Source organism: Vicugna pacos, unplaced genomic scaffold (assembly GCF_048564905.1).
Source record: "Vicugna pacos unplaced genomic scaffold, VicPac4 scaffold_234, whole genome shotgun sequence".
NCBI classification, from domain to species: Eukaryota; Metazoa; Chordata; class Mammalia; order Artiodactyla; family Camelidae; genus Vicugna; species Vicugna pacos.
In genome coordinates, this window is record NW_027328913.1 from 4,117 (window position 1) to 76,205 (window position 72,089).

The 72,089-nt window shown below is 38.4% G+C and overlaps 1 protein-coding gene across 1 annotated transcript; it reads right to left on the bottom strand.

The window, feature by feature from the left end:
- Window positions 1-36,452: 36,452 nt before the first annotated feature.
- On the bottom strand, window positions 36,453-55,971 carry LOC102529217 (toll-like receptor 13). The gene is given in 3 exon segments (XM_072958214.1): window positions 36,453-38,816; window positions 38,819-39,768; window positions 55,952-55,971. Coding segments are annotated over 2 exon segments (2,850 nt in total). The 5' UTR covers window positions 39,672-39,768; window positions 55,952-55,971; the 3' UTR covers window positions 36,453-36,819.
- Window positions 55,972-72,089: the final 16,118 nt, after the last annotated feature.

Below are 72,089 nucleotides of genomic sequence, written 5' to 3' on the forward strand. Positions count from 1 at the left end.
GAGGTATTATGGCTCTCTTACATTTTTTCTCCCCTGCTGTTTTTTCTCTCCGTTTCTTTTTCCACTACACCAAGGCTGTTGCTTAACAAGTTACAACAAGTTAAAGAAAAACAGTGAGGTTTAAAAAAATCGGGGGAGGGAGCAAGCAAAAGGGAAGTGTTTCACAAGCGGGCAAAGCAGTATGACTGGCAGCCTATGAGAGGAGGAAAGGAAATGATATCGCAAAATTAAGCTGGAAATTTACTCAAAGGACTGTAAAGTCAACTGGAGTCCTAAAAAACTGAGGTAGAACCTGGTAACAATCCAATAAGAGATTTCTGGCTATCTAAAGTTCCCTCAACAAATCAGTCAATTTCCCTTGGCAATTCAAAACAGGGGCCTTAAGACTCAGCAAACAACTGAGCTCCCTTTTGCAAGACAAAGATAGGAGGCAAGAGAAGCAGCCACTACTCAGTAGGCCCCACTTCCGGAACACTGCCAGCAACCACCAAATAAAGGCACTGAAACAAAAAGAAATTTGAGCTGACAATGCATGGCTGCCTACTCTTCCAGAAAGCAGTCCTACAGCGTGACTCTCTGTTCAAGAGATATATTAATAATCAGGGGGAAAAAGCAACTTCCTGTCCTCAGTCCAAATAAGTAGAATTTATCCAGATTACAGGGGAAAACTACTGATTGCAACCTTCAGTAGACAAAAGGTCTATTTTAATCTATCCTTGTTGTGGAGGGTATAGCTCAGTGGCAGAGCACATGCTTAGCATGCACAAGGTCGTGGGTTCAATCCCCAGTACCTCCTCTAAGAATAAATAAATAAACCTAATTACAATTGTAGAAAGTGACCAACATGATGCTCCACTCCTTGTCTTTCAGCTGGTGTTTGCATCTGTAAAGGTCATCCTGGAGCACAGTGAAGATAGGAGGAAACAATTAAAACCCAAGATCTAGTTGCATGCCAATATCTACTTACCCTGTTTTTCATAGAGTTTTCATCCTCTTTCTTTAAGAGCATCTTAGGGATAGAAAGGACCCTTATCTAATGCTAGGATGACTGTGAATCCTACTTTGTCCAGATTGCAAAGGACTAGGTCATTTAAGTAGATGTGGACACAAGGTGTTTTTCATGACCATAAGCTATTGCGTTCTTCTAATTACTTCCATAGCAAGGCAGAGAAAGCCACTAGCAAACTAACAGTGGCCATAATGAAATTAGAGGGAAGGGGAGGGCTACATGAAATTTTAGGCTGTCCATACAGTTCACCAATTCAAAGCGCCTTCATATATTTAAGCCTTAGATAAAGGGAAATCCCCTACTGCTTTCTGTGTCTGTTAATATCCAAAAGTTCCCCTCACTTGAACCAGCCCAAATTGGGAAAGGGGCTGGATCACATCATTCACAAGCCTGCCCATCAATCAACCACTTCCCTAAAAGGACAAGACTGCACAACACTATCAGTGTAAGGCCTTATGGCACCCCCAAAAGCACTACACTTGGATTTGTCAAGGTATATGAAGTCAATTCCATCAGTTACGTACCTAACTGAATTCCTGCACTTTGCTCCCGGCATGCACAAATGTACCACACGTTACAAAAAGCTCCATACATTATGCTAGTAATTTTGGCAAATAAGGAAGAATCCATGTTGGTAAGTGACCAGGGATCCACATGTTTGCAGTAAGAGATCCCAAAGTGCATAGGGAGCCTTCCTCATTTCCAATATCCTGCTTCTCTAGCCACCTGTGAGGGTAAGGTTGGAGAACAGCAAGAATGAGCAGCCACACCCTGATCTAGCATTACCCAGTATGTGTCACAATCCTGATGCAAACCCCCTCGGCCTGTAGTCCAAAGACAAGGCAGAGCAGCAGAGGCCTGTTACATAAGCTCTTCGGCGCCTCCTTCCATGCGCCCCACCGCACCCCATCCTCTCACCCTCAATGTTTTAAGGGGTTCTACTCCTGAACATCGAAATCAACAGTCTCTGGGAAACATGTCCTTTTGTGTAGGGACCTTTGAAATGTGGACCGCTTCTCATTTGTCTAGGATGGTCTAGGGTGGTGGGGGAAGGGATACTAACCAAATGACCTTTCAAGGTCCCTTCCCTGGGGCCTAAGGATCTGCAGGCTAAGCATCAGGTGCCACCTCGCCAACTGGGAGCTGGAGACGACATAACTTCCTTTCAGGAATAGGAAAAGAGAGCAAAATGGGTCCCGGCAATCTGCGCCCTTCCTGGGTGGATCCACCCCCGCAAAGGGCAACTACGGCTCGCTTTCCGGGTTGGGAAAAATGAGGTTAGAAACCATTACACCCGGGCAAAACTTAAGCCACAATGGTAGGGCCAGGTCCCAAAGGGCCGAGAAGAGGACTAAAGGTAACTTGGGGCAGGAGGGAAAGCAAGTCGGCCCCGGCTGGAGAGGCTGCGGCAAAGCCCCGAAGGCGCGGGGACAGATGTAGAGAATTACCTCATCACAACTCGCTTCCCCTTGACGTCCAGCTTGTCGAGAGTCAGCTTGTTGGAAAGTGACATCTTGGCAATTCAGCGGCGGCGAGAGGCCGGGAGCTCAGACTGCGGGAGAGACGACGACCGACTCGCGATCCAAACGCGTGGAAAATGCCAAGAGCCTCGCGGGCTCCGCCGCCCCGCCCCTCGCCCCGCCCCTTCCCGGCAGCCGCACCCGGCTCGCCGCGCAAGGCAACAGCTATTGGACGCCATCCAAAGGCGCCTGAGCGTTGTTATTGCTCCGAGGCGCTGTCTGTCTGCAAGGGCACTGGTGGGACGTGCGGCTTCCATTTGTCACGTCCGGCACGCAGCGAGCCGCTGGGTACCTTCGTGACTAGAGGTGGGAGCGAGGGGTGGGGCCGCCGAGCCCGCAGGTCGGGGCGGGGGACGAAAGGGAGCAGGGTGGCGCCGTGGGGCGAATTGGGGGCGAGTGTGGGGCGAATCAGGAGCCCGAGGCCACCCCCGGGTCCCTGCCGCCGCGCCCAAAGCAGCTGCAGCGCCGCGCAAACCCGCAGTGGCCTGGGGAAAAGCGCCACCCCGCACCCAATGGAATTCCCGGCAGCCCTATCAGGATAGATGCAAATTGCACCCTCTTTTGGAAACCTCCGGTTTCCTGGTTCCCCAAAATGGAATTCTACGTATGACTGCTAAGTGGCTTTTAAGAATTGAGACCTCTAAGAAGCTGGAAAGGCCCTGGTTCCCCCTTCTCTCCTCACCTTTTTTGTAATAAAAAATACAATGTAATTGGTTACGACACAATGCTGGTTACGACACAATGCTAATGACAGATACATAGAGCATTTTTCATATATTAATTAATGCTTACAAAACTCATCATCATTTTACAGATGAAGTAACTGATGCGCAAAGAGGATTAGTGACTTGCTTAGGGTTTCAGATCTTGTTAAGTGGGGATTCAAACCTAGGCAGTCAAGATGTAGAGTCCATATACTTAACTATACAGATGCCATTGCTCAGAGCTAGGCACTCGACGTCCAGCATGCTTGGCTGGAATGAAGTAATTTGAGTCACAAACATAAAAATTTCCCACATGGCACTCCAGTGCAGATAAGATACAGGAAGTATTAATTCATAGTGTATTGGTATTGAGACACGAATGTGTCTGATAATGAGATATAAGTTCAAAGTTATAAGATAAACATTAGTCTCTTTCAATCCTGTCAGGGTATATTTGGGAAATCTCCATGGACTTACTTCCAGCTGAGTCTGCATTTGAGGCCCAGGTAGGCCTTCTTGGCTCCTCCATGATCAGTTCTGCATATATTTAGCTCTTATTTCACTACATCTGGGTTATTGTGGTAGTGGGAAGCAATTCCTTCTGGATAAGATAGAATAGCAATGCTTCAGCAAGGAAAGCAAAACAAGCATACACTCTGACAGCCTAAATTTAACACTACTTCCCAATTATTGAGCACTTATTGTATGCCAGACACTGTGCTAAGGGCTGGACATACATGACTCATTTCCTCCTCACTATAGTTTTGTGAAGTAGGTAACTATTATAATCTCTATTTTACAGATGAGAACATTGAAGCGCGAATAGATCAGGAAGCTTTATCCACTACAGATCTGAAGCAGCATCAGAGATGCAAAGATCTTAAATGGGAAAGAGCCTGAGTCAATGCAAAAAGTCCAGTGTTGGCTGGAAAATTGAGTGGAAGGAAAAGAGGTCTAAAATTACACTGATGAGGCAAGGTAAGGACAGACTAGATCCTTGGGCTTATAACCATGACAAAGATGTGATTTTTATCCGAAGAGCAATGAGAAACCATTTGTTGCAGTCACTCTTGCCTTGTATACAAAATACATAAAGAACTCTCAAAACTCGATGGTAAGAAAGCAAATTCAATTTTTTTTAAATGGGCAAAGGACTTAGACACTTCCCTAAAGAGCATATACAGGTGACAAACACATGATAAAATGTTTGGCATCGTTTGCCATTAGGGAAATGCAAATTTAAACCACAATGAGATGCAACTTTATACCTATTAAGATGACTAAAATAAATATAAAAATAATAAAACCAAGTGTTGACAAAGATGCAGGGCCACTAGAACTCTCCTGAATTGCCAGTAGAAATGCAAAAATGATACCACCAGTCTGGAAAACAGCTTGGCAGTTTCTTATAAAATTAAACCTATACTTACCATATGACCCAACAATCTCACTTCTAGGTATTCACCCTCGAGAAATGAAGATTTATTTTCATACAAAAACCTGTACACACATGTTTATAGCAGCTCTATTCATAATTGCTAAAAATTGGAAACAACCCAGAAGTCCTTGAATGGATAAGAAAACTGAAATATGTTCATACAATGAAATACTGCTCAGCAATACAAAGGGATGAACAATTGATACAAGCAACCACTTGCATTGACCTCAAGGGTATCATGCTGAATGAAATAAGGCACACTTAAGAGTTATTTAAAAAAAAGAGTTACATAGTGTGTAAGATTCCAAATGTATGACGTTCTGGAAAAGGCAAAACTAGAGAGATGGAGATCAGATCATTGGTTGCCAAGGACTAGGAGCCCAGGGAATATGTAACTACAAACGAGATACCAAGGAAGATTTTTTTTTTTTACTGGAGTTTATATGTCACTTTACAATATTGTATCAATTTCTCATGTATAGGAAGGTTTTTGTGGCAATCGACTATTCTACACTTGATCTTAGCCAAAAGGCCGAGAAGCGATGCAATCGAACTATTCTGTATCCTGAGTGTGGAAAGGGTTACATGAATCTATACATGTGTTAAAACTCATAGCACTGTCCCCCAAATAAAGTACGTGAAAAAAAAGAAAAAGCTCTACAGGCTGGTATTGCATGACTCAAACAGAACGTCTGCCAACTGAATTCAGCCCATGAGCCATGAGGATTTAACCTCTGCCCTTTATGTAGGGCCTATATTAAAATACAGCACCTCAAAATAATCTCTGGTGTTAGAAGTTAGGATAGTGGCTTCCTTTGGGGAGGAGGAGTGGGTAATGAGTGACAATCCATAGAAAGGCTTCTAGGGTGCTGATAATGTTCTATTCCTTAATCTGAGTGGGTTAGGGTAACCAACCATCTAGTTTATCCAGAACAGAGGGATTTCCCAGGATGCAAGTCTTTCAGTGCTAAAACCAGGACACTCCTAGTGAAACTGGACAGTTGGTCACTCTAGCAGTTATATGGGTGTGTTCACTTTGTGAAAATTCACTGAGGTGTGTATTTGTGATTCAGGCACTTTTCTGTATATGAGTTATAATATACTGTGCCTTGAACTGGGCACAGCTGAGGTCTAGTTAGCATAGGCTATGCTAAAACTGTTATTTATAGTAACCTAGACTTCTATTAACTCAGCTTAAGATTGCATTATCATTTTTCTCAGTCATGCGATAGAGGTAAACCTGTGGCAAATTAAACCCCTCAGATATTTTTCACATGAGCTGCTGTTTAGACATAGCAACTCTTTCATTCATTTATACAAATAATTTTTAAACTTAGAGACAGGATTTTAGATTTTTTTCCCTGTTAAAGTTCATCCTGCTCTTGCTTTTATTCCATTTTACTGAAATGTGTCTTTGGCTTTGGGGATTTAATGTCTTAACCTGGACCCCCATGATCTTTTGCATGCTATTAAAAGATATGAAATAGCTCTCATCCACCAAACTCTATCACCTTCACCCACCCTTAACATTATAGATCAATACCACCACTTTTACTGAGTAGCTCTCTCTTGTTGACCTACCTGCCAGTACAATTTCGAACACTTGGAGTACTTTTGTTGTTATAAACTCAACTAAATTTTATTCATAGTACTTGGGAAATATATGTACTGATTAAGGAGATTTTATAGTTAACCAAGTGTAGTGGCGATGTGGCATGTCACTCAAGATTCCACCCCACCTGCCGTCCCCCCAGAACTGAGGCACTCATTCCTAGCTGCTAGGAATATTGCTTACTGACAGCTCACAACTGAGTCTTTCCTCAGAAATTGTTCTGTGTTGAAGGGAGCTGCCTTGCCTAAGGTCATGCCCCCTTCTCAGGAGCATTCCACGTGCAGTGATTGCTCAATGAAGGCCTAGTTTCTTTGCCTTGTCCCAGGACATTTCTGAAGAAACATCTCAGGTTCAGACTGTCTGTGACATTGGTTGAGGCCTCTATTGCAGCTTCTCCCTCCCTACCCCATCCTGATTTCCTCACTCCTTTACAGGTGTTGTTCCCCAAAGCAACCCCAGTAATCCACCTACAGACAAATCTCAAACTCAGAGTTTGTTTCCCAGGGAACCTTGGGAAGAATTCTAAGGTGGCTCCCATGATCTCCACCCTCTGGTATTCACATCTTTGTATAATCTCTCCCCTTGAATGAGTGGGTCCTGTGACTTGCTTCTAACCAATGGAATATGGTGAAGCTGATGGGATGTCACTCCTATGATGAAATTACAATGTAGATATAAGACTCCCTCTTACTAGTGTGCACTAGAAAGACTCCCTTGCTGTCTTTGAAGGAAACTGCCATGTTGTGAGAGGGACTATGGAGAGGGTCCCATGGCAAAGAACTATGAGTGGTCTCGAGGAGCTGAGAGAGGACCTTGGTAAAAAGCCAGCAAAAGACAAGAACTTCAGTCTTAAAATTGTAAGGAGATTAAGTCTGTGCATCTGCATCACTTCTGAGCAAAGTGGATCTTTCCTTAGTTGAACCTCTGATGAGACTGTCACCCTGGCTAATACCTAGATTGTAGCCTGGTGAGCTTTGAGCAGATTACCCAGCCAAAATGTGCCCAGATTCCTGACTTACAGAGACTGTGTGATAATTAATGAGTGTTGTTTTAAGCTGTTAAATTTGTTACACAGCAATAGAAAACTAATATACCAACCTATAACACCAAGAGCTACTACATACACTTGTAGAAAGAGTCAAGGAAGGTTGGAGACTGAGAAAGCCTTCATGGTGTACATTTGATTTTGAAATTATGTAACAGTACTTAGAGATATCTCAACTTGTAGGGAAAATCTTTTGATGGGGATTCTATTTTTAATTAGGTAAATTGATATTCTGCTCCAGAATAGAATGAAATTGAGACATCCTAAAATTTTGCAGTATGTAAATTTGTCAAGACAGTGAAAGGAATTAAAAATAGAGATAACTTATTGGACAAGTTTTATCTCATATAAACATTAGTCAAGGAGAGTACTCTGAATGGAGGCAAAAAGACAGAAGCTGTGAATATATTTGAGCTGAAATACATATACATTTCTAAAAAAAAAGATTAGTATTGAGAATGTCTTCCATTTAGTAAAATTTCTTTCTTCTGTGGAGATTATCTTCTCAATTAAAAACATTGTGATCTATAGAGAAGAATCAATTGAAAATGTCTACAATTTCAAATGTATCAACCATAAAATGCAACTGTGAAACAGATTACAGGCAATTTTATGAAAAAATTTAAAACATTAAGACCATATTGAAAAAATACATTTTCAGAAAAATACTGGTAATACGGTGTTAGAAATAGGTGTGGCTAAAAAATGATTAAAGTGATATTCAGGTAATCAATGTAATATGTGTTTTTTGCATTGATGTGCAGTGATATGTGTTGTTTTTATCTTCAGGAAGGATTTTATTTTTGAGATTAGTTTTTAATAGAACTGTTTTATACTCTGCCAATATAATAAAGCTATTTGTCAACAGTAGGTAAATATTTCATATATACTGAATTACTTTAGTGCCTCTTTTCACTCTCTAAAGTATCCCATTTTAGGGAATATGGTCTCCCTAAGGCTTTGGGATCTTTCCTTTTTGGTTTTGTCCCTATCCTTTAGCTTTGCAGTATCTATAACCCAGATCTCATTTCATATGCAAACTTCATCTTCTGCAAATGTAAAAGAATCACTTATTTGGCCATTTAATCTAGCCATTCTTTATCACATTCAGGTGCGATACAAAGGAAGGGGATGTAGAAAGTTCAGAATAAACAGGTTCTTATTTTTGTTCTCTGGGAGGCCTCTTTTTGCCAGTTAATTAACAAGCCCCAAGGGTTGCCTCAGAAAAAGATTGATATCTCCAAGGACATGTGAGTAAAGCAATGAGAAAAGAATAAGCAAAAACAAAAAACAAAAAAACCCACATATGAGAACACATACGGGGGGGTGAAAGAGAGAGAGAGGAGCTCTAACAAACAGTAAATATGATTCTAAGGGGGAAAAAAACACCAAAATTAACTTGCAAAGGTAGGAAGGTAAAGACTATATGAACCATAGACATCTTTGTACTAGTTCCCTGGAGGGAAGAATTTATGCCATTCTTTATGTTACTATGCCCCTATACCTTCAACATAGGAGTCCTTAGCCATCAGGCCACTACTGTAGCAGAAACCATTTCCCCCTGTTTACTAATAGAACTCCTAAGTTTTAGCCAGGCAGATGGCTATCCAGCAAGAGACTACATTTCCTGGTCTCCCTTGCAGCTTGGAGTGGCCAGCTGATGAAGTTCTGGTAATGGATGTGAGCCGTTTCCACATTGTAACCCTAAAAAGGAAAGTTCATGCTCTCCTCTTGCCCTTTTCCACCTCCTGTTGGCTAGGGGATGGCAAAAGCTGGAGAAGCCACCTTGGACTCAGACATGGCAGAGCTTCCTTACCACCCCTGTACCACTTACCTCTCTACTGTTAACATAAAATAGAAACCAACTTCTATCTTGTTAAACTACTTGTGTATGATGTTAGGTCTCCTTGTTATGGTACCTGCATCTCCCTAATAAACCATGCTGAGCTAAACTTGGAAAATTAAAAAAAGGACACACTGAGTCACTGGAACATGAGTAGACAGACCAATGGGGGCAAAAGAGAAAGTCCACCATAGAACCATATATATGTAAAAAATTAGCACAAAATGAAATCAGTTGATTTGCAGTAAGGATGGACTTTATTTTTTAAATGAGTGGCATTGAGACAACCAAGTAGCTATACTATAGAAAAAGGTAAAGTTCAGTCTCTTCCTCACACCATATAGCAGGTTAAGCTCTAGGTGGAACAAGGATCTAATGAGTTTACCCTTTGAGCCAACAGTTACATTTCTGCAAATTTATTCACAATAAGACATACCTGTACTTTATGGATAATGTATGTACATTTTCTCATTGTTTATAATAGCAAAAGACAGGAAAAAACTGAAGTGTCTATCAATAGGGGGTTAGATTTTTAAAGCTATAGCATATAATTGAATGCTATACTATATGAAATTATAAGAGAAAATAAGGAAGCTCTGTAAGTACTGATATATCTTAAGGATGTACTTAGGTGAGGAAAGCAAGATGCAGAATAGTGTATAGTAATATCCCACCTTTTGGGTAAGAAACACTGAAACGATATATAAGAAACTAATAAAATGGTAACTTAGGAGGGTGGAAAGAATAGGGTAGATGGGGACAGAAATGGGTATGGGAGTTCTAAATGTAAGCTTTATTATTATTTTTATTTTTGAACTATGTGAATGTATTACCTATTCTAGACAAACAAATAAATAAAATAAATTTAAAATTAAATATCAGGGTCAGGGAAACAAGATCATCCATCAGCTACATCAGGAAAGCTCAAGATTTTCATTTACTCAGAAGCCAAAGCCATCACTCAGTCCTGCTACCTATATACTCAGTGAATACCAGCATGCCACCAGTGAACCTATGGAAAGGAAAATCAAGTAAACTGGTGTGCCTTTGTGCTGCAAATTGGCTGAAGAATCCAGACACCATGAAACCACAGTAGAACTCACAGAGAGGGTGATGTGTTCGGCATTCTCTATGGCAGAGACTTCTTCCTGTCCCTCTTCTGGTAATCACATATGGTTTCATGAACAGTCACGTTAAGCCAAATAGGAAAATGGCAGAGAAGATCATCAACAATGAGGTCTCAGCAAGCAACGAATTTTCACTGAGTCATTTAGCCACTTGGTCATATACAAAGTCAGCTGTATGAATAGAGAGAATCGATAAGGATCTTCAAATGGCTTCAAGGTGGGCTAAGGGGCCACCCTGCTCAGATTTACACCATGTATTGAACCTTCCAAGTACTTAATCATAACCATTTAAGGCAGTGCTTGGATAAAAGTCTGGAAAGCCTTGGCTAAACAGGGAGTTGGAGAGTTATGATATTAAGCAATTACCACCCAGTAACACGTTATTATGAATTAGCCAGTCATGTAGGGTTCTGAAAAAATGAGAAAAAGAAATTATTATTTCCACTCTGAAAAGAAAGCTAAAAGGAATAGCACAATGAACACTACCAGAAGATGACAGGCTTGGGTGAGCCACAATAATAGGGGTTGGGGGGAGGAGATGAAACATGAGTGCTTGGGAAATGTTAGGCTAGACAGGGAAATGGAGGGACCACAACAAAAATCCAATCTAGTTTCATGTAGCTTTCCACACAGAAGTCTGAGCCCCATTAAGATTTACTAGATTATATAGTAGATGAAACACCACATGATACAAAAATTTAATGCAAATGAAAGGAGCTATAAAATTTTATCAAACAGGTGAATCTAATGCACAATAGGTTTTGAGAATTGCAGTTTTATGGTATCTACTCACCATGGCAGTGATATTTGTCACTGCAAATAATTAAATTTGGTTTTGGAGAACTATACAAGAGGTCAATCCTAGGACATGCATAAGGCCCCAGTGACATTAGGGCACCCAAATAGCTCATGATCAAAGACTGGAATTAAAGCAAATGAAAAAAGATGGCAAAAACATTTTTAAGAAAAGTTTGAAGCAAGGCAAATTTGAGCAGACATTGGCATAGACATAAGGTGAAGCAACAAATCCACAAATTCCAGCAAATTGTACTGTTACAGTTATAAACTGAAGGATAATGTTCACATATGCATAACACTAAAATGATGATTGGTCATACAGTGAACCATCAACCACATTTCTCTCTCTATTAGCCATGTTATCATTAAGCATAAAGGACAATATGTTATATATACAGAGATAATTTAGCTACTTTCACCAATGAAGGTGAACAGTGTCATAGATAATTCAAGCTATCAAATCAAAAGTAATACCAGTTTGGCTGGTATTTGAATATATTTTAAAATGTGCTCGGCTTTAACAAAACCAAATATATATCAAAGTTCAGGTGGTAACAGACAACAAATTACATGCATTACAAAAGATTATTTGCTTTATAGCAAATATGGTCAAAGTATGGTTCTGTTTACAATAATTTAACTTACAGGCAGTACTTTAAATCTCTTGTTAAATTTGTTTTAGTTATTTGAGGGACAAGGGTGAGTAGTGACTGAAAAGAACACAAGGGAGCTTCGAGGTGCTAACAGTGTTCTCTTTGCTGATTAACTGCTCATTACTTGTGTGTGTTCAGTTTATGAAATTTCATTAGGCTTATGCATTTTTCTGTTTGCATATTTCAGTCAAAAGTTTCAAAAATGGATGGGGAAAAGTATGACAGGAAAACAAACAAAATACACAATGAGAAATAAACAATGCTAGAGCATTATATCTAAAAACATACTGTCTCTCATTTTCATGTAAGATTGAACAGAACCATACAACCCTGACCACTCACCAATCTATAGATAACTATCAATTATACGTGGAAGAAGATTTAGATGTGGATGTAAACGGTTGAACAAGTGTGAATTAAATTTTTGTGATTACTTTACAAAAAAAATAATAAGAATGCTTTTTGGCTATATACATTCTCTAAGATTTTCTGAAAAGAAATCATATTTTCTGCAAACAAGGACAGTTTGTTTTGTCTCTCCTTTTGTAATATTTATACATTTTTCTTTCCTTCTTATTGACTGAGACCCCCAGGAAAGTGTTGACAAGAAATAGTGCCATTGAACATCTTGCTTTTGTTTCTGACTTTATCAATACTTTCACCTGTGACATCAAAGATCTTTAAATTTTTGACCATGTCTTGCAGTAAAAAAAAAATTTTTTATAATCCAGTATATGCACACACAAAGCAAATTTTCAAGAAGCAGTGCTTACCTGCTTAACCCTTTCAATATGCAACACACTAACATTTTTACCCTAGTTTATATTTTCATGCTGAGTGCATTGAAGACATTTAGCGACAACTGAGAAAATTTGAATATAACTGTATTTTAGGTGATATTAAGGAACTATTGTTAATTCTTTGTTAGGCGTAATAATGATATTGTGGTTATGTAGGGAAATATCCTTATAAACACTGAAGTTTTTTAAGGCATGACATGATAACCTACTTTAAAATACCCCAAGTATTCTTCTTAAATAAAAAAATATATTATTTGTATCATTAAAAAATGAAAAGTAACTATGTTTTAAGATATATATGTATATAAAAGAAACGGAAAAATAGAAAAATACTTCAAATAGATGGTTAACAAATGTTAACCATTGTTAAATCCAGGTGATAGACACACTTACTGCATGACTTTTTTAAAAGCTGGCAATATCAAGCTCTGGTGAGGATACAGAGCCATTGAAACTCATATATTGCTGGCAGGAGTACCAAATGGCACAGCCACTCTGGAAAACACCTTGGTCGTTTCTCACAAACTTAAGTATACACTTACCATATGACCCAACACTCTTACTCCTAGGCATATACTCAAGATAAATGAGAACATACATCCACATAAAGACTTGCACAAGAATGTTCATAGCAGCTTTATTCATAAAAGCAAAAAAGTGGAAAGAACCTAAATGTCTGTGAACTGACTAGTGAATTTTAAAAAGTAGCTTACAGGGACTTCCGGAAGATGGCGGAGTAGAAGGACGCTTGTAAGCCACCCTCTCCCACAAATACACCAAGACCCACATCTACAGACCCACTCAGCCAACGAGAGCACCTGCGGAACTCCGACAGAACATTGCCCTCTTCAAAAGATAAAGACGCCAAAAATCTGGTAGGAGAAAAGGAAAAAAGAAAGAACAAAAGGCAAAGCAGCACGGGACGGGTCCCGCGGGGGGGAAGCAGCAAAGGAGGACTGGCGCTCGCTCGCTGGGTCTCCCCTCTCCAACTGAGAGGCCAGCGGGACTGAGGGGGAGCCTCCGAGGCTCGGATCTGTACAGAGCAGCCCTTGTCTGACAGAACTAAGTTTAACGGTCACAGAGGGTCCCCCCCGACACCCAGCCTGAGACGCAGGCCAGCAGCGGCGGGCAGTGCCAGGCTGCAAAAGCCGGGCGGAGGACGGGGGCGGCTGCACGGAGGCAGCTCCGGGGGACTGCAAGGGGCTGGGCGCCATGGCTGTTGGTGTACAGGACAGAACAACCTGGGCCCTCCATAAAACAGCAAGGTTGATGTGCTCTCGGGGGAAGGGTGCATACCCCCATCTCTGAAAACCCACGGAAAATGTTCAGGGGAAGAGAGGCGGGGCTCAGGCACAGCCACCATATTCTCCGGCGCTTAGCACCCAGGCTGGGGCGGGGGCGAAACCTGCATCGGCAGTGAAGGGCTTAGCAGCCTCAAAGGCCACACTGAGATGGGCCTACAGCCCAGGGCAGATAGGATCCTTCCATCCTGGTCCCTCAGAGAACTTGCTCCACAAAGACAAACAAGGAGCTGGGTTTTGGCAAGGAGCAGGGACGAGGCTGTCCCTCGGTCTTCCCCAGCCGACCAGCGGAGCGCCGACCAGGGCGGAGCGCCGACCAGGGCGGAGCGCGCAGCCGCACAGAGCAGCCGAGCTACCGGCCGTGCAGGTAGAGGGAGAGCGGCCCCCCACTGGTCCGGCAGGAACACAGCCCCTGACCTAGGTGCTGAGAGGGGGCAAGACTCGCCCTCCTACCAGGTCAGTCTGGAACATCTGACTGCAGCATCCGGAAGGGCAGTGACCTGCCCTCCCACAGCAGAGGAGAGCTGCACCTGACCCCGTGTTAGGAGGAGGCGCGATCTGCTTGCTGACAGGTGCTGGGAGCAGTACAGAAGAGGGAGCCAATGGAGGGCCTCTAAAAACAACAAGCTGAGCTTCCAAAACAGGACGAAGACAGAAAGACGTCACATTAAAGCACACAGACTCGAGGAGAACACTGACAACCCCCCCTTTTTTTTTAAATCTGTTTTTACCTGTTCTATTTTCTATTACTCTCTTAATTTTTACTTCTTAATTCATTTCTATTTCTCTTGGGTTTGATGTCCTGTTATTGATTAGACACAGGTTTCAAATACATCTATTCATCTCCCCCCTTCTTTTTTTTTTAAAGGTTTTAAAAGGACGTCTCAACCCGATTAATACTCTGCTTCAACTCGCTCTTCTATTATTCATTATACACTGTTTTCAAACCCTCTTTCTCCCTTCTTTTAAAAATATTTCTCTCTCTCTCTTATTTTTTTTCTTTTTTTCTCCTAAGTTCTATTCCTAAATAGGCATTAGATAGATAAAATCCTTAAGATCCAAAATAGACAACTGATACTCCATAAACCACAGTGCCAGAGAGGTATGAGCAAGATGAAGAAGCAGAGAAACCTTTCCCAATTAAAAGAACAAGAGGAATCCCCTGAAAGAAAGATCAATGAAATAGACATCGATAGCCTACTAGATCAAGATTTCAAAAAAGGAGTGATCAAATTGCTGAAGGAATTAAAAGAGATAGTGTTTAGAGATATAAAATATGTCAAAAATGAAATTGAAGCTATAAAGAAGAGCCAAGTAGAATGGGTAAACTCACTGAAAGAAATGAGGAATGATAGAATAGCTGTGCAAAGCCGACTAGATAACGCAGAGGAACGAATTAGTAATCTAGAAGACAGGGCAATAGAAAGCACCCATTCAGAAGAACTACAAGATAAGCAAATAAAAAATAATGAAAATAGCATAAGGGACCTATGGGAAAATATAAAGCATCCCAATCTTCGCATAATAGGGGTCCCAGAAGGGAAAGAAGGATCAAAGGGAATTGAAAAGGTTTTTGAAGAAATCATGACTGAAAACTTCCCAAACTTAAAGAAGGAATCAGATATCCAAGTACAGGAAGCTCAGAGGGTCCCAAACAGGAAGAATCCAAATAGACCCACACCAAGACATATCATAATCAAGATGGCCAGAGTCAAGGATAAAGAAATGATTCTAAAGGCAGCAAGAGAAAAGCAAAGAGTGAATTACAAGGGAACCCCCATAAGGCTCTCAGCTGATTTCTCTACACAAACACTACAGGCGAGAAGGGAGTGACAAGATATATTCAAAGCCCTGAATGAGAAAAAGATGCAGCCTAGGATACTTTACCAGAAAGGCTATCCTTTAGGATAGAAGGAGAAATAAAGAGTTTCACAGACAAAACAAAGCTGCAGGAGTTTAGCAACACTAAACCCATGCAAAAAGAAATATTGAAAGAGCTATTCTAAATAGAAAAGCAGCAGGATGCCACACAAATGAGAAACTCACAACTGGAAAGGTGATAACTCATGAATTACAAATAAAGAAAACATACAAATCGCTCAGAGTGGGAGAGGGAGGCAAGGAAATACACAACATTTTTTTCTTTCTTTTTTAAATTATTTTTAACAGTAGGATGGGTTTGAGATCATGTTACTATCAGTTTAATAAAAACAGTTATAGTAATGAGTTCATAGATTTACAAAAAAGGGTAACCACAAGTCAAAAATTTACAAGGGAGTCACAAAAATTAAATAAAATCCATGATAATACAAAGGAAAATTACCAAACCACAAAAGGAAGAAGAAAGGAACAAAGAGGATATACCTATTCAACTGCAAAGATAAGTTCAAAATGGCAATAAACACACATCTATCATTAATTACTGTAAATGTTAATGGACTAAATGCTCCAGTCAAAAGACACAGAGTGGCAGACAGGATAATAAAGCAAGAACCTTCAATATGCTGCATACAAGAGACCCACTACAGGGCGAAGGACACATATAGGTTGAGAGTGAAAGCATGGAAAAGGATATTCCATGCAAATGGAAAAGCCAAAAAAGCAGGTGTTGCAGTACTGATTTCGGACAAAATAGACTTTAAAACAAAGGCCATAAAGAAAGATAAAGAGGGACATTTTATAATGATTAAAGGAGTGATACAAGATCAGGATATTACACTCGTTAATATATATGCACCCAATATAGGAGCACCTAAGTACATACAAGAATTACTAACAGAGATAAAGGGGGATATTGATGGGAATACAATCATAGTTGGAGATTTTAACACTGCATTAACATCACTAGACAGATCTTCCAGACAGAAAATAAACAAGGCAACAGAGAAATTAAATACTACAATAGAAAAACTAGATTTGGTGGATATTTTCAGAGCATTACACCCCGCAAAAATAGGATATACATTCTTTTCAAGTGCACATGGAACATTTTCCAGGATCGATCATGTACTTGGGCACAAAAGAAACCTCAACAATTTTAAGAAGATAGAAATTATCTCAAGCATCTTTACTGACCACAATGCCATGAAACTGGAAATCAACAATAGAGAAACAAAGGAGAAAAAAAGGAAAGCATGGAGATTAAACAATACATTATTGAAAAAACAATGGATCAATGAGGAAATCAAAGCTGAAATTAAAAAATACCTTGAGACAAATGATCATGAAAGCACAACCACTCAAAACCTATGGGACACAGCAAAGGCAGTGCTAAGAGGGAAGTTTATAGCGATACAGGCCTTCCTCAAAAAAGAAGAACAATCTCAAATAAACAAGTTAACCCACCACTTGAGTCAATTAGAAAAAGAAGAACAAAAAGCCCCATAAAGCAGCAGAAGGAAGGAAATAATAAAGATCAGAGAGGAATTAAATACAATAGAGATTAACAAGACCATAGAAAAAATCAACCAAACCAAAAGCTGGTTTTTTGAAAAAGTAAATAAAATCAACAAACCTCTGGCCAAACTCACAAAGAAGAAAAAAGAGAGAGCACAAATTAGCAAAATAAGAAAGGAGAATGGAGAAATTACAACAAACAAAATAGAAATACAGAATATCATATGAGAATATTATGAAAAACTATATGGAAACAAACTGGATAACCTAGAGGAGATGGACAAGTTTCTGGAAACATACTGTCCACCAAAACTGAATCAAGAAGAAACTGAACACTTGAACAATCCGGTCACTGGAATGGAAATAGGAATAGCAATTAAAAAGCTCCCTACAAATAAAAGTCCAGGACCGAATGGCTTCACTGGGGAATTCTACCAGACATACAAAGAAGAACTCATACAAGTCCTTCTCAAACTCTTCCAGATGATTGAAAAGGAAGGAATACTCCCAAACTCATTCTATGAAGCCACCATCACCCTGATACCAAAAACAGGCAAAGACACTACAAAAAAAAGAGAATTATAGGCCAATATCACTCATGAACTTTGACGCCAAAATCCTCACCAAAATTTTAGCAAATGGAATCCAACAACACATAAAAAAGATTATACATCATGACCAAGTGGGGTTCATCCCAGGGACACAAGGCTGGTTCAACATATGCAAATCAATCAATGTAATACATCACATCAACAACAGAAAGGACAAAAACCACATGATCATCTCAATCGATGCAGAAAAAGCATTTGATAAAATTCAACACCCATTTATGATAAAAACTCTCGCCAAAGTGGGTATAGAGGGAACATATCTCAACATAACAAAAGCTATATATGACAAACCTACAGCCAGCATAGTACTCAATGGTGAAAAACTCAAAAGCTTCCCACTAAAATCTGGGACAAGACAAGGAAGCCCACTATCACCACTCCTATTCAACATAGTCCTGGAAGTCCTAGCCACAGCAGTCAGGCAAGAGAAAGACATAAAAGGGATCCAAATTGGAAAAGAAGAGGTAAAAGTGTCACTATATGTCGATGACATGTTACTATATATAGAAAACCCTAAAAGGTCCACACAAAAGCTACTAGAGCTGATTGAAGAATTCAGCAAGGTAGCAGGTTACAAAATTAATGTTCAAAAATCAGTTGCATTTCTTTACACTAATGATAAATCAACCGAAAAAGAAAGTAAAGAAACAATCCCCTTTAAAATAGCACCCAAAGTATTAAATGCCTAGGAATAAACCTAACAACGGAGGTGAAAGAATTATACACAGAAAACTATAAACCATTGATGAAGGAAATTAAAGAAGACTTTAAAAAATGGAAAGATATTCCATGCTTCTGGATTGGAAGAACCAATATTGTTAAAATGGTCACACTACCCAAGGCAATCTACAGATTTAATGCAATCCCTATCCAATTACCCAGGACATATTTCACAGAACTAGAACAAATCATAATAATATTTATATGGAACCATCAAAAACCTAGAATTCCCAAAGCATTACTGAAGAGAAAGAAAGAGGCTGGAGGAATAACTCTCCCAGACTTCAGACAATACTATAGAGCTACAGTCATCAAGACAGCATGGTATTGGTACCAAAACAGACATATAGACCAATGGAACAGAATAGAGAGCCCAGAAATGAACCCACAAACTTTTGGTCAACTCATCTTCGACAAAGGAGGCAAGAATATACAATGGAATAAAGACAGTCTCTTCAGTAAATGGTGTTGGGAAAACTGGGCAGCAGCATGTAAAACAATGAAGCTAGAACACACCCTTACACCATATACAAAAATCAACTCAAAATGGATCAAAGACTTAAACGTAAGACAAGATACAATAAACCTCCTAGAGGAAAACATAGGCAAAACATTATCTGACATACGTTTCAAAAATTTTCTCCTAGAAGAAATAAAAGCAAGACTAAGCAAATGGGACCTAATGAAACTTACAAGCTTCTGCACAGCAAAGGAAACCAGAAGTAAAACAAGAAGAAAACCTACGGAATGGGAGAAAAGTTTTGCAAGTGAAACTGACAAAGGCTTGATCTCCAGAATATAAAAGCAGCTCATATGACTCAATAAGAAAAAAATAAACAACACAATCCAAAAATGGGCAGAAGACCTAAACAAGCAATTCTCCAAGGAAGACATACAAATGATCAAAAAGCACATGAAAAAATGCTCAGTATCACTAATTATCAGAGAAATGCAAATCAAAACTACAATGAGGTATCACCTCTCACCATTCAGAATGGCCGTCATTCAAAAATCCAAAAATGACAAATGCTGGAGAGGCTGTGGAGAAAGGGAACCCTCCTACACTGCTGGTGGGAATGCAGTTTGGTGCAGCCACTATGGAAAACAGTGTGGAGATTCCTCAAAAGACTGGGAATAGACTTACCATATGACCCAGAAATCCCACTCCTGAGCTTGTATGCAGAAGGAAATCTACTTCAGGATGACACCTGCACCCCAATGTTCATAGCAGCACTATTTACAATAGCCAAAACATGGAAAAAGCCTAAATGTCCCTCAACAGGTGACTGGATAAAGAAGAAGTGGTATATTTATACAATGGAATACTACTCAGCCATAAAAACTGACAACATAATGCCTTTTGCAGCAACATAGATGCTCCTGGAGAATGTCATTCTAAGTGAAGTAAGCCAGAAAGAGAAAGAAAAATACCATATGAGATCGCTCATATGTGGAATCTAAAAAAACAAAAACAAAAACAAACAAACAAACAAAAACAAAGCATAAATACAGGACAGATATAGACTCATGGACAGAGAATACAGACTTGTGGTTACCAGGGGGGTAGAGGGTGGGAAGGGATAGACTGGGATTTCAAAATTGTAGAATAGATAAACAAGATTACACTGTATAGCACAGGGAAATATACAGAAAATGTTATGATAATTCACAGAGAAAAAAATGTGACAATGAGTGTGTATATGTCCATGAATGACTGAAAAATTGTGCTGAACACTGGAATTTGACACAACAGTGTAAAATGATTATAAATCAATAAAAAATGTTTTTAAAAAAGTAGTTTACAATGGAATAATACTCAGCAGTAGAAAGGAATAGACCATTCTTAAAAGCAAAATCCTGGGTGACTGACTAATGCATTACATTAAGTCATTAAGAAGCCACACTAAAAATGCTATATACTATGTGATTCCCAGGGCGAGGAGTAGGATGAGACAAGGTTGGTGCTCATGGTTGTCCAGCTGCAGGGTCAGACCTGAGAGTGGGTGGCTCCTTACATTTTGCTCCATAGGCACATCACTTGCTTCACCTTAGTCCTGGCCCTGATGATTCCATTTGTATGACATTCTGAAAAAGGGGAAAAAATGGAATCAAATGCAGATGAATGCTTTCCAGGAGTTGGGGTTGGGAAAGGGTTGGCTACAGAGGAGTAGAATGAGGGAAGTTTTTCTTCGGGGTGGTAATAGAATGTCACCTGATTGTGGTAGTGGTTATATAACTATATGTATTTATCTAATCTCATGTAGTAATACACCAAAAGGAGTGAATTTTAGTCCATGTAAATTTTAAAAAGTGAATAGAAACCAAGAAAAAAAAAACAGGTGATGATAATTCATGATACTATTTTCACTACTTTTCTTTGTCACATATTTTTTATAATAAAGAATGAAACATCAAAATGCCAGTTGCTTCCAAGCATATTGACTTCCCAACCCACTTGTTTTAAAGATGCTGTGCTAAATTATGCATTTCTATAATGTTTGAATATTTTACTATAAACATCTATTACTTTGTAATCAGAAAAAATAAAGAGAAAAAGGCAAAAATATTTTCACAGAGATGTTCATCACAGCCCTGTTTATAACAGAGAAATCAAATGCTCAAAATTAGAGAGGTTAAACAAATTATGGTACAGCCATGTGACGAAATCTTATACTGATGAAAATTATTTTTATATAACATTTGCATAACACGGAAATGCTTCTAATACAAAATTAAATGTAAAAAGACGCATACATGATTGTATGGTTTCAACTATGTTTAATTTTTTGCATAGGAAAAGAATGGAAGGAAATAAAATGTTAGATGTCATTTCTGGATATTTCTGTTATCAATTATTTTTTAATTTTGTTTATTTTCCAAATTTTATACAATGAGCAAAATTTTTTCATCATAGACAATTCATAAGGCAAAATAGTATTGTCGGAAAAGATCAAACTGTAGGTAATATTTGCAAGTGAGGGGATTTCATAAATTATGTTTCTGCTAGTCCATATACCAGTTCTTTCTAGATTAGAGATTAAAATCATGCCCTCTGTTCAGTAAATAAAAGCATACTTAGAGTTCAGAAAACTTTAAATTTTAACAAGACTTGCATGTGACATGAAGGCACCAAGTTGGCACAGATAATTTTCCATATCAAGAGCTCTTATTGAATTGGAGACAATTAGTGAGACTTAATATGGTATGGTACAAACATCATGCTAAATGTTTTACATGTTGCATTAGTTTGCTAGGGCGGCCAAAATAAAATATCACAGTCTAGGTGGCTTAAGCAACACAACTTATTGTCTGACAGTTCTGGAGGCTAGAAGTTTGAGATCAAGGTTTCTTCTGAGGCCTCTCCTTGGCTTGTAAACCACTGTCTTCTCACTGTGTCCTCCCATGGTCTTTGTGCACAGGCTTTCTGAGGTACTGAGAGTTAGGGCTTCAATGTATGAATTATGGAGGGACACATTTTAGCCCGTACAACAAATGTTATCTGATTTATCCATCCAAATTATGAGGTATATTCATTCCCCATTGTACAAATGCAGAAGTGCTTGGGAAGAAGTCTAAATATAAATTCATTCTATTAATTTAAAAAATTCAAACTATTCACAAAAAGCTATGTTTTTAAAGTTTCACTTTTATTTCATATATAAAGAGATGGAAACAACTAAAGCAGTATGGATTTTTATTTGAGAGGGAGATGATTGGACTCTTTCAATTTGTCAGCTAAAGCAAATACTATTTTATTCCTGTGCAGTCTTTGCTCTCACTCTGACCCTCTGCCTGGTGGGGATTTCTGCTTCCTCCAGTCCTTCTCTTCATGTTGCTGAAAGCACAAGTCATAGCAGAACTAACTTGAAAGAAGCATTCCAGCTGTATCCAAGTCATCATAGAATTCTCTTCCACCCTCATCTGAAAGAGGCTTGAGAGATTCATTCTGTTCCATTTTGGCCCAACTCCAGACTCTGAACAAGCAACACATAAATTTTTCTATAGCAATAGAAAGTCAGCAGAAACTAATATAGGACAGCTTCCCTCAACCAGTGGTTCAGGATCAATCCTTTTGTAATTTAAACCCATTCGTTTACTTTCAAATCAGCTAGCAATTGGATTTGTACAATATATTTAGGAAAAATGCAACTGTATTATGAAAATTAAAATGATTACCCATAAGTAAACAGTTAAGTTAATCATTTGGTTGAGGCAGCACCAAGAAAACAAACAAAAACAAGGAAGTGCTGTTTACATTTGGTGTGGCACTCATTGAAGGAGGGCCAAGTGGACAGAACCTGTTCACTTAAGCAACTAAGAGGTTCATCAGCTGATTGCCAACCATACTAGTTGTGTGGGGCATCCCTTAAGCATCTACTTCTCAGCAAACGAGCCTTAAAGTTCAGTCTGAAAACATTTATGTTTATGTTGAGAACAAACTGGCATTAGTCTCCATTCAGACTTGTGACTATGCTCCAACCTGGGGTAAAATTTAATGACAGCCTTACTCTACCTTTCCCTGGTTATTCAAATTAGGAATCATCTTGAAGGCATCCTCCCTTGACCCACAGCTTTCCTATCACACCCCTTTCCTTTATTTTCAAGTACTTCTGAAATCCTCACTTTTCCACCATCTCTAACCCTCCTTAACCTCCCACCCCCTTCCTCATTTCCTCCTCACACTCCCATCAGTCATAGGCCTACTGTAGCCTGCTTATAAAAATGTTAATGTTGCAGTTATTTATTTCATATATTTGTCCTTGTTTAATGTCTGAAAGTGCTTGGTTAACTCAATCACTATTGCTTATTCTGATGTATTTCCATCTTTACCTAGGTATAAAATCTGCTGAAATTGAAGGGAGACAGTCTGCCTAAACTGCAAGAGGACACTGCACACCACAGTCAACAAGAAATGCCTGTGGAGGGCACTGGACATGGGAGTTGCACCTAGAGCTCCACAGAGCTGACTTTTTTCATTTCAGTAAATACATAAATTTATAGTGTCATTTATGAGGCTTGCATAGCTTGCCATTTTATATACATATCATAATTTATTTTATCATTGTCCTATTGGTAAATGTTATTTTGGTTTCCCAGTTTCCACTGTTACATATAATGCTTCAGGAAATGGTTTTGGTTATCTTGAAGAATTTGTCCAGTAATTTCCTTACTATTAATTTCTGGCAGTCCAAAATTCTATGTCAAAGGGTATGGGCATTAAAAAATATTTAATGGAAAATGCATACATACATAGGTTGATCAAAATTCAGATCATACAAAAGGATATACAGTGAAAAATAAGCCTCCTTCTTACTCCATACCTTCCAAGTCCCTCCTTTTTTTTCACATAAATGATAGCATAATATATACATGGTTGACTTTTCTTCATTCAAAATATCTTGGAAAGATTCCCATGTCTTATTTTTCTTTTATTTTCTATGCTAAAAATGAATAATGAACCTTGAAGATGTTATGCTAAGAGAAATAAACCAGAAACAAAAGGGCAAATATTATGATTCTATTTACATGAAGTACCTAGGGTAGTCAAATTCATAGGATAGGAATTAAAACAGTGGTTACTATGGACTGGGAAGAGGAGGAATGGGAATTCGCTCTTTAATAAGTGCAGAGTTAGTTTGGGATAACGAGAAAGTTTTAAAGATAGGTAGTGGTGATAGTCACACAATAATGTGAATGTACTTAATACCACTGAATTGCACACTTAAAATGGTTTAAATAGTATACTTTATGTTATGTATATTTTAGCACAATAAAATAAAATAAAAAGAACTATTAGCATGCCTCCTTCATCTTGGTAGCACAGTTAATTTCAAGTGGTCAGAATTTTGCATTTTCAAAAAAGTAGTACAAAAAAATATACCCAACATTTTATATACATGTGTGTGTAAATGAAGTTATTTGTGTAGTATGGATAATATGAAGGAGCCTTTCACATTTGACAGAAAAGCCAGAAAAGAAACTAGGGGTCAGTGCCAGAAGTCCACAAACAGGCTCCCTTGGAGATCCACAAAGCTGAGTTAGTGGTGAAGCCTTATTTTCCTTAATGACTGCATTATTTGGATGTATCAAAATGTATTCAATCACTCCCATACTGAAGGACATTTGTTTCCAATCTTACCCTACTGAAAAATATTACTGTAATAAATAACCCATATATAAATATCTTAGCAAGGAAGAGGGAGTATATCTGTAGGATATACCTGTTCTGAATCAAAGAATTTGGGTTTAAATTATGGCTACATATTGCAAATTGCCCTCCAAAGAAGTCCTACCAATTTACACTGTTATCAACAATGTATGAGTCTTCATTTCCCCATTAACGCAATGTATTATTACTCTTTTCTTAATCTTTTTTCACCAGCAAGATAAAAATGGTATCTCCTTGTAGATTTAATTTGTATTTGTCTTATGAATAAGATTGAAGGATATGTAAAATGTTAATTAAGGATTTCCTTAGTGTCAAACTGCCTTCTAGAAAGAGAAGGTTTATCACTAACACCCTTGAGAGGTATGCATAAGAGTAACAGTTTTATCCAAATCCTCACCAACCACTGGGAATTATTCTTTTCATCTTTGACAATCTGTTTAGTCAAAAAATGGAATCTCATTATTATTTTAACTTTAATTTATAGAAATATTAGAGTTGAAACATTTTAATACGTTTTTGGGCCAATTGTATTTGTTTTTTTCACTAAACTTTTCACACCTTCTGCTCAATTTTTATACTATGGTAGTTTATTTTTCTTTCTAATTAAAAATATGTATTTATAGTCTACCTTCATTCTAGAGGCAGCAGAGGCCTGTCTTTCAGAAAGTACATTGTGTGTTGGAGAAATGTAAGCATATGATTGCTTTCCTAGCAATAAATGAGTATGTCCTTCTGCCTTCTCATCTCCTATTTTTCAATGCCCATATCCTGATCTTTCAGGAAGAGTTGGGAGGGCAGTGTACTTTCCCTGCTACACTTTCTCAACATCCCCTTTCAATCACCTTCCCCCTTAGCATTGTAGGGGGGGTGTATGTGTGTGTTTTGTCCTCTGTAAAAGGAAGCAGGGAGATGGTCTTGCTCTGGCTTGTGGCCTTGGTTCTAATCACTCATGTAGCAGCAGAACCAGGCCTTGTGCTCCTTGTTGAAATAAGAAAGGATGAAAGATTTGTCTTCTGATTTCATCCTGATGTAACTAGCTTCCTAAGCTATATGAATTTAGCAGGGGCAGCAAAAGACAGGTCACATGGTAATCCATTCTTTTATGCATCTTGTTTGAACAAACACTGAGCACACTGCAGAACTGGGAAGTTGCTAAGATAAATTAAATGCAGTCTCTTCCCTATAGGAACTCACAGTCTAGTGACAGTTGGGTAGTAGTTATGCCTTCTCTTAGATTTACTTGGATAAACACAGAGTAAGTGAGGACCTAGAAGAATTCACCAAGATTGCAGAGAAAATTTTCACTGTACTCCCAGGTCCGAGTAGCTTCCTGATTGATTCATTCAACAAGTATTTATTGAGTGAGATAATACATGCTCAGTAGAGAAGGGGCAGCTACCTCCTATGTTTTAACAAGACCAAGGGAAGTCAGAATGGGGATAGAATTGTATGTTTCATAGCAGAAAAAAGTTGAGAGAATGCTCATTTGATATCCATTCTGTGAAATAAAAAGGTCATCCAATCAGAACAACAATGGGAGAAATAGCAAGATTAGAGATTTGAGAAAAGTTAAAAGGGTTTGTAGGGTATTGAAGCATGAGTTGACCAAAGAAATAGGGTACGATTGCTGTGCAGAGATAAGGGCCAATTGAGCTTAGTGACCAAGAATTTATATTGGTGCCAAGTTGCCCTGTGGAGAGACTTTCCCAGCAGCATTTGGCTGCTCCAGTGCAGTCACTGCAATACTAGCAGGGTCCTTGAAGGGAACCAGGTCACTGCATAATGTCCAAGGGTTCAAACCCTTGCTTCTCTTTCATTTGTCTTATTATGTCTTATATGTATCTGAATATACTCTGATATTCTGATTATAGAGGTAATATTTGCTAATGTGGCAGGTTAATCTACAGTGATACTAGTTTATGCTTTCTGTTTCTCAAGGGTAGCTAAAGGATTATAAAGTTAATTTTTCCCTTCTGCCTCTTGTAAAGGGACAGCTATGCCTTTGTATATGAAAATCTAGGCTCTTTGTGTTTCAGGAGCCATCCTTGAAGAAAACCATCCATGAATTGAGTCTCAACTATTAGGAGCATTGTAAAATTCCTTTGTCCCTTCATCTGTTGTGGCATTCATCTTTTTATTATTGACTGATAGGAGGTCCTTATTTATTAATTATTTCAGTCATATGTTGCACGTGTTTTTCCTCATTCATTTTTGTCTTTTAATTTTGATTTATGATGGGTTGTTGTTTTAACATATAGAAATTTTATACTTTATATCTTTTCTTTTATTATTTCTGATTTCTCTTATGCTTAGAAAGGCGTTTCCCAACCCCCTCCAAATATAGCTGGCTGTATTTTCTCATAGTACTTTCATTTGTTTTATATTTAAATCTTTAATCCATTTATATATATAGTTACTTCTGAAAATGTACCAAGGATTTTTAAATAGCTTTAATAAGGTGCTTTCTTGGAATTATTTTCATCTGCAAGTCACAAAAACATAGATAAAATCCAACAACTATGCAACACAATGTTGCATTATGTTCAAAACCAAAGAAATATTATCATATATATTTAAGTATCAGTATAAGAGCATTTTTCTATATTGACCTTTAATGAAAGTTCCAGCATGAATTGACTTTCAGTACTTTATTTTTTTTAATTTAAAAAAAAATTTATTGAAGTATAGTCAGTTTACAATGTTGTGTCAATTTCTGGTGTACAACACAATGCTTCAGTCATACATGAATATACATATATTCGTTTTCATATTCTGACTTTCAGTACTTTAGATTAATGGACAGAATGTTCTGTTAAGAGGTTTCATCTGTATCAGAACTAAAATCCAAGTATCATGAGCTCCAGAATCAATGGCAGTGCTGCCACTGTATCGGATTCTGTCCAAGTCCCTTACAGCCTTTAGGGCCAAGGCCATTTACCCACATTTGTTCAATTTATAGCTGCAGTTCCTGTAGTAATTCAGCACATATCACAGACTCGTATATCTATAAATCTTTAAGCCTAACTGTTTGGGAACAAAAGTTGAGCTAAACATAGAGGGGAAAATATTTAGCTTCAGCGAGCAAGATTTTATTGAGCTAGGTAAATATAAAGATAAAAGAAATGATATGATATTTATGCTTTTTAAGAAGCTGTTATGCCATCTAAATATATATGTACAATTTCTGAGAGTTCGACATGTATTTATGCATATAAAGAGGTCATATATACATATTTCAAAAAATCTTGAATCAACTTAGAATTAATATTTGTGTAAAGTATGTACTTATTTATAATTCCTATGTATTTTACTTAACATCTCACATAAAAGTATTTTTCATGTCATGGTACACTTTTTATAAACATACATTTTATGACTATAAAATATTCCGTCATACAGATGAACCATAAATCACTCAACTATTACTCTCTAAAGGTAGACATCTAAGTTGCTTTCAACACTCGAGTATCATTTTTTTTAAAGGATGTCAGGAATGTCCATGTGCATAAATCTTCGTGAATTCTGATGATTTCCTTAAAATAGATTCCTAGAGGTAGACTGACTGGATAGAAGTATATGATGTATATGTAGAACTGTTCTGCAAAAAGATTTTACCAACTCCACCAGTCTCACCAGCAATGTTTGGGAGTGCCCATTTCCTCATACATACAGAGGGCTTGGAAGGTGAGGAACACTAATACTCAGTTTATTAAAAGCAAACAGGAGTTAAGTCTTGGCTCACCACCCCTTTCTTGCCCTTGCTATACTCTCTCCTTTACATCTTGTGCCCAGAGTCCTCTGTGCTGCTTCCTGACCACCCAGGGTCTTTCACTGAGTTGCCCCACCAAAGCCAGCCTTCCCTAGAAAAGTTGACTCTCTAGACTTTTTCTCTCCCTGGTCCATCCCCACATCCAAATTCAAAACTCAATATCCTGCAGCCTGACCTCTCAGCCTGCCCTGAGATTGATCTTGTATATTAATTATCAATAATGAAATTGAAAGATAATTTTTTAAAAATAAGTTTGTTAAGCCAAAAAATGATCCCCAAAATTTATCCACATCAAATCCCTGGAACTTGTGTGTGTTATCCAATTTGGAAAAGAGTCTTTGCAGATGTCTCTTGAATTAAGCATCTTAAAATGAGGAGAAAATCTTCAATTTTCCAAGTGGCCCCTAAATGCCATTACAAGTGTGCTTATAAGAGAGAAGCAAAGGAAGATCAGACATGCAGAAGAGGAGAAGACCATGTGAAGAGGGAGACAGAGATTGAAGCAATGCAGCCACAAGTTCAGAAACAGAGGCCAGTAACCACTGGAAGCTGGAAAACACAAGGAACAGATTCTCCTCTAGAGTTTCTGGAGGGATCATGGCCAGGACCACACCTTGATTTTGGACTTCTGGCCTCCATAACTGTGAGAGAATACATTTTTCTTTAAGTCATCATCTTTGTAGTAATCTGTTACAGCAATCACAGGAAATGAATGCAGTGTCTCACCATGATCTCTCAGTTAACAATAAGGCTGCATATCAGGACAGGACTGTGGGAGGGAAAGGTGTTGTGGTTCATTAAATAACCACAAGGGAGCAGTGTCCTGCAGGGGATAGCAAGGAAACTGGTTTTGCTACTTGAGGTTCTCTCCCCCTTTCCTTTCATCATTCCATCTCACTGACCCCAAATCTTCTCGGCCCTAAAAAGCTTAAGGCTTGGGCCTTGGACATCCACAGGTAGTTTAGATTGTAGAGATTAGGTTGGGCATGTCAGGGGATGGTAAGCAATGAAATGAAATCTGTCTTTTAGTACTCTACAAAGCTTGAAGTACTGTCAAAGCTGAGCACCAACCTTTGGGGAAACACCCCAGGTCTCCCTTTAAGGATAACCTTTAGCAGATGGTGAAGTGGATTAAGCTGATGGCCTCTTTTTCTAGCTGCTCCTCTTCAGTAAGTCCATCCTCAGACACCTATTGCTCTTTCTGCCTCTGGTCCTTCAGTCATGAGGAAAGGTGAATTTCTTAGCTAACATTTATGGGCCAACCATCATGCTAAGGCCATCTATACATTATTTCACCTAATCTTTAAAACAACCTAGAAGAAGCTATTATAATTATCTGATTTTACAGAATGGAAACCTGAGGTTTAGAGGTCAAGTAACAGGGTTATAGTCCCCAAGATGTCGAGTCAAGCCTCAAGCCTTGGTCATATTAATTGCCACACCTTAGCATTACTTGGCTTCTGACCATTTTTCTCTTCTCTAATTAAGTTAGCATTTACTGTCCATATCACTCATTTGACTAGCATTTTAATTACATGTTACACAAATATATATTATCTCCTAATTAGATTGCAAACTCCATTATGGTAGGCACTATACCTTAAGCTGTGTTTGTAGCCCTCAGAGCACCTGTGGCAGTGAGCCTAAAAGCTGTAGGTTTTCACTAAATGCTTGCTAACCTCTCTCATCTTGGGAAACAGTTCCCCAGTTAGAACCCCTGTCAGTGTAACTTTATTGATTTTCAATTTAGAAAGAGTCCATTGAGAACTTTATTCGGAAACTAAAAAATTGTTAGGACTGGACTTAGAGTCACCATAATCCACAATAGCTTTATCCCAATTCCTCCTAAATGCTTTAGCATGCAATAGGTCACCTATAATGGCCTAACATTCCTCCTAGAGGTACAGTACAGTAAGGTCAAAGATGATTACAGTAAGTGACATTATTGGGCCAATATCACCTTCTAAATCTGAAGACAAATCTTTATAGCAGTCAGTGTCCAGACACATCTACAAACTTGTTTTTATAGTTCCCAAGTTGATAGATCCTCTACACTGTTCTCTTTTTTGCATTGTGTATCCTCATTTTCTTAGGCTAGTTTTTTTTTTTTTTTTCGATGGAGGTAGGGCGATTGAATCCAGGACCCTTTGCGTGCTAAGCATACTCTCTACCACTGACCTATACCCTCCCTGCTTCTTAGGCTAATTCTAACTCAAGTTGTTTACTGTTTTCAACAAACCCATATGTAGTTCCAGAGTCTCTTTTTTTTGTAAGTTCAACAATCAAAATGAATGTTATTTTTGACACAAGAGTTAAATCTACCCAATGATGAAGATTCTTTCTGGGATTCTATGAACCATTCTATATTTTCATGCATAGAAATATATCCTTACTATATTATCTTTTATCTCAAAACTCTTATATATAATGTCTGTTTCGCACTCATAATTTATTTGGACTTCACTGTACCTATATATTTTTCTTGGAGGTTTTTTCTAGCTTTATTGAAATTAATTGACATATAACATTGTGTAAGTGTAAGATGTACAAAATGTTGACTTGATAAACTTACATATTGCAAAATGATTGCCACCATAGAATCCTTAGAGTTTTTAATGACCTTAGGCAAAAGCAATACAGTATTAACTTACCTTCATATTTATTGGTAGAATGATTAGAGTACATTGGTTTAATGGAGTACCCATCATCAAGTGGATCATAGCTATGAAAGTGCTTTGGAAATGGTAAGCAACTACACACATGTAAAATTATAGTATTTTTTACTCTTATTCTTTTGCAAAATATCGCAAGAAGAGAAATCCAAAGAATATTTAATGATTACATTCTGATCATTGTGTCACCTAAGAGAAGTTAATATTTGAAGATAGGAGAGCCTTTCCAGAGCTTCCTCAATGTAGATAATTGCTTAATCCATTACTTCTCAAAATTTAATGTGCATAAGAATCCTCTGGAGATCTTGTTAACATGCACATTCTGATTCATTAGGTCTGGGGTGGTGCTTGAGAATCTGTATTTCTGACAAGATCTCAGATGAATCTCATATTTCTGATCTCTGGACCACACTGTGCATGGCAAGGAATAATTTTGGCTCTGCCTCTTAAACTTAATCACTAATCATATTATTAAGAGCTAATGTGTGGTTACAAGGAAACATATTCAGTAGGTGGAGACATTATCCCTTTCCCATAAATACAGACTGTCACTGAAACTTTGGTTTGGAAGATGAGCTTAAAAGTCATCCAGGTAGGGCCACATAAATAATTCTAAACAGAGAGGTTTCTATTCCTTTTTTCAGTATCTGTAGGGAAGAAAATTTTATATCTTTCTAACAAATTAAGCTTAATCTAGTTCTACCTTTACTGGTAGAAAAAATTTTCTGTTTTTTTTAATACATTTTTTTTAGAGCAGTTTCAGGTTCACAGCAAAATTGAGCAGAAAATACAGAGTTCACACATAGCCCTCCCCACCTACACATGTATACACCCCTACCCTCAACATCCCTCATCAGTGTGGCATATTTGGTACAATCGATGAACCAACATGGGCACATTATTTTCAACCAAAGTCCATAGTTTACATTAGGGTTCACTCTTGATGTTGTACATTCTATGGGTTTTGACAAATGCATAGTGACATGTAGCCACCACTACAGTATCATACAGAGTAATTTCATTGCCCTAAAAATCCCTTGTGCTCCATCTATTCATTCCTCCCTCCCTGCCCCTCCCCAAACCCCTGGGAACCACGGTATTTTTATTGTTTCTGTAGCTGTGCCTTTTCCAGAATGTCATTTGGTTGGAATCGTACAGTTTGTAGCCTTTTCAAACTGGCTTCTTTCATTTAGTAATATGTCTTTTAAGTTTCTTCCATGTCTTTCATGGCTTGATAGCTCATTGTTATTTTTTTACTGCACATATATTTTCTAATTTACATATATATACTGTTCATTGTTTCTAAGAACGTTTAGAGCTTTAGCTTTTTAAACCTGCATAGTTATCAAAGGAATAGCTAAGCCAACCACAAAATAAGAATTAATTCAAAAAGATACATACAGTATGCTATTAACAGCAGCATTATTTATAATTGTCAAGATATGGAATATATATATATATATATAATGGAATACAAGTCACCCATAAGAAAGAAGGATATTTTGCCATTTGCGGCCCTTCATTCACTTTTTTTTTTCATTTCAAAAGCTAGAATTTTATAACCAGCATAAACATTTCCATTACATCAGAAACATCGAAATACCTAGAAATAAACTTAACCAAGGAGGTTACCTATACTCCAAAAACCAAAATGACACAAAGAAATGGAAAGATTTCTTGTGCTCTTGGATTGGAAGAAACAACATTATCAAAATGGCCCCACTACCCAAAGCAATCTACAGATCTTGCAACTCCTGTCAAAATACTCACAATATTTTTCACAGAACTAGAACAAACAATTCCAAAATTTATATGGAGCCATAAAAAACCCTGAACTGCCACAGCAATCTTTTGTAGGTCTTTTTTTTTTCTTTCTTCTTTTTGTTTTCTTTTCTTATGGTTTGATGACTAGAGAAGGTTCTTTAACATTTGTTGTAAAGCTCGTTTGGCAGTGCTGAAATCTTCTAGCTTTTGTTTATCTGTGAAGCTTTTGATTTCTCCATCAAGTCTGAATGAGAGCCTTGCTGGATAGAGTATTCTTGGTTGTAAGTTTTCCCCTTTCATCACTTTAAATATATCTTGCCACCCCCTTCTGGCCTGTAGAGTTTCTGCTGAAAACTCAGCTGATAACCTTATGGGAGTTCACTTGTATGTTATTTGTTGCTTTTCTCTTGCTAATTTTAATATTTTCTTAATTGTTGTCAATTTGATGACTGTGTGTTGGTGTGTTCCTCTTTGGGTTAATTTTGTGTGATACTCTCTGCACTTCTTGGACTTGGGTGATTGTTTCTTTGCCCAGTTGGGGAAGCTTTTGGTTATTATCTCTCCAAAAATTTTCTCAGGTCCTTTCTCTCCCTCTCTCCTCTTTCTGGGACCCCTATAATGTGAATATTAGTGTGCTTCATGTTGTCCTAGGGTTCTCTTAAACTATTTTCATTTCTTTTCATTCTTTTTTCTTTTTCTGTTCTGCAGTAGTGGTTTCCACTCATCTGTCTTCTAGCTCTGTGATCCATTTTTCTGCCTCATTTATTCTATTATTGCATCCTTCTAGTGTGTTATTCATTTCAGTGATTTTATCCTTCAACTCTGTTTGGGTATACTTTATATTTGCCAACTCTTTGCTAAAAACTTCACTCTGTGCATCTATACTCCTCTTGAGTTCTCTGAACACCTTGACCATCATTACTTTAAACTCTTTCTCAGATAAATTGCCCATCTCCTTATCACTTATTTCTTCTTCTGGGATTTTATCTTGTGCCTTGTCCTGGGAGATATTCCTTTGCCACCTTATATTATCTATCTATCTTTCTATGTGTTTGTGGATTCCTTCCACAGGCTTTGGGGTTGTTGTTTTCTTTTTTCTTTAATTTATTTGTTTATTATTTTTTGCTTGTTTGGTTTTGGTTGGGGGAGGTAATTATGTTCCTTTATTTACTTATTTGTTTTAGTGTAGGTACTGGGGATTGAACCCAGGACCTCATGCATGCTAAGCATGCACTCTATCACTGAGCTGTATCTCCCCCCAACCCAGGATTGTTGTTTTCTTATTTCTAGTATCTGCCCCTGGTGGATGAGGCTGGACTAGAGGCTTATGCAGGTTTCCTGGCAGGAGGAGTCAGTGCCTGCCCACTGCTGGGTGAAGCTTGGTCCTGGACCTCTGGTGGGTAGAGGCCTTTGTAGCTTAGGAAGTCTGATGATGGGTGGGGCTATGTTCCCACCCAGTATGTCATTTGGCCTGAGGTTTCCCTATAGGCTGTTGGGTGAGGCTAGGTCTTGGTGCTAATGATGTAATCAGGATGTTAGCCTCCAGAAAAGCTCATGTAGATGAACACTCCTGGAATGTATGCCACCTGCTTTTTCCTCCCATGGGTGAGCCACAGCCATCCCCACATCCCCAGGAGACCCTCCAGATCCAGCAGGCAGTCCTGGCCCAGGTTCCTATGAGATCACTGCCTCTGCCCTTGGACCTGGCACACACGAGTTTCCATGTATGCTTCCGAAGCAAATAGTGTCTCTGTTTCCCCTAGTCCTGTGGGCGTCCCTGAGCCAAGCCCCACTGGCCTTCAAAACCAGATGTCCTGGAGAGCGAAAAAAAATGTGGCAATTGATATATATATGTTCATGTATAACTGAAAAATTGTGCTCTACACTGGAATTTGACACAACATTGTAAAATGACTATAACTCAATAAAAAAATATTAAAAAAAAAAGATGTCCTGGGGTCTCCTTCTCTTCCCAATGCCAGAACCAGAGCTGGGGAGCCTGACATGAGGCTTAGAGCTCTCACTCCTGTGAGAAGGCCTCTGCAACTTAATGATTCTTCAGCTTGTAGGTTGCCCACTAGAGGGGTATGTGGCCCAATCATATCATGAACATGCCCCTCCTACCATCCTGCTGTGGTTCCCTCTTTATGTTTCCAGTTGCATAAGATCTTTTTTGCTAGGTTCCAGTCTTTTTTTCAGTGATTGTTTAACATTCAGTTGTGGTTTCATTGTAGTCATGAGGAGAGGCAAGCTCGTGGTCCTACCACTCTGCCATCTTGACCAGAAAAGAATACTGGTAGAAAAATTTCTTTTTCTCATATGAATTTTTTTCTGTTCCAATTTAAACCTCTTGTTACTTCGGGTTGGTTAATAGAGTAATTAACTATGTTATCATTTCCAAGTATTTTTTTAGTATAATTACAGCCCCAATGGCTTCATTTAAAAATGCCTATAGTCCTAGTAATTTGGCCTAGGAAATGAATTTCTTGTATCCCAGCTAAGTGAGTATTTGATACATGTAAAGACATAATGCAAACCTTTGTATACTGGATATGCCTTGAGTTACTGCCCCAATTCCTTCCAAGACTAACACTCAACAAGAATGACAACAGCACCATTTTACCTGTGATGGTGATAGTATTTTTTTTAATGCCAAAGACAATTCCATTTCTTTCCTTTAGATGACCTCAAAGACTGGAGAGATCATTTTGTTCAAAGGAATAATCATCCCTTTACTGGATTAATTAATATGTTCTGTGGGAAAATACCAACTGTTTTCTTATTTGGAGATTTGCAGATACTAACTACTATATATAAAATAGGTAAACAACAAGTTAATCCTGTATAACACAGGAAACTATATTCAATAACTTGTAGTAACCTATAATGAAAAAGAATATGAAAATGAATGTATGTATATGTATGACTGAAACATTATGCTGTACACCAGAAATTGACACGTTGTAAACTGACTATACTTCAATAATAAAAATTAATTGAAAAAAAAGAAAAGGGTAGCACTGGCACCCTACTCCTCCCACTATAGGCTAATCAACTCTAGGTCCCTATGTTCCCCCTTTCTCCAGGAATTTATAGCACTTTTCCCATAATAAATTCCTTCCTACAGGAATTTGCAGCACTTTTGCTTACTACCATGACCCCTGTGCTGGGTGTTGCTTCCTACAGACACTGGTGTGTCAGGTACCTGAAGCATGAAGCCATTGGGGTTTACACCCCTGTCTTCAAATGGCTCCTAGAAACTGCTCTATGAAGTCTGATCATGGCTAGGTGATAGTTCCTGCAACCATCACTGTGCTGCTCGTTCATCAAGGCTGCTTCCCACTAAGTAAATCAATGGATCCAAACTAGTACACTCCTAACTCTTGGGCTCTCACTTAAACAGAAGCCGACCTTTGGAATTTCATGCCATAAAGTAGAATACACCAGAATCCTAATTTTGTCGTTGTCACTTTTATTGACACTTGTGATGTTTCTGTTGTTGTAGGTTCTTAAAAGGAGTACAGTTCAATCTATCTTGATAGGAACTGATTTGTATAAACTATCCGAGCACTATTCTCAAGCACATGTGAGGGCCTTCCTGGTTCCTAGACTTCCAGGTGACTTGTCTTCCAAGCCTTCCCCTTAATAAAACAGATATACTTTCCAGATATCTAATCCCCTAATAGTGGGAACACTGTTCCTGAAGCTTCCTCAAGCAGCACTTCTTCACCCTTCCAGTTGCCTGATGGACATTAACCACGTAATGGTCATGAGCAGCCTCTTGCCTGCAGAGCAGGTACATTCAGTCACACTCTTAGCCTTTCCACACCTTGGGTAACACTGGATTTGATGTCACAAAGACTTCCAGTCAATCAGCCACAGTTAGCTGTGCATTGTCTTTCTCCACAGATTTGTTGCCCAATGCATTTCTAATACGAGCCCAGAAGAGTGGCCTCTCATGGACATTCTCTGGCCAGGTGATAAATGTCTGCCTGTTGACAAGTTTCCTGAGTTGGTGGTAGCTGGATAACTTATAGTTTGGGATCTCTTCCAGGAAGATCAAGATGAGGACATCCTCGTGCTCATAGAATATCTTGATGCTGGCTAGCTGTACTTCAAGCTGGCACCATTCACTGTGCAGGTAGTGGTTACTGACCATACACAATGTTTTCCAGCTTGTGTTGATGGCATTCTGGATGTTCTCAAAAATGTCCATGCCTGGTTCAAAATCCCGGTGGTGAAGACAGAGCTAGAAGGTAGGCTGACCTCTTTCTTCCGGGGCTGGAACAAGCTCTTCATATACCCACTGCTCATCAGTGGCAGTGAAAGAGACAAAGGCATCATAGATGAACTCCTTCTCTGTCCTATGCCACTTGGCCTGATACCAGGCTCAAAATATGTACAGCCTATACCATAGCAATGAAGTCATCTTGGCGATAAACCAAGAGGAGACCATGGTTGTGAGGACCAGACTGAAGGAACAGAAGAAGTAAACCTTTCCCAGGTCAAAATTACACGTAGAATCATTGAAATCTATCAGTAAACTCTGGATATTTCCCTGCTGACAGAGGTAGCTACAGAGGTAGGGGATATAGACCTTTGCTGTGTTTATGGACCAATTCTTGAAACATTCATTGTCACAGCTGCACTGAAGTTTGTTTCCATAAAGATCAAAGTACTTCAGAGACTTCAGATTCTCCAGATGACTTTGATTAATTACTCTTAGGTTGTTGAATCTTAAAGAGAGGACCTGAAGGCTTTCTAAGCCAGAGAACATGCCAGGAGTCAGGGACTCTAAGTTGTTGTTTTCCAGGCGCAACACTTTTAGTCTTTTGAGGTTTTGGAATAAGTAAATACTTAAACTGAGGCTTCGGTCTCCAGATTTTGTTTCTGAGATATCCAACTTTGTGAGATTAATCAGGGAGTCAAATTGACGGTAGTCTACGAATACCATGGGATTTTTCCCTAGGAGTAGCTCCTGCAGGCCATTCAGCCCTTGGAAGAAGTTGGTTGGAACAACCTGAATCCCATGTATTTGTCCTTCTAGGTTGAGTTGTTTCAAAGACTTGAGGTTCATAAATGGAGGAGATTGCAAGGTCCTAGTAGTTTCATATGTAATTTTATTAAAACTGAGATGCAAAATTTCTAGATTTTCCAGGCCCAAGAAAAGGCTTGCCTGAAAATTTGACAAGACATTGTATGTCAAGTCAAGTTTATAGAGGCAACTGAGGCTAGAAAATGCATTTTTTGCTATGTTTTTCAAGCAGTTCTGGGAGAGAGTGAGAACTTGGAGTTTCTTCAGACCCTCAAAGGTTCTGCAATTCAGAGTCCAAATATTGTTGTACCCAAGGTCTAAACTCTCTAAATTTGGAAATTGAGCAAAGAAGTATCTGTCAATTTTTACTATCCAGCACCCAGCCAAGTTGAATTTCTTCAATGAATACAGCCCATAGAAGGCCATCCTATTGAGTTCTGTAATGGGATTTCTAGAGAGAAAGAGAGATTGTAGATACCTCAGGGGTGAAAATGCAAAATCTGGAAAGCTTTTAAACTTATTGTGGCTCAGATCTAGGGCTCTCAAGTTCTGGAGGGTACTCCAGGTCCTGTTAATGACAAAGGAAAGTTGACACTTGTTTAGATTCAGCCTTTGGAGGCTGGGCATAGCATCAAATTCACTGTCATTGAGGTGAACCAGATCATAGTTATGGCTCAGGTCAAGGGACAAAAGCCTGGTACAGTTGGCAAGGTGCTGTATGCCCCTGGCATCAATGGCATTTTTCCAAAAAACCAAAGCCTCTAGTATGGGTAAATTTTGGAGGAGACGACATAGTGTGTTGAGGTTTAAGTGACTACGTCAAACTTCTGGTTAATAAGGTCTATTTCCCTTAGATTCTGTAGGTGGTTGGCTGAGAGCATCTCCAGTTTCACCAATGTTCCACTCAGATTCAAGCTTCTCAGTTGGGGCATAGTTTCCAGATCCACATTCTGTATGACTCCGAAGCTAATATGAGAGACATCCAGAGTGGTCAGATTAGGTAGTGACAAAGCAGAGAAATTTAATTCCATTAGCTTGTTCCCTTGCAGGCTCATCTGGGTCAGGGAGACCAATGACCTGGGGCTGTGATCCAAGGACATGATGCTGTTGTTAGTAAGATCAAGACATTCCAGGTGCAGAAGATGTTGGATTGCTTCCAGAATATTAGAAAAATCAGTAATAAAGTTTCGAGATAAGTTTAAATATTTCAATTTGACAAGAGGGTCAAAGGCATTTTTGTGAATAGGGGTAATTTGATTATGACTCAGGAGCAAAGTTTCCAAGTTGGACAGGCCTTCAAATGAGTTGTTCACACTTTGAATCTTATTTTCTACTAAATTCAAAAGGGTCATGTTTTCAAGTCCCCAAAAGGCCCTCTCATCAATCTTCCAAATGGAATTCCGCTCCAATCGCAAGTCCACCAGAGCAGACAAATTAGTGAAGCCATATGGAGGAAGGACCTGAATTTGGATCTGTGTCAGGTTGAGGTGGGTAGTGTATCCAGGGATGTCACGAATGGCGTCTGTTAAGTTAATGATCTTCTTCCGAATGCAGAACATATGGTGAATGTCCATTTCATACTGTATGCATTTACTGAACCCATACATCTCTGTCAAAGAGAGCAGAGAAAGCCCACTGAAAATGAGCCAGAACTGTTGAGGAGGCAAAAGATTTTCTAAACCCATCTTGTCAGCCCCAGACCTCAGAGTTACTATTATAAAAAAATCCTCTCACATGTGTGATGCATATTTTTGGAGGAATGGTCCTTCCAGTTCAACTTTGCTGCAAAGATAATGAGACAGTTATTTAGCTTAAACATATCTCTTTTAATATTATTTATTTATTTCTCTCTTTTAATAATAAATAAATTTCATAGCTGCTTCAAGAAAACTAAATTTTGTCTCAAAGTTAACTTCCAAAACAAATCAATTTCCAAAGCAATCCCTATGTGTATCATCAAAAACCAGTGTTATTTTTTCCTGTAATCCAAAGTTGTTAGCACATGGAGGCAGAGAAGGAAATAGCACACTTGAATTAATTTAGAGAATTAAGAAGCTCCCCAACCCTCCTCTCACCCTTACACAGTAAAATACCTCCCTCACTGTTTGGGCTGATACCTGAGATTCTGCCACTGGAGATGCACTTTGGAGGTCTGTGGGTCTCAGCCTAGTTAAAAGAGAGTCATCATGGTGGGGAAAAAAACAAGGTTTACAGATCACCTCTGTTTTAATGTGAATGAATACAGAATCTGCTTTAAAGCCACTCATTTCACCACAGTTTGCATTTACATCTCTCAGGCGATCAAACCCATTAACAGCATGTGACATTTCTGGAAAGCAGGAAAAATACAACTACAATAAACAGATGTGTCAGTCTAGTTTCTGATGTGTGCTGCCCAAGGTTTCTCCAGCCTCATCTCCCAGTTTCAACCTGTTCCTACCATCACTTGTGGTAATGTAGTGAAAAGAGAACCAGCCCAGACAGACCTGGGCTCCAGTCCTGTGTCCTTTGACAAATTATTTAACCTCTCAGAGCCTGTTTCCTTATCCATACAATGGGACGATAATACCGATTCCCCACAACTTATGCAGATTCAATAAGACAACTTAAAGTGCCCAGATTGATGCCTGGTACACTGTGGAGCTGAATAAAAGGTTATTCCCTTCTTTTCACCTTAACTCTAGGCCAACATCAGCACACCATCTTTGTGTGGATCTTCTAGTTCTTGTCTCAAGAGCACTCACAGCCACAGAGAGGGGAGAGAAACAGTAAAGTTGGATTGTTTTCTTTCCTTTGTATATACTTCCATATGCACACAAAAATATATGACATATATGTATAGATATTGCCAGCACTATTTGTAAGATTCTAAGAATCACAAAACAAGCATCCATTATAGAACTTGGAGAGAGATATATATTTTATATATATATAAAATAAAATGAGGATTTTTTTGAATTGGTACATTTACAGTCATGATTGTATTATAATGAATAGAATCACAAAATATTTTGAAAAACTTTTATATGTAAAGTAAGCCACTTACTGAAGTCTGTATATATTAAGACTCTCAAGAATAGTACACAAGAGGGCCCATTTGCTCACAATATCAGTAACCCTTGGTATTATTCACTTTTATAATTTTTGCAATTCTGGTGGTATTAAAGTGGTATTGCTTTGTCTTTTATTGACATATTTCTAAATATTTCTAATATTGAGGATCTTTCTATATATTTAGTAGCTATTTGGATTTTTCTTTCAGTGACCTGCTTATTTATATCCTTTTTCCAGTTTTCTGTTGGGTTTCTTGTTTTTTTCTTCATGATTAGTGGTCATTTTTGTATATTCTAGATATTAATCCCTTGTTGGTTTTAATGACTTAAATAGCTTCTACATGTCATCTATCACTTAATATTGTCTATGATGTTCTTTGTGACTAAAACATTTTAATAATAATATGATAAAACCCATCACTTTTTTTGCTTTGTGATTTTGCTTTTAGATTCCTATTTTTTTAAAATTTTTGCCTCCTTAGATTACATTAGATGCTGTCCATTTAGCTTTACCTTTCCCACTTATATCTCATCCATCTAAATTCCAGTTTTGTATGTTGTTTAAGGTAGGGATCCAGCTCTATTCTCCAATTAGCAAAGTAGTTCACTGTAAACTAAAAAAAAAAAATCAGTTTCTTTTCTAATGCCTTGAGGGGTATATTTATCATACACCAGATTACCCTATATACTGAATGTATTTCTGAGCTCACTTTTCTGTTCCTTTGTTTACTTATCATTTCCTACAATGGTATCATGTTATTTTATTATTCTGGCTTTAAAGTATATCTTAATATTTAATAGGGTGAATCCTTTCTCTGTGTCAAGTTGATTTTCAAAGTGATTAGCTAGTCATGAAAATTTTTCCATTATAAATGTAAGTAATTTTATCAACTTTTCCCAAAGTCCTACTGGAATTTAATTTGGGACTGCACTGAATTTGCAAGTTAATGTGAGTTGAATTGATACAATTGTCATGTTATATCACCCCAAATATAGACATGGTATATCTTCTTTTAGTCAAAACTTCCTTTATATTTTTAAAGAGTTTTAAAATAGTTTCTGTAAAATTTGTGTTTCTGTGTTAAGGTGTTTCCTAAAAACATTTAGATCTTATTATTTTGAGGGATATCTTATTTTTTCCTATTTAATGTTCTAATTAGGTATGGCAGGGGTGCCATAAGTTTTGAATTTTTTGTGTTATCGTTGATCATAAGAGTGGAAAGCTTTCTGAACTCTAATTAGTTTTTAAAATGTGACTGTTTATTCTATTAGGTTTATCTGTTAATGATTATATTCTCTGCAGGTAATGGAAATTATATATCTCTTTTTCAAATTCATACACTTTCTATGCTTGTTTTTAATGTTGGGCTCATAATACTGGTCACAACCTCCAATACTACATTTAATCATAATGATGATAGATTTTTTTTTGTTAATGGGATGGCATCTATAGATTTTCCATTAATTATTTTATTTGCTATAAGTTTTGATACATATCAAGTCAGAAAATTTCCCTTATATTCCTAATTTTTTAAGGAAGAATATAGTTGAGTTTGACCAGAACACAAAAGAGGGAGGGGGAAATAGAGCCATCAACTAAGGGAGAATGTACACGGGGGGGCAACAACTTTCTTGCACAAATGGTAAACTGGCTATAAATATGGAAGCATGAAAACATCAAAAGTACTTACTATGTGCCTGGAACTTTCATAAGCATTATTGACTCACTACAAAACTCAGCAAGATACATAGTCTTAACTCCATTTTATTTATGGGGAATGGAAGCCCAGAGAGCAGACTTGCACAAATATTGCACAGCTAATTTGTGACAGATTAATGATTCAAAGCAAAGGCCACATCATCATAGAACTTCATGTTCTTTCCACTATACTTTGTCACTCCTTAATTCCAAAAGAGCAACCTCTAAACATTTGTAGCAATGATTACATCATAAGGATACTTGTGTTGCTCTATCTCAGTGATTGCTTTGAAGAATGCTAATTTGGTGTGTAAATTCTACAATATTCCAGAAAAAGTGGTGTCATAAATTTATACTTACACTTTATATTCATGTCCATGACAGATGAAACAGAAACAATGATCTAATGATAGTTGTAATTTCCTTTTTTTTCACTCCTAATTTTTTTATTGAAGTATAGTTGGTTTACAATGTCATATTAATTTCTGGTGTACAACATAGTGATTCAGTTATATGTTCCTTTTCATTTTCTTTTTCATTATAGGCTAATACAAGGTATTGAATATAGTTCCCTGTGCTATACAGTGAGACCTTGTTGTTAATCTATTTTCTATATAGTTGTTTGTATCTGTTAATCCCAAACTCATAATTTATCCCTCCTCCACCACATTTCCCCTTTGGTAACCATAAGTTTGTTTTCTATGTCTGTGGGTCTGTTTCTATTTTGTACGTAAGTCCATTAATTGTGTCATTTTTTCTAGATTCCACATATAAGTGGTAACATATGGTGTTTTTCTTTCTCTTCCTGGCTTACTTCCCTTAGTATGAATGATCTCAAGGTCCATCCATGTTGCTGCAAGTGGCATTATTTTACTCTTTTTTATGGATGAGTAATGTTCCATTGTATAAATATACCACAACTTCTTTATCCGGTCATCTATTGATGGACATTTAGATTGTTTCCATGTCTCAGCTATTTTAAATAGTGCTGCTGTGAACATTGAAGTGTATGTATCTTTTCAAATTAGAAATTCAGTTTCCATTTTAAGGCAGCCCAGTGTTTTTAAGACTGAGATGAATAGACTGATTCACTGCTGGAGGTCAGTGCTTTAAGGCATTTTGACCTTGTTAGGCAATAAGAAGGAAATAGCTCAAAGGATAATAGACTTCATTGTAAAAGTAAATAGAAGGAAAAGAAGGGGGAGGAGGAGGTGGAGGAGGAGAAGGAGGAGAAGAAGGAGGAGGAGGAGAAGAAGGAGGAGGAGGAGAAGGAGAAGAAGAAGAAGAAGAAGAAGAAGAAGAAGAAGAAGAAGAAGAAGAAGAAGAAGAAGAAGAAGAAGAAGAAGAAGAAGAAGAAGAAGAAGAAGAAGAAGAAGAAGAAGAAGAAGAAGAAGAAGAAGAAGAAGAAGGAGAAGAAGAAGAAGAAGGAGAAGAAGAAGAAGGAGAAGAAGAAGAAAAAGAAGGAGAAGGAGGACGAGGAGGAAGAGGAGGAGAGGAGGAGCAGGAGAGGAGGAGGAGGAAGGAAGAAGGAGGAGGGGGAAGGAAGAAGGAGGAGGAGGAAGGAAGAGGAAGGAGAGAAGAAGGAGGAAGGAGAGAAGAAGGAGGAGGAGTAAAGTAGCATAAGGAAATATGTCTTGCATAATTCTGGGGTGGCTGGGAAACTGGGTGGAACAAGATGGCATTAACAACTTAATGTGTCCTCTGCTCTCATAGATGACAAGGGTGACCCATATGACCCCTAAAACCTACTCCTGTTTGTCACAGGAAATTTTAAATGAAGGAAAAGTGTAAACATCCAAACATGTCCAAACATCCAAATTTCCTGCCCTGACAAAGTACGGAAAGGTAAAAACCTTGTTGGTAAAAGTTCCATGGGGACAGGGCTAGTAGAGAAGATTTCTTTTACCTCAAACTGCTGGTCATGACTGTAAAGGAGCATTCAGAGCCAGTGCCAGAGAAGGAAGCTGGGACCTGTAAACCAGAGAAGGACAGAAGTACTTAGAGGTAGCAAAATGAAAGCCAGGAAGATGTGAGCAGAGAGCAGTCACGCAAGTGAGTAGGAAGGAATCTGTGCAAGGACCCAAATAGCACTGTTTTTTGTTTTTGTTTTGTTTTGTTTTTGCAGCTTGATTTTAGGCTCATCTCAGTAATGTGATGCACAGAACCTTTAAAAGGGCTGGAACAGGGCAGAGAACCAAACTCTTCTGGCGTTTAAAATAAGGCAAGGACTGTGAAGAACTAAGAACTTTCTGTTTGTACACTATTTAATACAATTTTATGACACAGTTATTGTACTGCTATACTCAATTTTTATATATTTTAGAAAAATTTTATCTATGCTGACCATATTTTTGTGCATTTTTAATTGAAGTATAGACAGTTTACAATGTTGTATCGATTTCTGGTGTACAGCATAATGTGTTAGTCATACATATACATACCTATATTCCTTTTCATATTCTTTTTCATTATAGGTTACTATAAGATATTGAATACAGTTCCCTATACTATACAGTAGAAACTTGTTTATCTATTTTACATATAGTACTAAGTATCTGCAGAGCTCGAACTCCCAATTTATCCCTTCCTATTCCCTGTACCCCCTATGCTGACCATATTTTATGAACCAAAACTCCAAGACATAAGCTAAAATTCTAAGCCTTTTTTCTCTTCCATCCTATGCACATGGACCACACACTCTCACCAACCACACTACATACAGTGATTTCTCAGCATGTCTCACCTCTCCCATAACACTGGCCCAACCCACTACTTGGTTAAAAATAATAATAATAATAATGAAGTTTTTGTAAAACTGAATGTACATGGGAAAAGGATTAGAAGGACATAAACCAAATGAATAGCATTAAAGATTTCTGAATGGTGGTAATACAAGCCATTTTCATTTTCCTGTGTTTGTAATCTATATTGAATTCAATTAATAGCCCACTATCCACTGTTACTCAAGCTCAAAGCTTGTTGCTGAGCACTGAGCCACCACCAGGCTCCTGGTCAGTTACCCACCAGCTGGAGTTCCTCGTGCTCCTGGAGGAAAGCAGAAATGAACTGAGGGATCATGGAGCCCAATGGAGAGGGGCAAGGTAAGAAATTTTCTGTGTTGCTGAGGGAGCTGCAGAGATCCTCTTGACCCTATCAGTGGGGCTAGAACCATGTCTAAATTTCTGGGCCAATTCAGCAAAATCCAAGAGGGGACTTAAAGCTACTATGTAGTTCACTGAGGCATAATTTTACTTGGGCAACAAGAACCAGTGCTGGGTGGAGTTGGAAATGAAAATGATGACAGCCTGGGGATTGGGGAGGGGAAGATGTAACTCAATAATACTGGGAAAGTTTGACCTCAAGTAACAAAGTTATGCAAGAGGCTGATTCAGAAAACCGTGGTTTACTTAGTTCCCAGTTACTAGGGAGCTTTCAGAGCAGATGGAGCTTTGGGAACTTTAGCCTTTCCCATCAAGAAGCTAGGCTAGCTGCTCTTAGGTGAGAAAGTAGGGAGTAGAAGTGTGACTCAGGCAGAATAGAGCACAGGCTACCACTGCCCTTGACTTCCATGGATGAAGTTGGAAACCCAGCTTGCCAAAGATGGACCCAGAAATTTCACTAACAGGTGCCTAGACGGCCACCCATCTGCTCCTTTCCTAACAGAGACTGTCTTGCCCTATGGCTTAATCTATCCTGGGATCATCTGCTGATCCTAGCCCCAGATATAACTCACTGACCTTCACTGCTAATCTAGCCTTAAAAAGTAGTTAGAAACTTGTTGTATATCTATTTTATATACAGTAGCTAGTATCTGCTAATCTCGAAATCCTAATTTATTCCTTCCCACCCCCTTTCCCCCTGGGTAACCATAAGTTTGTTTTCTGTGTCTGTGAGTCTGTATAACACATGAAACTATAGTCAATATCTTGTAATAATGTATACTGAAAAAGAATATGAAAAGGAAAGAAAAGAAACAACCTAAGTGCCCACAGATGGATGAATGGATAGAGAATTTGTGGTATCCATAGCACAGAATATTACTTAGCCATGAAAAGGAGTTCCTGCCATTTACAACAGCATGAATGGACATAGAGGGCATTATGTTAACTGAAATAAGTCAGACAGAAAAAGGCAAATACCATATGATCTCACTTATATGTGGAATAAAACAAATAAAAAACTTGAACTTATACATTCAGAGTACAGATTAGATTGGTGATTGCCAGAGGTGGGGGTGGGGGATGTGGAATGGGGGAAATTGGTTAAGGGGTTCAAAAGGCACAAACTTCCCATTATAAAATAAATCAGTCACGGGGGTGTAATGCACAGCATGGTGACTATACTTAATAATATTGTATATTTGAAAGTTACTGAGAGTAAATCTTAAAAGTTCTTATGATAATAAAAATAAAATGTGTAACTATAAAAAAAGTAGTTAGAGAATTTCAGGGGGAGGGTATAGCTCAGTGGTAGAGCATGTGCTTCACATGCTGGATGTCTTGGGTTCAATCCCCAGTCCCTCCATTTGGAAAATAAGCAAAAAGAAACATGAATAAAGTATGCATTTTATTAAAAATATAGAGAATCTCAGAGCTGGGAGGGACTTTCAAAGCCCAGCAAGAAGGCATATGCATAATACACAACAGACAAATGCTGAGCCTATTTGTCAAGGTCCAGGGAAAGAGAGTCCACAACCCTCTAAGTTTATACAAGTATTTGTTTAGCAGTTCCTCACAGTCCTGATCTTCCAGCCTTATTCTCTGCAGTTTAAATTTATTCCTTTGTATTTGGCTTTTCTAGAAGTGAATAGAAGCTGTAGCACACAGGACCTACCTAGCATAAATGTAAAAATGACACATGCCTATAAAATAAGGCATATTGGGGACAACAAGACAACCTAAGGGATTCTTAGGTTATGTTCTGAGCAGAAAGAAGAAAGAAGGTGACATAATAAAGATGATTATATATAATTTATTGACCAAATTAGGACACTTTTGAGAGTGAAAGGGGCATCAAATATAACAGGCATTAATTGAGCTGAAGCAGGCTGCAACATCTAGTCACCCTGAATATAAGATAACATATAAGATAACAAAGAGAAACCCAGCCTACTCAATTATATTTTCTTTATAGTTTCCAAATCAAAGCAACAGCAATCAACATTTTCAAATTGGAGGGGATAGAATAAATATTCCCAAGAAGGAGCTGAGTGCTAAGATAGTTGAGCTATTGGTAAGAGAATGTATAGCTGTTTTAAATTCATGTGTTAATGTGTTTCCTACACATGTGTTGAGTACCTACTTTGTTTCAGCTACTCTTCAGGGTGCTGCTCATATCAACGAGATTTATAGGTCATGGTCCCAGGCCTGGAGCAATAATTTATGGAGAGGTGGATTCATATACACAAGTAAGTAAGGCTACACGAAAGTAAACACTCAATATAGGAATAAAGAAAATGCTACAAGAGTTGAAGTTTCCAAGCCCAGATCAGTAACATTATAAGATATTAAAAGACTTTATAGACATAATTTTGAAAAAAATTACTTTAGGTAAATCTTTAAGAAATTATAAAGAACTAAAGATTTTGTTCAGTGGAACAACTATTGAACAAAATTGCTGCTCAAGCAGTTAATAAATCTTGGTTAAATGAATGAAATGTTCCTCTGGTCAGACCATACCTAGAACTTTTATGTTCACCATATTTTAAATGAGTCATTGAGTAATAACTGAAAATTTCCCCGACTTGGGAAAGGAAACAGTCACCCAAGTCCAGGAAGCACAGAGAGTTCCACACAGGATCAAACCAAAGAGGAACACACCAAGGCACATAGTCATCAAATTGACAATTAAGGATAAGGAGAAAATATTAAAATTAGCAAGAGAAAAGCAACAGATAACCCATAAGGTTATCAGCTGATTTTTCAGCAGAAACTCTACAGACCAGAAGGGAGTGGCATGATTTAAGTGATGAAAAGGAAAAACTTACAACCAAGAATACTCTGTCCAGCAAGGCTGACTTGGTGGAGAAATCAAAAGCTTCACAGATAAACAAAAGCCAAAAGAATTCAGCACCACCAAACCAGCTTTACAACAAATTTTACAGGACCTTCTCTAGTAATCAAACCATAAGAAAAGAAAACAAAAAGAATAAAGATTTTTTAAAAAGACCTACAAAAGTTTGCTTTGGTAGTTCAGGGTCTTTCATGGTGCCATATAAATTTTGGAATTTTTTGTTCTAGTTCTGTGAAAAATGTTATAAGTACTTTGACGGGGAGTGCATTGGATCTGTAGATTGCTTTGGGTAGTATGGCCATTTTGATAGTGTTGATTCTTCCAATCCAAGAGCACAAGATATCTTTCCTCTTCTTTGTATCATCTTCAGTTCCCTTCATCAATGTTTTACAGTTTTCAGAGTATAGGTAACCTCCTTGTTAAGCTTATTTCTTGGTATTATGTTGTTTTTGATGCAATGGAAATGTTTATGTCAGTTATGAAATTCTGGTTTTTGAAGTGAAAAAAAAGTGAATGAAAGGCTGCAAATGGCAAAATGTCCTTTCTTATGGGTGAGTTGTATTCCATTGCATATATGTGCTGCATCTTTGTCCATTCATCTATTGATTTGCATTTGGCATGCTTCCATGTCTTGGCAATTATAAATAATATTGCTGTTAATAGTGAGGTGTATGTATCTTTTTGAATTAATTCTTATTTTGTGGTTGGCTTTATTCTTTTGATAATGTGTAAATTTTTAAAAAGATAAAGCACTAAACGTTCTTAGAAACAATGAACAGTACATATATGTAAATTTTTAAAAATATATGCAATATATTGTGTATATGTATTTATGTGCAATATCTTGTATATGTGCAGTCAAATTGTAACAATTCTACCTAATAAAACTAAAAACTGAAAAAAATAAATGAGTCATTGACAAAATGGGATGGGTATCTACAGGAGGGTGACTACCATGGTGAAGGATCAGAAAAGCAAGTCATATATATATATAGAGAGAGAGAGAGAGAGACCATTACATTCCAGTTTATGCCTATTCCTATCATCCCATCCAATTATTATCCGATTACACTTTCAAAAGTATTCTGGTCTGAATGATAAATTATATGGTCACCCTACATATGTATAACCTAATATTAATTAGTGCCATTTATTATGTGATAATGTTTGTCATGCAAGACCTTACTTAATCCTTATCACAACCCTATTATATAGGTGTTATATCATTATTCTAACTTTATGGATGAGGAGTCTGAGTCTCTGAAATTTTACATTATATGGCCCTAATCATAAAGGTAATGAAGAGGGCTGACTTTTTCATTAGGCACAGTAGGTACAGTGCCTACAGCCCACAATACATTCAGGGGGCCATAAAAACATTTTGTCTTTGTAGAAATCAGATGAAAAAATGAACTTTAAGAGTAAAGGAAATGTTTTAATATATATTAACATATTTGACTTTATACCAATAGAGTTTTAAAGTCTGATTTCTTGTAGGTTTTTTCTTTTTTTTAATAGAGGAAGGGGTCCACAAGGTAACAATGCCCAGGGCCCCTGAAAGTCATATTGTGGCCCTGGTAATGAGTGGCAGAACTAGAATCCAAACCCAGAGCCCACACTCTAACTGAAAACCAAAACAGCTGAGGGAACAGGAAGCAGGCAGACTCAGAGCATCATCTGGCTATCATCAGCTATCTGGGGGGGCAACCATAAGAAAGAAAGCTCTTCTGTGATTATCTGATGTTTCTTTCTTGCCCTTCTGCCTCAGCTGTGCTTGTTGAAATTTCACTGAATCTTCAAGATAGAGCTTAGTTGTTACCATCTCTATGACGCCTTCCCTAACTCCCATCCTTGGAATTAGTTTCACTTTCTTCTGTACTCCGGTAGCTCATCTTTATATTAATTTAATTTATATTATATTACATATACTATATATATATATATATTATAGCAAGTAATATAAATTTTATAGTAGTTATAGCATGTACCACATTCTGCCATTGTATGCATGTTTGTCTCTCTTAAGAATCTGTAAGGAATAGGGATCATATCTTCCTTATCTTTGTATATACAAAATAGTGATTTAAACATACTATGGGCTGAGCAGACATTCACTGAGTTGATCTTCTTCCTTAGCTCACTTTAAAGATAAATTTCTCAACAGTCAGAGATGGTCCATATTCAACCTTTGAGATACTAGGCTCCAGACACTGAAAATGTTCACCAAGGCAGGGAGTACATAGAGGGGATTCCTGTTTTGGTTGGAAGTTTGGATTAAAAATCCTTTAATGGCCTTTCCAACTCTGAGTCTATGGTTTTCAAATTCTGTTTGCAGCCTTGAGGGGCAGCACAATATAGTGGCTGAGAGTTTGGAGTCTGGAACCAGACTGCCAAAGTTTACCTCCTGACTCTGCCACTTGTTGACTTTCTGGATTTGGGCAAATAGTTCATTTCTCAGAATCTTGATTTTCTTCATCTGTAAAATGGGGATGACAATTGTTCCTCTCGCATAAAGTTGTTGAAGATTAAATGAATTAATGTACCAGCACATGGCACAGAGTAAGAACCATACAAATGTTTTTTAATAAGTAAAATAATTATATTTATGGTTGCTTCTTTGGGCCACCTTCATTTTTTTCCATTTATATTTTGAAATCCAGAGCTGAAGCTTTAAAAGGCATGGACCAAAGTATAGCCCAAAGGAAGGCTGACTTCCCAACTAGTTATGTGTGTTACATATGTATCTGATAATGTGACCCCCCCCCACATCATGCATGCCTTTTGGGCAGATCTCCAAGGATCTTCTTTTGTCAATCTGAAATTTCAGAACCCAGGGAGTAGTAGGGCCATCCTAGCTCCTTTCTTGATTCCTTCAGTGTTGGCATTGCAGTAGCAAGAAGGACTGCTTATCTTTTGGATATAAGATACACTTTCTGGTTTTGCAAACAGTCAGAAAACCATTTTCTGTCTGGAGCAAATCATGTGTCTCCCCTGCATCTAAAACTGTCAGTAAGAGCTCCCTTCAGCCTGGCTGGCATCTTAAATAACAGCATTACTGTGAGGGTTTGGGAAATGACAGCAAGTCTGGTGATTGTAAAAGAGCAAAAGCTCCCTCAAAATAGACATACTTGAGTTCAAATCCTGCTTGATATGGTGTCTCCCTTGGAAAGTCAGATCATGTAAGCTCAGTCTTTTCTGTAAAAGGGAATAAGAATCTCACAAGGTTATTGAAAGGATTAAATATGGTGATGTAAGTAAAATGTTCAGCACATAGATCTTCAATTAATGTAACCATATTAGCCTGTGTTCAACATGAAATTCCCCACATGTACATAAACATTGCCCTGTTTCTATATACCCCTATTATGACATGAATTCAAGAGAAGATGTGAAATAATGGATTGACTTAACTGCAAACAGAAGTTCCAATTATCTCACTGCTGCTCCAGGATTCAATATTTACATGAATAAATAATTTTTCCTTCTGAAAACCACTTTCAAACCACTTTTAAAATAAGTGTGATGAGTACAGACTTCTCCCCACAAAAATTTCTCTGTGTTAATAGATGTGGTTTTATTGTTTTGTGCATTTCATACATTGTCAGATATGGCTAGTTTCCCACATTGGTCCTTCCCTCACCCATGCCTACCCCTTTCACACTCTGGGTAATGGAAGTCATGAGCCCCACTTTCTAAAATGGAGAAATGAAAGGAAAAGAAGTGCCTGATCTGAAGTCATTGCTTATGTGACTAGTGGAGTTGGGAATAATTGGGAGATGAAGAAAGAACTGAAGGAACCAGAGATGTCTCGCTTGAAATGAAGAATATTCATGGACTACGGGAGCTGCATTTTAGCAACCACAATCCCCAGTCACTATTTTCTGCAGAGCTTCTTCTCCCAGGCCTCAATATAGGAATTCTATACAGCCAACTGCTTCTTCTAGACCTTTAAGGGAAGAGAAAGGGGGAACCAACAGGCAGAGGCCCTTAAGCTTCCCTACCTAGAAACACAGGCATCACTCTCTACCTAGACCTCGATTCCATCACAGAAACAGGCCCTGAACTAGTAAATGCCATCTCGTCCTAAAACTACTACCTATAATCCAGACAATGGATTGGAAGGTCCACAACAAAAACTTAGCATAGTCCCTAGAAACTTGTTCATAAGGAGAGAATAAACTTGTGGTTCTCAGTCCTGCCTGAGCAACAATATCACCCAGGGGTTCAAAACAGGTATTTCCTGGCCTCCACTCCAGCATCTGTATTTTAAACAAATGCCCTAGGTATGCAGCCAGGAATGAGAAGCCCTTCATCCAGTAGTTGTCAAGTCTGAACATGAATCAGAACCACCTAGAAAGGTTTTTAAAACATGAGTTGCTGGGCCCCACCCTGAGTTTTAGATTCATTTGGTCTGGAGAGGGGCCCAAGAATTTGAATTTTCCCCAAGTTCCCGGGTGATGTTAATGTGACTGGTGGAGGGACCACACTCTGTGAACAACTGGCATTGCCTATCTGTCTGAATTTGGCCTCGATGTCAAACAATTTCCATAGACTCTGCCTCAGTTTACCACTGTACCAAATAACTACTGAGGGAATTGGAGCTAGCCAGAACACTCAGTTATCAAGTCAGTCTCTACTGACCCTGCATATCAATCACTGCAAAAACAATCAGCTCACTACCCTGCCAAGGTCTCTGAGGCTAAACAGAGAATGTAACACACATACAGGTACCTCAAACCACCTGCTTTGTGATGTAAAATTTCCTGTCAACAACTCCTGCAGGGCAGGGCTGGCCCAGCAGGGAAAAGCAGTGTTTGACTGTCTCACTTGGGTCTACCTAACAGAGTGAAACTGCAGGTCCTGAGTCTCCATGCAGATATGTCAGCACCCAAATCAAATAGTTTTCTAGCAGGAGAGAATCATAACTCTGAGAACAGAAGACTCATCATGTCACATTTACAAGGATTCTCATCCCTCAGGAGAATTCTTGAGCTTCTTTTCCAAGGATGATGACCCCATTGCTTGTTTTTTAAATTTTTCCCCTTAACAGAGGCACTGGAGATTGAACCCAGGACCCTGGGCATGCCAAGCAGTCGCTGTACTACTGAGTCTTACCCCCCACCCCCAACCCCATTGCTTTTACCCTTGTGTCCTTCAGAGACATTCCTGAGCTTGTATACAGCGAGAGGGACTAAAGGACTTTTCCCTCTCAAACTTGGGGAGAGTCCTAGTGAAGGCTTTTAGAAAACACGATTTCATGACTCACAAAGAACCTGAGAGTATGACCCTCCTTCCTATGATAACTCTCCACATCATCTGCAAAAAGGCACTCTGACAGTCTCAGCCGAAAGTTTGCCACAAATTCAACTATACATAGCTTGTTCTTCTTCTTATTTTAAAACACTCTGCTTTCTCTGTGAAACTAGCAGGATTAGATGCTTCCATTTCTACTTTTGTAAGTTTCTTGATAGTACTACTGTTTGTAAATTTGGCTGAGGATGGGGAAGATGAGTGCAGAGGTGATCCACAGTGCAGGCTCTAGTCTGAGTGGGCTACAAGACTTGATGCCCAGAAAAGACACCTCAGAATTACTTAGCACTTTCTGAAGTATAGTCCTGCCCCATAATTCTCTGTGAAGTTTTACAGAAGAGGAGAGGAGGCCCAGAAAAGTAGCATTGCTTTGCACTCAGCGAGTAACTGGTTATGTATGACTGAGATTCAGATCCAAGCCTCTTGACCTCCACTCCAGTGCTCTTAGCACCTCAGCCCAGGTGGTGCAAATACATCTTGATGTCAGCTCCCTAAAGGTACTTCATAGACTGTGGGTCTTGGGGGTCTAAAGTGCTATCTAGGATTCTACTCCTTCCTTCTAACTCTTGGTACTTCTGAGGTGTGGTGACACCCAAACAAGAACCACTGTGGTGCCCACAATGAAAAGTAACTCTAAACTTGAGTTAGAGAATTATCTAGTTATCGTAGAGAATTTATTAGACTGAGAGTGGAAGTACATTTTTAAAGCACTGTGATGATTTTCACAGCATATTCTGCCCAGTAGTTACAGCAGCACCTAATTTAGGATGCACTTGGGGGTCCCAAATTCTTCTTTTCCCAGTTTCATTGTGATATAATTGAGATTGAATTTATAAGTTCAAGGTGCACAACCCAATGATGTGATACATGTAAGTATTGCAAAATGATTACCACAATGTGTTAGCAACATCCATCACCTCCCATAGTTACAAATTTTTTTCCTTGTGATGAGAACTACTCTCTTAGCAACTTGTAAATACACAAAATAGTATTTTTAGCTATAGTCACCATGTTGTACATTAGAGCCCCAGAACTTGTTTATCTTATAACTGGAAGTTTATACCTTTTGACCACATACACCCACTTCCCCTACCTCCACCCCCGCCTCTGACAAGCACAAATCCAATCTCCGTTTCTATGAGTTTGGTATTTTTAGATTCCACATACAAACAAGATCATACAGTACTTGTCTGTCTCTGACTTATTTCACTAGCATAAGGCCCTCAGGGTCTATGCATGTTGTTGCAAGTAGCAAGACTTCCTTATTTTTTATGACTGAATTTTAAAAATTTATTTATATTGAAATATGGCCAGTTTATAATGTGTCAATTTCCGGTGTATAGCATAAGGTTTCAGTCATACATGTACCTACATATATTCATTTTCATATTCTTTTTCATTACAGGTTCTACAAGATATTGAATATAGTTCCCTGTGATATACAGTAGAAACTTGTTTATCTATGGCTGAGTTTTATTCCATGCTTATACATACCACATTTTCTTTATCCATTCATCCGCTGTTAGACACTTAGGTTGTTTCTAGAGCTTGGCTATTGTGAATAATGCTGCAATGAACATGGGGGTGCAAATATCTCTTCAGATTCCCAAATTCTTAGAGCTTCTTAAGTCGTTGGGTACAGGTGGAAAGGTATAAGCAGTAGAGAACAAGCCTGGTTGGGTGATAAGAAAAGAAATCCTGTGCCACTTCCATGTACTACAAATGTCTGTGGTGTAATTTCTGAATTAGCTACTTTGAAGAAAAACATATTTTCTTGATCCCTCAGTCCTTAATAAGGCCATGTTCTTGATACCATTGTGGGGAAGGATTTCTTCCCATAATTCCCTGTATATTGCTGGCATGCAACCAAGGGTCAAGACAAGCAACATACCTGCGAGAAGCTCTCGGTACATATTCCTGCTGCTCATCTTCCTGTAATCAGATTTCCTCTAACAAACTTCTTTTGGGAAGCTCCAAAACCTCAAGATGATTGCTGAACTCTTAGGACATGTGACCAAAAGCAAAAAGCATTTTCTTCCTCTTCTGATTGCTCTCTCTCTCTTTTTCAGTAACTGAGGGAGTTTCAAATCCTGCTTAGCATATGTTGTGAAACAAACATGTTTTCAGTGAAAAGATTTCACCTTCTACCCATCATAAATTCCTCCATATTTCTTGCTCCCTTGGAACTCTTAGGGTGGCTCAATTGGTTCATGCCTTGTGTTGGGAGCAGTTCCAATCAACGAGACTGGAATTGCACATATGTGCATGACTGGAGTCCTCTTCTCCCCTCTTTCCTCACTGGAACTGGTGCACTTCCTCTTCAGCTAGGTCCCAGCTGTGTTTGAGCATTATGGTCAAGCTGTCTCATCTGGCTTCCTTCCCCTCTGACTCCTTTCTACCACAAACTTGGCTGCCTATTTGATGAGATTTCCCATGTTGTCCTACATTTTATTTGGTTTGGGTACAGAATTTGTCTCTCTCCTAATGATAGCCAAGAGAAGGTGGAGAAGGGATTGAATCCTGAACCTGCCTCACTATCAAGAACTGACTTGAAACAATTACTAGAGTGTGGGAAGAAGAAACACGACAAAAACCCATTTACAAGGCCAGCTCTTGGCAAAACTGAGGAATGTCTAGCCAGGTCTTAGTAGTTTAACTTTAGTGTTTTCTCCTTCACACATCTCGAGAGTATCAAGGACCAAGATTGCCTTCTACTAAGTGTGTCACGCTCCAGAAACTTAGAAACCAATCTTCCTTTGATAGCCCAGTGCTCCTCATTTTTTAAGCACCAAAAGCACAAGGTTTAAGTAGAGGTTTTGCTCAGAAAAAGAGATAAAAGCAGAATAAAATATTTTGCATTAACATCAAAATGGGGAAGGGGTGAGATATCCCTGGACAAAGTCTTTTTTGTGGATGAGGAGACACCCCCTAGCAGGATCCCTAAGGTTTGTGGCAATGCCCTCTTCAGGGGAGGAGGGGACTATCTTTTGGCTTTTTCAAAACTCTCACTTATACTACTTACCCACTGTTTTATAATAATAATAGCTAATGGAAAAAGTTAGAGTGCATTTAACATGTGCCAGACATTATAATAAATGCTTTACATGTATTTATTCAGATAACAAGTAACTCTATGAGGTAAATTTTATTATTGTCCCAGTGTTTAGATAAGGAAATGGAAACACACAAAAATTAAATAAGTAGCTCAAGTTTACCCAGCCATTAAGGAACAGAGTTGTGGTGGTATCTCTGTTCACCCAGGCACCAATGCGGCTTCTCTTGCTCCATGCACTTTCTGCTGGTGAGTCGGAATAATGTCTCCTCCTCCTTGGGGTCCTGGATCTCTCTTGCCCAAAGACACTGCCACCTCCTCTGGACAGAAGTGCTAGATGTTCCAGATATAATTTAGAAAAACCACAAAAATTTTTTGAAAAATAAAAAGTCACATTAAGTGATACTACTCCTAAAACAGTCATCTCTCTGGGAGTACTATTCCTGGGAGATTTCCTCTAATAAACCCAGCAGCAAGACATTCTTCCTTTCCTTGCCATTCAGAGATGGCTTCTTTATGTATTATTTTCTAGAAACCATTTGTGATCAGTTCTCCCAACTGAATAGCAAGAAAGTGAGGGGCAGAGTCATACTCTGGTTCATCATGTAAGTAATTGGTGGAAGAAATTCACCGTGCTAGTAAGTGCTATTTTTGTGGGCAAATATACTGGAATGCTGATCTGGACACTTTCTGCATTACACAAGCTCTTCCAAACAAACAGCCTGAAACCAAGGAAGTGTGATGCTACAAAAAAGGAACATTTATTTTTATGTACTTTGTTATCTCCCTAAAATGATAAAATAAATTCTTTTTTTGTCAGATGCTTTTCTTAAATCAGTGCACAATTCCCTCCCACCTCTCCTGGGTCTGCCATGAGGCCATCCAATTTCCCAGTATGCACTACTGAAGAAAATGCCTGAAGGGAGGAAGGAGAATGGCACATGGCAAATTTATTTATTTTTTATATGTGCAAATTTGTCTTATTTAATTTGTATTTATTGAAGTATATTCAGTTTACAATATGGTGTCAATTTCTGGTGTACAGTGTAATGTTTCAGTCACATACATACATATATTTCTTTTCATATTATTTTTCTTTATGGATTACAAGATACTGAATTTTTTGTCTTTATTTTGATAAATTTTTTAACAAGGCTAAAATTCTAGGTTGACATTTATTTATTTTTTAAAAATTTTTATTGAAGTAAGTCAATTACAATGTGTCAATTTCTGGTATACAGCACAATGTCCCAGTCATGCATATACATACATGTATTCATTTTCATATTTTTTATTAAAGGTTATTACAAGATATTGAACATAGTTCCCTGTGCTATACAGAAGAAACTTTCTTAAAACCAATTTTTATATATAGTGGCTAACATTTGTAAACCTCAAACTCCCAAATTTATCCCCTCCCATCTCCTTTCCCCAGTAATCATAAGATTGTTTACAATGTCTACAAGTCTGTTTCTGTTTTGTAGGTGACTTCATAGTGTCCTTTTTTTTCTTTTCCTTTAGATTCCACATATGAGTGGTATCATATGGTATTTTTCTTTCTCTTTCTAGTTTACTTCACTTAGAATGATAATCTCCAGGTCCATACATGTTGCTGCAAATGGCATTACTTTATTCTTTTTTATGGCTGAGTAGTATTCCATTGTACAAATATACCACAACTTCTTTATCCAGTCATCTGTCCATGGACATTTAGGTTGCTTCCATGTCTTCGCTATTGTATATAGTGTTGCTATGAACAATGGACTACATGTATCTTTTTGAATTAGAGTTCCCTCTGGATATATACCCAGAAATGGGATTGCTGGATCATAAGGTAAGTCTATTTTTAGTTTTTTGAGGAATCTCCATACTGTTTTCCATAATGGCTTCACCAAACTACATTTCCATCAGCAGTGTAGGAGGGTTCCCTTTTCTCCATGAAAATGGCAGATTTATAATTTATTTGCTTATGGTACTGTGGTAACTCTTCCTGGGAACAGGAATGGAGGTGAGAGATGGCCAATTCTTGACTCTATCCCTACAAAATTCACAAACAGTGAAGGTGTCACTATATGGTCTTTCATGAACAGGGTCAAATATGGGTTTTCTTATAGGTAATTTTTTTGTTTTAGTTTATGGGACTATCTGAAGAAGGCATAAAGAAATTACAGAACTTACATATTTTGATGCCTTAGACAACAGGCACTCTTGACGATGAATGATAATTCCGCTCCCCTTGCTTGCGACTGATTTAGGAGAAGACATGTGATGTAGTTCTGACTAATGAGACATGAAGTAGATTCTTCTTGGGGCTTCTGGATATATTTCCTCAATCTTAAAAAGTGGTGTAAGTACAATATGACTACATATCTATTCAAACCATCCCATCTGCTAGAAAAGATGTGGAGCAGCTGAAACTCCTGTATTGCTGATGGGAATGTAAAATGGCACAACCACTCTGGAGACACGTTTGGCTATTTCCTATAAACATACATTTACCATATGATCCAGCAAACATACCCCTGGGCATTTATTCTAAGCCAGAAATTCTCAACTTTGACACTATTGACGTCTCTGGCTGACTAATTCTTGATTCTGGGCCACTGTTCTCTGCATTGTAGGATGTTTAGCAGTATCCCTGGTAGATGCATCCCAGTAGATGCTAGTAGAAACCGATTTACCCAGATGAGACAATCAACATGTCTCCAGACATTGTCAGATATCCCTTAAGGGGCAAAATAGCCCCTATTTGAAAACCACACTTCTAGGAAAATGAAACATATTCATGCAGGTGGTTGCTAGAAGTTAGGAATAAAAGGAAGGTGTGACAAACGGATGACATGAGGGAGTATTTGGAGTGTAGAACTCTTCTGTATACTGATTACAGTAGTGTTTACATGTATTAAAGTTTATATAACTGTGCACCAAAAGAAAGAGACAGGTTTATTGCATGTTCAATTAAAAAGTGAAATTTTTAAAAATAAGAAGTTTTGACGCACGGAGAAGATGGCGGAGTAGAAGGACGCTCGTAAGTCACCCTCTCCCACAAATACACCAAGACCCACATCTACAGACCCACTCAGCCAACGAGAGCACCTGCGGAACTCCAACAGATCATCGCCCTCTTCAAAAGATAAAGACGCCAAAAATCTGGTAGGAGAAAAGGAAAAAGAAATAGCAAAAGGCAAAGCAGGACGGGACACGTCCCGCAGGGAGGGAGTGGCAAAGGAGGACAGGCGCTCGCTCGCTGGGTCTCCCCTCTCCAACTGAGAGGCCAGCGGGACGGAGGGGGAGCCTCCGAGGCTCAGATCTGTACAGAGCAGCCCTTGTCTGACAGAACTAAGTTAAACGGGCACAGAGCGTCCCCCCGACACCCAGCCTGAGACGCGGGCTGGCAGCGGCGGGCAGGGCCACGCTGCACAAGCTGGGCGGAGGACGGGGACGGCTGCACGGAGGCAGCCCCGGGGGACTGCAAGGGGCTGGGCATCATGGCTGTGGGTGTACAGGACAGAACAACCTGGGCCCTCCATAAAACAGCAAGGTTGATGTGCTCTCGGGGGAAGGGTGCATACCCCATCTCTGAAAACCCGCGGAAACTTTTCGGGGGGAAGAGAGGCGGGGCTCAGGCACAGCCGCCATATCCTCCAGCGCTGAGCACCCAGGCGGGGGCGGGTACGAAACCTGCATCCACACCAAAGGGCTCAGCAGCCTCAAAGGCCAGACTGAGACAGGCCTACAGCCCGGGGCAGATAGGATCCTTCCATCCTGGTCCCTCAAAAACTTGCTCCACAAAGACAAACAAGGAGCCGGGTTTTGGCTTGGAGCAGGGACAAGGCTGTCCCTCGGTCTTCCCTGAGCCCACCTGCAGAGCGCCGACCAGGGCAGAGCGCCGCCCAGGGCGGAGCGCACAGCCGCACAGAGCAGAGGAGCTACCGGCGGCGCGGGTAGAGGGAGAGCGGTCCCTCGCCTTTTGGGCAGGAACACAGCCCCTGACCGAGGTGCTGAGAGGGGGCAAGACTCGACCTCCTACCAGGCCAGTCTGCAACATCTGACTGCGGCATCCGGAGGGGCAGTGACCCACCCGCCCACAGCAGAGGAGAGCTGCACCTGACCCCGTGTTAGGAGGAGGCATGATCTGCTTGCCAACAGATGCTGGGAGCAGCACAGAAGAGGGCGCCAAAGGAGGGCCTCTGAAAACAACAAGCTGAGCTTCCAAAACAGGATGAAGACAGAAAGACTTCACATTGAAAGCACACAGACTCCAAGAGAACACCGACAACCCCCCCACCTTTTTTTTTTAAATATGTTTTTACCTATTCTATTTTCTATTACTCTCAATTTTTACTTCTTAATTCATTTCTATTTCTCTTGGGTTTTGATATCCTGTTATTGATTAGACACAGGTTTCAAATATATCTATTTATCTCCCCCCTTTCTTTTTTTTTTAAAGGTTTTAAAAGGACGTCTCAACCCGATTAATACTCTGCTTCAACTCGCTCTTCTATTATTCATTATACACTGTTTTCAAACCCTCTTTCTCCCTTCTTTTAAAAATATTTCTCTCTCTCTTTTTTCTTTTTTTCCTAAGTTCTATTCCTAAATAGGCATTAGAGAGATAAAATCCTTAAGATCCAAAATAGACAACTGATACTCCATAAACCACAGTGCCAGAGAGGTATGAGCAAGATGAAGAAGCAGAGAAACCTTTCCCAAATAAAAGAACAAGAGAAATCCCCTGAAAGAAAAATCAATGAAATAGACATCGATAGCCTACTAGATCAAGATTTCAAAAAAGGAGTGATCAAATTGCTGAAGGAATTAAAAGAGATAGTGTTTAGAGACATAAAATATGTCAAAAATGAAATTGAAGCTATAAAGAAGAGCCAAGTAGAATGGGTAAACTCATTGAAAGAAATGAGGAATGATCTAATAGCTGTACAATGCCAACTAGATAATGCAGAGGAACGAATTAGTGATCTAGAAGACAGGGCAACAGAAAGCACCCATTCAGAAGAACTACAAGATAAGCAAATAAAAATAATGAAAATAGCGCAAGGGACCTATAGGATAATATAAAGCGTCCCAATTTTTGCATAATAGGGGTTCCAGAAGGAGAAGAAAGAGCAAAGCAGACTGAAAAGGTTTTAGAAGAAATCATGACTGAAAACTTCCCAAACTTAAAGAAGGAATCAAATATCCAAGTACAGGAAGCTCAGAGGGTCCCAAACAGGAAGAACCCAAATAGACCCACACCAAGACATATCATAATCAAGATGGCCAGAGTCAAGGATAAAGAGATGATTCTAAAGGCAGCAAGAGAAAAGCAAAGAGTGAATTACAAGGGAACCCCCATAAGGCTCTCAGCTGATTACTCTACATAAACACTACAGGCCAGAAGGGAGTGGCAAGATATATTCAAAGCCCTGAATGAAAAAAAGATGCAGCCTAGGATACTTTATCCAGCAAGGCTATCCTTTAGGATAGAAGGAGAAATAAAGGGTTTCACAGTCAAAAAAAAAAAGCTGCAGGAGTTTAGCAACACTAAACCCACGCTAAAAGAAATATTGAAAGGGCTATTCTAAATAGAAAAGCAGCAGGATGCTACAAAAATGAGAAACTGAAAAGGTGATAACTCATGAATTACAAATAAAGAAAACATTAAATTATAAAAGAAGACATACAAATCACTGAGAGTGGGATGGGAGGCAGGGAAATATAGAATTTTTTTTTTCTTTTTAAAATTTTTTTAACAGTAGGATGGGTTTGAGATCATGTTACTATCAGTTTAATAAAAACAGTTATAGTAATGAGTTCATAGATTTACAAAAAAGGGTAACCACAAGTCAAAAATTTACAAGGGAGTCACAAAAATTAAATAAAATCCATGATAATACAAAGGAAAATTACCAAACCACAAAAGGAAGAAGAAAGGAACAAAGAGGATATACCTATTCAACTGCAAAGATAAGTTCAAAATGGCAATAAACACACATCTATCATTAATTACTGTAAATGTTAATGGACTAAATGCTCCAGTCAAAAGACACAGAGTGGCAGACAGGATAATAAAGCAAGAACCTTCAATATGCTGCATACAAGAGACCCACTACAGGGCGAAGGACACATATAGGTTGAGAGTGAAAGCATGGAAAAGGATATTCCATGCAAATGGAAAAGCCAAAAAAGCAGGTGTTGCAGTACTGATTTCGGACAAAATAGACTTTAAAACAAAGGCCATAAAGAAAGATAAAGAGGGACATTTTATAATGATTAAAGGAGTGATACAAGATCAGGATATTACACTCGTTAATATATATGCACCCAATATAGGAGCACCTAAGTACATACAAGAATTACTAACAGAGATAAAGGGGGATATTGATGGGAATACAATCATAGTTGGAGATTTTAACACTGCATTAACATCACTAGACAGATCTTCCAGACAGAAAATAAACAAGGCAACAGAGAAATTAAATACTACAATAGAAAAACTAGATTTGGTGGATATTTTCAGAGCATTACACCCCGCAAAAATAGGATATACATTCTTTTCAAGTGCACATGGAACATTTTCCAGGATCGATCATGTACTTGGGCACAAAAGAAACCTCAACAATTTTAAGAAGATAGAAATTATCTCAAGCATCTTTACTGACCACAATGCCATGAAACTGGAAATCAACAACAGAGAACAAAGGAGAAAAAAAGGAAAGCATGGAGATTAAACAATATGTTATTGAAAAAACAATAGGTCAATGAGGAAATCAAAGCTGAAATTAAAAAATACCTTGAGACAAATGATAATGAAAGCAAAACCACTCAAAACCTATGGGACACAGCAAAGGCAGTGCTAAGAGGGAAGTTTATAGCGATACAGGCCTTCCTCAAAAAAGAAGAACAATCTCAAATAAACAAGTTAATCCTCCACATGAGTGAATTAGTAAAAGAAGAACAAAAAGCCCCATAAAGCAGCAGAAGGAAGGAAATAATAAAGATCAGAGAGGAATTAAATACAATAGAGATTAACAAGACCATAGAAAAAATCAACCAAACCAAAAGCTGGTTTTTTGAAAAAGTAAATAAAATCAACAAACCTCTGGCCAAACTCACAAAGAAGAAAAAAGAGAGAGCACAAATTAGCAAAATAAGAAAGGAAAATGGAGAAATTACAACAAACAAAATAGAAATACAGAATATCATATGAGAATATTATGAAAAACTATATGGAAGCAAACTGGATAACCTAGAGGAGATGGACAAGTTTCTGGAAACATATTGTCCACCAAAACTGAATCAAGAAGAAACTGAACACTTGAACAATCCGATCACTAGAAAGGAAATAGAAATAGCAATTAAAAACCTCCCTACAAATAAAAGTCCAGGACTGGATGGCTTCACCGGGGAATTCTACCAAACATACAAAGAAGAACTCATACCAATCCTTCTCAAACTCTTCCAGATGATTGAAAAGGAAGGAATACTCCCAAACTCATTCTATGAAGCCACCATCACCCTCCTACCAAAACCAGGCAAAGACACTACAAAAAAAGAGAATTATAGGCCAATATCACTCATGAACATAGACGCCAAAATCCTCACCAAAATTTTAGCAAATAGAATCCAACAACACATAAAAAAGATTATACACCCCAAGTGGGGTTCATCCCAGGGACACAAGGGTGGCTCAACATACGCAAATCAATCAATGTAATGCATCACATCAACAAGAGAAAGGACAAAAAGCACATGATCATCTCAATCGATGCAGAAAAAGCATTTAAAAAAATTCAACATCCATTTATGATAAAAACTCTTGCCAAAGTGGGTATAGAGAGAACATATCTCAACATAATAAAAGCTATATATGACAAACCTACAGCCAGCATAGTACTCAATGGTGAAAAACTCAAAAGCGTCCCACTAAAATCTGGGACAAGACAAGGATGCCCACTATCACCACTCCTATTCAACATAGTCCTGGAAGTCCTAGCCACAGCAGTCAGGGAAGAGGAAGAAATAAAAGGGATCCAAATTGGAAAAGAAGAGGTAAAAGTGTCATTATATGCTGACGACATGTTACTATATATAGAAAACCCTAAAAGGTCCACAAAAAAGCTACTAGAGCTGATTGAAGAATTCAGCAAGGTAGCAGGTTAGAAGATTAATGTTCAAAAATCAATTGCATTTCTTTACACTAATGATGAATCAACAGAAAAAGAAAGTAAAGAAACAATCCCCTTTAAAATAGCACCCAAAGTAATAAAATATCTGGGAATAAATCTAACCAAGGAGGTGAAAGAATTATACACAGAAAACTATAAACCATTGATGAAGGAAATTAAACAAGACTTTAAAAAATGGAAAGATATTCCATGCTCCTGGATTGGAAGAATCAATATTGTTAAAATGGTCACACTGCCCAAGGCAATCTACAGATTTAATGCAATCCCTATCCAATTACCCAGGACATATTTCACAGAACTAGAACAAATCATAATAAAATTTATATGGAACCATCAAAGACCTAGAATTGCCAAAACATTAATGAAGAGAAAGAGAGAGGCTGGAGGAATAACTCTCCCAAACTTCAGACAATACTATAGAGCTACAGTCATCAAGACAGCATGGTATTGGTACCAAAACAGACATATAGACCAATGGAACAGAACAGATAGCCCAGAAATGAACCCACAAACTTGGTCAACTCGTCTTCAACAAAGGAGGCAAGAATATACAATGGAATAAAGACAGTCTCTTCAGCAAATGGTGTGGGAAAACTGGACAGCAGCATGTAAAACAATGAAGCTAGAACACTCCCTTACACCATACACAAAAATGAACTCAAAATGGATTAAAGACTTAAACATAAAACAACATACATTAAACCTCCTAGAAGAAAATATAGGCAAAACATTATCTGACATATATTTCAAAAATTTTCTCCTAGAAGAAATAAAAAGAAGACTAAGCAAATGGGACCTAATGAAACTTACAAGCTTCTGCACAGCAAAGGAAACCAGAAGTAAAACAAGAAGAAAACCTATGGAATGGGAGAAAATTTTTGCAAGTGAAACCGACAAAGGCTTGATCTCCAGAATATATAAGCAGCTCATACGACTCAATAAGAAAAAAATAAACAACCCAATCCAAAAATGGGCAGAAGACCTAAACAAGCAATTCTCCAAGGAAGACAGACAAATGATCAAAAAGCACATGAAAAAATGCTCAATATCACTAATTATCAGAGAAATGCAAATCAAAACTACAATGAGGTATCACCTCACACCAGTCAGAATGGCCATCATTCAAAAATCCACAAAAGACAAATGCTGGAGAGGCTGTGGAGAAAGGGGAACCCTCCTACACTGCTGGTGGGAATGCAGTTTGGTGCAGCCACTATGGAAAACAGTGTGGAGATTCCTCAAAAGACTGGGAATAGACTTACCATATGACCCAGGAATCCCACTCCTGGGCTTGTATCCAGAAGGAACCCTACTTCAGAATGACACCTGCACCCCAATGTTCATAGCAGCACTATTTACAATAGCCAAAACATGGAAACAGCCTAAATGTCCATCAACGGATGACTGGATAAAGAAGTGGTGGTCTATTTATACAATAGAATACTACTCAGCCATAAAAACCGACAACATAATGCCTTTTGCAGCAACATGGATGCTCCTGGAGAATGTCATTCTAAGTGAAGTAAGCCAGAAAGAGAAAGAAAAATACCATATGAGATCGCTCATATGTGGAATCTAAAAAACAAAAACCAAAAAACAAAGCATAAATACAAAACCGAAATAGACTCATGGACATAGAATACAAACTTGTGGTTGCCAAGGAGGCAGAGGGTGGCAAGGGATAGATGGGATTTCAAAATTGTAGAATAGATAAGCAAGATTATACTGTATAGCACAGGGAAATATACACAAGATCTTATGGTAGCTCACAGAGAAAAAAATGTGGCAATAAATATATATATGTTCACATATAACTGGAAAATTGTGCTCTACACTGGAATTTGACACAATAATATAAAATGATTATAAATCAATAAAAAAAGTTTTAAAAAGTTAATAAGTTGAAAAAATTGATTTAAAGAAAAAAAATTGGAAATTAATAGTAAAGTGCAATGCAAATATGACTAAAATTAATGAAGGTTGTCCTCAAATGACTAAACTTTGTAAAACTCTTGTGTGGTACGCAGAGGTAGGTCCTCTCAGACCCTCAATCCATGGTGTTAGGCCTGTGATTATGTTACCCTACATGACAAAAGGGACTTTTGCAGATAGAATTCGGATTGCTAATCAGCTGACTTTAAACTAGGGAGATTATCCTGGATTATCTATGAGGGCCCATTGTAATCACGTGAATCCTTAGCAGTGGAAAACCTTTCCTGGCAGCAGTAGGAGAGATGTGACAGAAGAGGCAGGAGAGATTTGAAGCATGAGTGGGATATGACCAACAATTGCTGGTTTCGAAAATGGAAAAAGTGGGCCATGATCCAAGGAATGTGGCTGACCTTTAGAAGCAAGAGTAACCATCAGCTGACAAATAGCAAGGAAACAGAGACCTTAGTCCTACAACCACAAGAAACTGAATTCTACCAATAACCCAAGGGAATGGATTCTCTCCTACAGCCTCTGAAAGGAAATCCAGCCTCCTATAGCTTTTTTGTATCTCTGTGGTATTGGTTGTTATTTTCCCTCTTTCATTTCTTATTTTATTTGAGTCCTCTCTCTTTTCTACATGAGCCTGGCTAAAAGTTTATCAATTTTGTTTATCTTTTCAAAAAAAACCCCAGCTCTTGGTTTAAATGATCTTTTCTACTTTTTAAATCTTTATTTTATTCATTTCCTCTTTGATCTTTATTATTTCCTTCCTTCTGCTGACTTTTGGCTTTGTTTGTTTTTCTAATTCTTTTAGGTGGCAGATTGGGTTGTTTATTTGAGATTTTTCTTGTTTCTTGAGGAAAGCCTCTATCACTTGAACTTCCCTCTCTGAATTTTTCTTAATCCAGTAGAAACACTCTGAACAGGGCACATCTGCTTTGGGCTTTACTCACTGAGTCACCTTAAGATATATTACTTCTCACTACCTGTGTTTTCTCCATCTCTATCAATTAGAGTTCAATCAGAGAAGCATAACTGCTATGAGTGTTATACTATAAGAGATTCATTATAGGGGTCAAGCCATATATGATTGTGGGAACTGGTGGAACAGTTGGTACAGGTTGCTTCCACACCTAGTGTTGAGTCTGCAGTGACTGTAGTTCAGCCAGAATGGCAGTCAGGTAGGAAATCTGGTTGTTAATGAGAACAAGGATAAACTAGAACCTGTGAGGATAAATTGAAATCTATGAGGACAACCAGAACCCAGGAGGACAAACAACCTGTGTCTGTCTTGCACATCTCCAATGTCAATGCTGTAGGTGACCACAGGAGAAACAAGTGCCTTGCATGACAAAACTGCACTTTCACTTGGACCTGACTTTAGAGAAGCTGAAAGAGGAAGTCTGGTGATAGCTGGGTGAGCCACGGGGTCAGGTGCTGCCTCCCCTCACCAACAAGGTGAGCCAGGAGATCAACAGTAACATGAGCAAACTACCACAGTGCCTGGAGCTCTGCACCAACTTTCTGAAGGTAAAAAATGTATGACCACAACCTCACTTCAGCCTTCTAAATCTCACAAAAAATGTGTCTTGTGGGGAGGGTATAGCCCAGTGGTAGAGTGTGTACTTAGCATACATGAGGTCCTGCATACAATCTCCAGCACCTCTATAAAATAATAATTAACCCAATTACCTCTCCCCACAAAAAAATGTGTCTTGTAGCCAATCCTAACCCAAACCATACAGGGAAGAGATTTCTGTGAAATATATTTCCAATTTACCAAAGGTGACAGAGGACCAAGTCACCACCTCATTATAAACCAAGAAACTTAATTTCCTTTAGCTATAAACTGCAGATTACATAGATTATTGTGACGATAATAAGACTGTCAGAAAGTGTGGCAGATAGAAAATAAAATCTCACCCATTTAAATTGAAAACGTTTGCATTTTTGAAGTACCCACATTTATAATTCCAGCCTGCACATTTTCCCTTAATTTGAGTTTCCTATATCCAGTTGCCTACTTGACATCCTCTGGGATTCCTGATAGATACATTAAAATTGTGTCTAAAACTTAAACCGAACTTTTGACCTTTCTCTCACTTCTGCCTCTGAAACCACACCATCCCATCTACCACCTTCTCCATTTTGGTCAATGGCAACTCCCACCTTCTTAATGCTTGGGCCAAAAATCTTGGAGTCATCCTTGACTTCTCACTTTCTCTCATACCTCATACCCAACCCATCAGGAACCAGGAACTCCTATTGTCTCAACACTCAAAATATAACCACCTGCACCACTACCACCTTGACTTAAGCTGCCACCATTGTCGTTCTCCTGGATTATTGCCAGTGCCAGATAACTAGAGCGGTCAGATAAAATACAGGTGACCCAGTTAAATTGGAATTTCATGACAGGTAATTTTTAGTATAAGTATGTTCCATGCTGTATCCTCTGTGATGTTCTTCCCTCATCACTCTGTGTGGCAAGCTTCCTCACCTCCTTAAAGTATTTCCTCAAATGTCAGCTTTTCAGTGAGGCTTTCTCTGACCACCTTATTTTAAATTGCAGTCTCCTCCCCAATACCCTTTATCTCCCCTTCTCTACTTATTTTTTTCATAGCAATCACTGCTATCTAACATCCTAAATATTATGTTTACCATCTGTGTTCCCACATCAGAATCTAAGCTCACTGGGGGTAGGTTTTGCTTTTTGTTGTTGTCTTTTATGTTTTGTTTGTTGCTGTTATCACCAGCATTTAGAACAGTGCCTTATCCACAGTAAAACTCAATGTTTGTTGAATGTGTGAATGAATGTATGAATGAATGAATGAATGAATGAGTGAACAGACCTCTATTTGAACAAGGGTGTCCAGGCAAAATTTAACTTTTGCCCAGAACTTATTGGAGAGAGTCAGAGAGATGAGTAGCTAGTAAATGTGGGTCCTTGACAGATTCGTAGGCATTTCCAACTCATCCCGAAGAAGACTAAGAATAAGTGTTTTAAACCAGTGCTTTTCATATTTTAATGCACATATAAATCACTGGGAATCCTGTTAACATGTGGGTTTTGGTTCAGCAGGTCTGAGGTGGGTCCAGATAGTTGGCATTTCTCACAAACTCCCAGATGATGCTGATGCTGCTTTTCTGGGGACCACACTTTGAGTAGCAAGGTTTTAAGGCATCACTGAAGCCTGGCCTCTGGTGATAGAGCCAAAATGTTATCAGTCAGTAAACAGTTACTGCCAGTGGTCCAACCTAATATAGAACAGAGTAATTTATTTTGAACAGAGGCAGCTGTGACTGAACAGAGTGAAATCATGACTATTTGAAACGAGGACTTTGTCCAATCTCCATGGTCCTAAATTTAAGAATGCACTCAGCTATATCTCAGTGTGAGAGTGTTATTTTACTTGAACTGGCACAAACATGAAGAGTAACAATTACAGAGGAAAAAGGAAGGTTACCATTGCTAAATTTTAGGACTCAAAGGAATGTGATTGGTGTGGGGATTATTTCAGGCAAGCAGGCTGCTATTTTGGTGTTCCTTAAATCATGCCAAATGGGGCCTTCCTACAGACAGAAGTTCTCTTCAAAACAGGAAATTAGAGGGGGGGTGGTATAGCCCAGTGGTAGAGCACATGCTTAGCATGCATGAGGGCCTGGGCTCAGTACCCTCATTCAAAAAATTAAAAATAAATAAATTTAAAAAAATAGGAAATTAGCAACTCAGGCAGCTCCAGACCAATAACTGACCTACATACCCAAGTGGCTGTGGTTAATTTGTCTTTCTATCCCCACGCCCAGGGCAAGGAAATAACAACAGCAACCTTTTACCACTGTGTTTTTGCTGTTTTAGAAACATTACCTCCATACTACTGTCTCAAAATTTTGTAAGGTTATTATCCTCATTTTGCATTCAAAGAAACCTAAGTCAGGTTAGGTTAAGCTTTGGTTAGTTTAAGCAACTTGCCCTTGGTCACTGTGGTAGGCAGGATAATGGCCCCTCAAAGAGGCCCATGTCCTAATCCCCAGAACCTGTGAATATGTTACTTTACATGGCAAAAGGGACTCCGCTGACATGATTAAGGATCTTGAGATGGGGAAATTTTCCGGATTATCTGCATGGACCCAATGTAATCATAGGTCATTGTAAGAGGGAGGCAGTGAGGTCACAGATAATAGTAGAAAATGTGATGATGGAAACTATAGGTTGGAGTGATACGAAAAAGGGGCCATGAGCCAAGGAATGTAGGCAGCCCTTAGAAGTTGAAAAGGGCAAGGAACGCGATTCCCCCTAGAGCCTGTAGAAGGAATACAGCCCTGCTGACAACCTTGATTTTAGCCCTGAGATTTCAGACCCCTGACCTCCAGCACCATCGAATATTTGTTGTTATTTGTTATGGCAGCTATAGGAAACTAATAGCTGGTACATGGCAGAACTGTGATCTTGCAAACAGGCCTGGTGGGCTCCAAAATCAGTGCTGTTTCCACCACTGGGAATGGAGATGTGGTGCTTTTAAAGAAATGGTAGATGCAAAGGTGGAAGGTAAGAAGCTGAAAGAAACAAGAAGAGCTTAAGAGAGCTGATCCTGGGGTCTACTTGCCCCAAAATAACCTCTTCCAGATGGCCTGTTGTTTTCCATTTCAATAGTTATAAAGTTATTTGGATGTAAAAATAATCTTTTCTATTTAATATCTTTGTAATAACCTATAATGGAAAAGAATATAAATGTATAACTGAATCACAATGCTGTACACCAGAAACTAACACAACATTGTAAATCAACTATACTTCAATAAAAAAGAAAACAGTATTAAAAAGAGTAACTATAATATTAATAAATATACAATGTAAG